Source organism: Triturus cristatus, chromosome 4_2 (genome assembly GCF_964204655.1).
Source record: "Triturus cristatus chromosome 4_2, aTriCri1.1, whole genome shotgun sequence".
NCBI classification, from domain to species: Eukaryota; Metazoa; Chordata; class Amphibia; order Caudata; family Salamandridae; genus Triturus; species Triturus cristatus.
The window spans coordinates 138,270,343-138,342,431 of record NC_140586.1 but is presented as its reverse complement, the minus strand read 5'-3'; positions in this window follow the sequence as shown (position 1 = coordinate 138,342,431).

Below are 72,089 nucleotides of genomic sequence, written 5' to 3'. Positions count from 1 at the left end.
TCATTTACAGTCAAAAAATAAAACATTAAAAAATTACCATTTCTGACCATCCGGAGAAAGTTCGACAGGTCACAGGTCATCGTTTTTCATCAGAAAATTGATTTTTAGGACTGTAGAAAAATTGATTCAAAATGTCAATTGGATTGGGCCTCGTGTTGAATAACTACTTTTTAAAGCCCCAATGTGACCAAAATTGCTATTTTTACAGCCTTTTTCTCCTACTCAGAAGCTTCTATTTCGACCAATTTCAGGCATTAAAATGACTCTAAACACACTTATTTTAGTTCCAAAAGTGATAATTCACATGCAGTAGTCATTTACAGTCAAAAAATAAAACATTAAAAAATTACCATTTCTGACCATCTGGAGAAAGTTCGACAGGTCACGGGTCATCGTTTTTCATCAGAAAATAGATTTTTTGGACTGTAGAAAAATTGATTCAAAATGTCAATTGGATTGTGCCTCGTGTTGAATAAGTACTTTTTAAAGCCTCAATGTGACCAAAATTGCCATTTTTACAGCCTTTTTCTCCTACTCAGAAGCTTCTATTTCGACCAATTTCAGGCATTAAAATGACTCTAAACACACTTATTTTAGTTCCAAAAGTGACAATTCACATGCAGTAGTCATTTACAGTCAAAAAGTAAAACATTAAAAAATTACCATTTCTGACCATCTGGAGAAAGTTCGACAGGTCACGGGTCATCGTTTTTCATCAGAAAATAGATTTTTTGGACTGTAGAAAAATTGATTCAAAATGTCAATTGGATTGTGCCTTGTGTTGAATAAGTACTTTTTAAAGCCTCAATGTGACCAAAATTGCCATTTTTACAGCCTTTTTCTCCTACTCAGAAGCTTCTATTTTGACCAATTTCAGGCATTACAATGACTCTAAACACACTTATCTTAGTTCCAAAAGTGATAATTCACATGCAGTTGTCATTTACAGTCAAAAAATAAAACATTAAAAAATTACCATTTCTGACCATCTGGAGAAAGTTCGACAGGTCACGGGTCATCGTTTTTCATCAGAAAATTGATTTTTTGGACTGTAGAAAAATTGATTCAAAATGTCAATTGGATTCGGCCTCGTGTTGAATAACTACTTTTTAAAGCCCCAATGTGACCAAAATTGTCATTTTTACAGCCTTTTTCTCCTACTCAGAAGCTTCTATTTCGACCAATTTCAGGCATTAAAACGACTCTAAACACACTTATTTTAGTTCCAAAAGTGATAATTCACATGCAGTAGTCATTTACAGTCCAAAAATAAAACATTAAAAAATTAAAATTTTTGACCATCTTGAGAAAGTTCGACAGGTCACGGGTCATCGTTTTTCATCAGAAAATTGATTTTTTGGACTGTAGAAAAATTGATTCAAAATGTCAATTGGATTGGGCCTCGTGTTGAATAACTACTTTTTAAAGCCCCAATGTGACCAAAATTGCCATTTTTACAGCCTTTTTCTCCTACTCAGAAGCTTCTATTTCGACCAATTTCAGGCATTAAAACGACTCTAAACACACTTATTTTAGTTCCAAAAGTGATAATTCACATGCAGTAGTCATTTACAGTCCAAAAATAAAACATTAAAAAATTAAAATTTTTGACCATCTGGAGAAAGTTCGACAGGTCACGGGTCATCGCTTTTCATCAGAAAATTGATTTTTTGGACCGTAGAAAAATTGATTCAAAATGTTATTTGGATTGTGCCTCGTGTTGAATAAGTACTTTTTAAAGCCTCAATGTGACCAAAATTGCCATTTTTACAGCCTTTTTCAACTACTCAGAAGCTTCTATTTCGACCAATTTCAGGCATTAAAATTACTCTAAACACACTTATTTTAGTTCCAAAAGTGATAATTCACATGCAGTAGTCATTTACAGTCAAAAAATAAAACATTAAAAAATTGCCATTTCTGACCATCTGGAGAAAGTTCGACAGGTCACGGGTCATTGTTTTTCATCAGAAAATTGATTTTTTGGACTGTAGAAAAATTGATTCAAAAATGTCAATTGGATTGGGCCTCGTGTTGAATAACTACTTTTTAAAGCCCCAATGTGACCAAAATTGCCATTTTTACAGCCTTTTTCTCCTACTCAGAAGCTTCTATTTTGACCAATTTCAGGCATTAAAATGACTCTAAACACACTTATTTTAGTTCCAAAAGTGATAATTCACATGCAGTAGTCATTTACAGTCAAAAAATAAAACATTAAAAAATTACCATTTCTGACCATCTGGAGAAAGTTCGACAGGTCACGGGTCATCGTTTTTCATCAGAAAATAGATTTTTTGGACTGTAGAAAAATTGATTCAAAATGTCAATTGGATTGTGCCTCGTGTTGAATAAGTACTTTCTAAAGCCTCAATGTGACCAAAATTGCCATTTTTACAGCCTTTTTCTCCTACTCAGAAGCTTCTATTTCGACCAATTTCAGGCATTAAAATGACTCTAAACACACTTATTTTAGTTCCAAAAGTGATAATTCACATGCAGTAGTCATTTACAGTCAAAAAGTAAAACATTAAAAAATTACCATTTCTCACCATCTGGAGAAAGTTCAACAGGTCACGGGTCATCGTTTTTCATCAGAAAATTGATTTTTTCGACTGTAGAAAAATTGATTCAAAATGTCATTTGGATTGTGCCTCGTGTTGAATAAGTACTTTTTAAAGCCTCAATGTGACCAAAATTGCCATTTTTACAGCCTTTTTCTCCTACTCAGAAGCTTCTATTTCGACCAATTTCAGGCATTAAAATGACTCTAAACACACTTATTTTAGTTCCAAAAGTGATAATTCACATGCAGTAGTCATTTACAGTCAAAAAATAAAACATTAAAAAATTACCATTTCTGACCATCTGGAGAAAGTTTGACAGGTCACGGGTCATCGTTTTTCATCAGAAAATCGATTTTTTGGACTGTAGAAAAATTGATTCAAAATGTCAATTGGATTGGGCTTCGTGTTGAATAACTACTTTTTAAAGCCCCAATGTGACCAAAATTGCCATTTTTACAGCCTTTTTCTCCTACTCAGAGGCTTCTATTTCGACCAATTTCAGGCATTAAAATGACTCTAAACACACTTATTTTAGTTCCAAAAGTGATAATTCACATGCAGTAGTCATTTACAGTCAAAAAATAAAACATTAAAAAATTACCATTTCTGACCATCTGGAGAAAGTTTGACAGGTCACGGGTCATCGTTTTTCATCAGAAAATTGATTTTTTGGACTGTAGAAAAATTGATTCAAAAATGTCAATTGGATTGGGCCTCGTGTTGAATAACGACTTTTTAAAGCCCCAATGTGACCAAAATTGCCATTTTTACAGCCTTTTTCTCCTACTCAGAAGCTTCTATTTTGACCAATTTCAGGCATTAAAATGACTCTAAACACACTTATTTTAGTTCCAAAAGTGATAATTCACATGCAGTAGTCATTTACAGTCAAAAAATAAAACATTAAAAAATTACCATTTCTGACCATCTGGAGAAAGTTCGACAGGTCACGGGTCATCGTTTTTCATCAGAAAATAGATTTTTTGGACTGTAGAAAAATTGATTAAAAAATGTCAATTGGATTGGGCCTCGTGTTGAATAACTACTTTTTAAAGCCCCAATGTGACCAAAATTGCCATTTTTACAGCCTTTTTCTCCTACTCAGAAGCTTCTATTTCGACCAATTTAAGGCATTAAAATGACTCTAAACACACTTATTTTAGTTTCAAAAGTGATAATTCACATGCAGTAGTCATTTACAGTCAAAAAATAAAACATTAAAAAATTGCCATTTCTGACCATCTGGAGAAAGTTCGACAGGTCACGGGTCATTGTTTTTCATCAGAAAATTGATTTTTTGGACTGTAGAAAAATTGATTCAAAAATGTCAATTGGATTGGGCCTCGTGTTGAATAACTACTTTTTAAAGCCCCAATGTGACCAAAATTGCCATTTTTACAGCCTTTTTCTACTACTCAGAAGCTTCTATTTCGACCAATTTCAGGCATGAAAATGACTCTAAACACACTTATTTTAGTTCCAACAGTGATAATTCACATGCAGTAGTCATTTACAGTCAAAAAATAAAACATTAAAAAATTAACATTTCTAACCATCTGGAGAAAGTTCAACAGGTCACGGGTCACCGTTTATCATCAGAAAATTGATTTTTTGGACCGTCGAAAAATTGATTCAAAATGTTATTTGGATTGTGCCTCGTGTTGAATAAGTACTTTTTAAAGCCTCAATGTGACCAAAATTGCAATTTTTACAGCCTTTTTCAACTACTCAGAAGCTTCTATTTCGACCAATTTCAGGCATTAAAATGACTCTAAACACACTTATTTTAGTTCCAAAAGTGATAATTCACATGCAGTAGTCATTTACAGTCAAAAAATAAAACATTAAAAAATTACCATTTCTGACCATCTGGAGAAAGTTCGACAGGTCACGGGTCATCGTTTTTCATCAGAAAATAGATTTTTTGGACTGTAGCAAAAATTGATTCAAAATGTCAATTGGATTGTGCCTCGTGTTGAATAAGTACTTTTTAAAGCCTCAATTTGACCAAAATTGCCATTTTTACAGCCTTTTTCTCCTACTCAGAAGCTTCTATTTCGACCAATTTCAGGCATTAAAATGACTCTAAACACACTTATCTTAGTTCCAAAAGTGATAATTCACATGCAGTAGTCATTTACAGTCAAAAAAAAAAACATTAAAAAATTACCATTTCTGACCATCTGGAGAAAGTTCGACAGGTCACGGGTCATCATTTTTCATCAGAAAATTGATTTTTTGGACTGTAGAAAAATTGATTCAAAAATGTCAATTGGATTGGGCCTCGTGTTGAATAACTACTTTTTAAAGCCCCAATGTGACCAAAATTGCCATTTTTACAGCCTTTTTCGCCTACTCAGAAGCTTCTATTTTGACCAATTTCAGGCATTAAAATGACTCTAAACACACTTATTTTAGTTCCAAAAGTGATAATTCACATGCAGTAGTCATTTACAGTCCAAAAATAAAACATTAAAAAATTACCATTTCTGACCATCTGGAGAAAGTTTGACAGGTCACGGGTCATCGTTTTTCATCAGAAAATTGATTTTTTGGACTGTAGAAAAATTCATTCAAAATGTCATTTGGATTGTGCCTCATGTTGAATAAGTACTTTTTAAAGCCTCAATGTGACCAAAATTGCCATTTTTACAGCCTTTTTCTCCTACTCAGAAGCTTCTATTTCGACCAATTTCAGGCATTAAAATGACTCTAAACACACGTATTTTAGTTCCAAAAGTGATAATTCACATGCAGTAGTCATTTACAGTCAAAAAGTAAAACATTAAAAAATTACCATTTCTGACCATCTGGAGAAAGTTCAACAGGTCACGGGTCATCGTTTTTCATCAGAAAATTGATTTTTTGGACTGTAGAAAAATTGATTCAAAATGTCATTTGGATTGTGCCTCGTGTTGAATAAGTACTTTTTAAAGCCTCAATGTGACCAAAATTGCAATTTTTACAGCCTTTTTCTCCTACTCAGAAGCTTCTATTTCGACCAATTTCAGGCATTAAAATGACTCTAAACACACTTATTTTAGTTCCAAAAGTGATAATTCACATGCAGTAGTCATTTACAGTCAAAAAATAAAACATTAAAAAATTACCATTTCTGACCATCCGGAGAAAGTTCGACAGGTCACAGGTCATCGTTTTTCATCAGAAAATTGATTTTTAGGACTGTAGAAAAATTGATTCAAAATGTCAATTGGATTGGGCCTCGTGTTGAATAACTACTTTTTAAAGCCCCAATGTGACCAAAATTGCCATTTTTACAGCCTTTTTCTCCTACTCAGAAGCTTCTATTTCGACCAATTTCAGGCATTAAAATGACTCTAAACACACTTATTTTAGTTCCAAAAGTGATAATTCACATGCAGTAGTCATTTACAGTCAAAAAATAAAACATTAAAAAATTACCATTTCTGACCATCTGGAGAAAGTTCGACAGGTCACGGGTCATCGTTTTTCATCAGAAAATAGATTTTTTAGACTGTAGAAAAATTGATTCAAAATGTCAATTGGATTGTGCCTCGTGTTGAATAAGTACTTTTTAAAGCCTCAATGTGACCAAAATTGCCATTTTTACAGCCTTTTTCTCCTACTCAGAAGCTTCTATTTCGACCAATTTCAGGCATTAAAATGACTCTAAACACACTTATTTTAGTTCCAAAAGTGACAATTCACATGCAGTAGTCATTTACAGTCAAAAAGTAAAACATTAAAAAATTACCATTTCTGACCATCTGGAGAAAGTTCAACAGGTCACGGGTCATCGTTTTTCATCAGAAAATTGAGTTTTTTGGACTGTAGAAAAATCGATTCAAAATGTCATTTGGATTGTGCCTCGTGTTGAATAAGTACTTTTTAAAGCCTCAATGTGACCAAAATTGCCATTTTTACAGCCTTTTTCTCCTACTCAGAAGCTTCTATTTCGACCAATTCCAGGCATTAAAATGACTCTAAACACACCTATTTTAGTTCCAAAAGTGATAATTCACATGCAGTAGTCATTTACAGTCAAAAAATAAAACATTAAAAAATTACCATTTCTGACCATCTGGAGAAAGTTCGACAGGTCACGGGTCATCGTTTTTCATCAGAAAATTGAAGTTATGGACTGTAGAAAAATTGATTCAAAATGTTATTTGGATTGTGCCTCGTGTTGAATAACTACTTTTTAAAGCCTCAATGTGACCAAAATTGCCATTTTTACAGCCTTTTTCTCCTACTCAGAAGCTTCTATTTCGACCAATTTCAGGCATTAAAATTACTCTAAACACACTTATTTTAGTTCCAAAAGTGATAATTCACATGCAGTAGTCATTTACAGTCAAAAAATAAAACATTAAAAAATTACCATTTCTGACCATCTGGAGAAAGTTCAACAGGTCACGGGTCATCGTTTTTCATCAGAAAATTGATTTTTTGGACTGTAGAAAAATTGATTCAAAATGTCATTTGGATTGTGCCTCATGTTGAATAAGTACTTTTTAAATCCTCAATGTGACCAAAATTGCCATTTTTACAGCCTTTTTCTCCTACTCAGAAGCTTCTATTTCGACCAATTTCAGGCATTAAAATGACTCTAAACACACTTATTTTAGTTCCAAAAGTGACAATTCACATGCAGTAGTCATTTACAGTCAAAAAATAAAACATAAAAAAATTACCATTTCTGACCATCTGGAGAAAGTTCGACAGGTCACGGGTCATTGTTTTTCATCAGAAAATAGATTTTTTGGACTGTAGAAAAATTGATTCAAAATGTCAATTGGATTGTGCCTTGTGTTGAATAAGTACTTTTTAAAGCCTCAATGTGACCAAAATTGCCATTTTTACAGCCTTTTTCTCCTACTCAGAAGCTTCTATTTTGACCAATTTCAGGCATTACAATGACTCTAAACACACTTATTTTAGTTCCAAAAGTGATAATTCACATGCAGTAGTCATTTACAGTCAAAAAATAAAACATTAAAAAATTACCATTTCTGACCATCTGGAGAAAGTTCGACAGGTTACGGGTCATCGTTTTTCATCAGAAAATCGATTTTTTGGACTGTAGAAAAATTGATTCAAAATGTCAATTGGATTGGGCCTCGTGTTGAATAACTACTTTTTAAAAGCCCCAATGTGACCAAAATTGCCATTTTTACAGCCTTTTTCTCCTACTCAGAGGCTTCTATTTCGACCAATTTCAGGCATTAAAATGACTCTAAACACACTTATTTTAGTTCCAAAAGTGATAATTCACATGCAGTAGTCATTTACAGTCAAAAAATAAAACATTAAAAAATTACCATTTCTGACCATCTGGAGAAAGTTTGACAGGTCACGGGTCATCGTTTTTCATCAGAAAATTGATTTTTTGGACTGTAGAAAAATTGATTCAAAAATGTCAATTGGATTGGGCCTCGTGTTGAATAACTACTTTTTAAAGCCCCAATGTGACCAAAATTGCCATTTTTACAGCCTTTTTCTCCTACTCAGAAGCTTCTATTTTGACCAATTTCAGGCATTAAAATGACTCTAAACACACTTATTTTAGTTCCAAAAGTGATAATTCACATGCAGTAGTCATTTACAGTCAAAAAATAAAACATTAAAAAATTACCATTTCTGACCATCTGGAGAAAGTTCGACAGGTCACGGGTCATCGTTTTTCATCAGAAAATAGATTTTTTGGACTGTAGAAAAATTGATTAAAAAATGTCAATTGGATTGGGCCTCGTGTTGAATAACTACTTTTTAAAGCCCCAATGTGACCAAAATTGCCATTTTTACAGCCTTTTTCTCCTACTCAGAAGCTTCTATTTCGACCAATTTCAGGCATTAAAATGACTCTAAACACACTTATTTTAGTTTCAAAAGTGATAATTCACATGCAGTAGTCATTTACAGTCAAAAAATAAAACATTAAAAAATTGCCATTTCTGACCATCTGGAGAAAGTTCGACAGGTCACGGGTCATTGTTTTTCATCAGAAAATTGATTTTTTGGACTGTAGAAAAATTGATTAAAAAATGTCAATTGGATTGAGCCTCGTGTTGAATAACTACTTTTTAAAGCCCCAATGTGACCAAAATTGCCATTTTTACAGCCTTTTTCTACTACTCAGAAGCTTCTATTTCGACCAATTTCAGGCATGAAAATGACTCTAAACACACTTATTTTAGTTCCAACAGTGATAATTCACATGCAGTAGTCATTTACAGTCAAAAAATAAAACATTAAAAAATTAACATTTCTAACCATCTGGAGAAAGTTCAACAGGTCACGGGTCACCGTTTATCATCAGAAAATTGATTTTTTGGACCGTCGAAAAATTGATTCAAAATGTTATTTGGATTGTGCCTCGTGTTGAATAAGTACTTTTTAAAGCCTCAATGTGACCAAAATTGCCATTTTTACAGTCTTTTTCTCCTACTCAGAAGCTTCTATTTCAACCAATTTCAGGCATTACAATGGCTCTAAACACACTTATCTTAGTTCCAAAAGTGATAATTCACATGCAGTTGTCATTTACAGTCAAAAAATAAAACATTAAAAAATTACCATTTCTGACCATCTGGAGAAAGTTCGACAGGTCACGGGTCATCGTTTTTCATCAGGAAATTGATTTTATGGACTGTAGAAAAATTGATTCAAAATGTCATTTGCATTGTGCCTCGTGTTGAATAACTACTTTTTAAAGCCTCAATGTGACCAAAATTGCCATTTTTACAGCCTTTTTCTCCTACTCAGAAGCTTCTATTTCGACCAATTTCAGGCATTAAAATTACTCTAAAACACACTTATTTTAGTTCCAAAAGTGATAATTCAAAAGCAGTTGTCATTTACAGTCAAAAAATACAACATTAAAAAATTACCATTTCTGACCATCTGGAGAAAGTTCGACAGGTCACGGGTCATCGTTTTTCATCAGAAAATTGATTTTATGGACTGTAGAAAAATTGATTCAAAATGTCATTTGGATTGTGCCTCGTGTTGAATAACTACTTTTTAAAGCCTCAATGTGACCAAAATTGCCATTTTTACAGCCTTTTTCTCCTACTCAGAAGCTTCTATTTCGACCAATTTCAGGCATTAAAATTACTCTAAACACACTTATTTTAGTTCCAAAAGTGATAATTCACATGCAGTAGTCATTTACAGTCAAAAAATAAAACATTAAAAATTTACCATTTCTGACCATCTGGAGAAAGTTCAACAGGTCACGGGTCATCGTTTTTCATCAGAAAATTGATTTTTTGGACTGTAGAAAAATTGATTCAAAATATCATTTGGATTGTGCCTTGTGTTGAATAAGTACTTTTTAAAGCCTCAATGTGACCAAAATTGCCATTTTTACAGCCTTTTTCTCCTACTCAGAAGCTTCTATTTCGACCAATTTCAGGCATTAAAATGACTCTAAACACACTTATTTTAGTTCCAAAAGTGATAATTCACATGCAGTAGTCATTTACAGTCAAAAAATAAAACATTAAAAAATTACCATTTCTGACCATCTGGAGAAAGTTCGACAGGTCACGGATCATCGTTTTTCATCAGAAAATAGATTTTTTGGACTGTAGAAAAATTGATTCAAAAATGTCAATTGGATTGGGCCTCGTGTTGAATAACTACTTTTTAAAGCCCCAATGTGACCAAAATTGCCATTTTTACAGCCTTTTTCTCCTACTCAGAAGCTTCTATTTTGACCAATTTCAGGCATTAAAATGACTCTAAACACACTTATTTTAGTTCCAAAAGTGATAATTCACATGCAGTAGTCATTTACAGTCAAAAAATAAAACATTAAACAATTACCATTTCTGACCATCTGGAGAAAGTTTGACAGGTCAAGGGTCATCGTTTTTCATCAGAAAATTGATTTTATGGACTGTAGAAAAATTGATTCAAAATGTCAATTGGGTTGGGCCTCGTGTTGAATAACTACTTTTTAAAGCCACAATGTGACCAAAATTGCCATTTTTACAGCCTTTTTCTACTACTCAGAAGCTTCTATTTCGACCAATTTCAGGCATGAAAATGACTCTAAACACACTTATTTTAGTTCCAACAGTGATAATTCACATGCAGTAGTCATTTACAGTCAAAAAATAAAACATTAAAAAATTAACATTTCTGACCATCTGGAGAAAGTTCAACAGGTCACGGGTCATCGTTTTTCATCAGAAAATTGATTTTTAGGACTGTAGAAAAATTGATTCAAAATGTCAATTGGATTGGGCCTCGTGTTGAATAACTACTTTTTAAAGCCCCAATGTGACCAAAATTGCTATTTTTACAGCCTTTTTCTCCTACTCAGAAGCTTCTATTTCGACCAATTTCAGGCATTAAAATGACTCTAAACACACTTATCTTAGTTCCAAAAGTGATAATTCACATGCAGTAGTCATTTACAGTCAAAAAAAAAAACATTAAAAAATTACCATTTCTGACCATCTGGAAAAAGTTCGACAGGTCACGGGTCATCATTTTTCATCAGAAAATTGATTTTTTGGACTGTAGAAAAATTGATTCAAAAATGTCAATTGGATTGGGCCTCGTGTTGAATAACTACTTTTTAAAGCCCCAATGTGACCAAAATTGCCATTTTTACAGCCTTTTTCGCCTACTCAGAAGCTTCTATTTTGACCAATTTCAGGCATTAAAATGACTCTAAACACACTTATTTTAGTTCCAAAAGTGATAATTCACATGCAGTAGTCATTTACAGTCCAAAAATAAAACATTAAAAAATTACCATTTCTGACCATCTGGAGAAAGTTTGACAGGTCACGGGTCATCGTTTTTCATCAGAAAATTGATTTTTTGGACTGTAGAAAAATTCATTCAAAATGTCATTTGGATTGTGCCTCATGTTGAATAAGTACTTTTTAAAGCCTCAATGTGACCAAAATTGCCATTTTTACAGCCTTTTTCTCCTACTCAGAAGCTTCTATTTCGACCAATTTCAGGCATTAAAATGACTCTAAACACACTTATTTTAGTTCCAAAAGTGATAATTCACATGCAGTAGTCATTTACAGTCAAAAAGTAAAACATTAAAAAATTACCATTTCTGACCATCTGGAGAAAGTTCAACAGGTCACGGGTCATCGTTTTTCATCAGAAAATTGATTTTTTGGACTGTAGAAAAATTGATTCAAAATATCATTTGGATTGTGCCTTGTGTTGAATAAGTACTTTTTAAAGCCTCAATGTGACCAAAATTGCCATTTTTACAGCCTTTTTCTCCTACTCAGAAGCTTCTATTTCGGCCAATTTCAGGCATTAAAATGACTCTAAACACACTTATTTTAGTTCCAAAAGTGATAATTCACATGCAGTAGTCATTTACAGTCAAAAAATAAAACATTAAAAAATTACCATTTCTGACCATCTGGAGAAAGTTCAACAGGTCACGGGTCATCGTTTTTCATCAGAAAATTGATTTTTTGGACTGTAGAAAAATTGATTCAAAATGTCATTTGGATTGTGCCTCATGTTGAATAAGTACTTTTTAAAGCCTCAATGTGACCAAAATTGCCATTTTTACAGCCTTTTTCTCCTACTCAGAAGCTTCTATTTCGACCAATTTCAGGCATTAAAATGACTCTAAACACACTTATTTTAGTTCCAAAAGTGACAATTCACATGCAGTAGTCATTTACAGTCAAAAAATAAAACATAAAAAAATTACCATTTCTGACCATCTGGAGAAAGTTCGACAGGTCACGGGTCATTGTTTTTCATCAGAAAATAGATTTTTTGGACTGTAGAAAAATTGATTCAAAATGTCAATTGGATTGCGCCTTGTGTTGAATAAGTACTTTTTAAAGCCTCAATGTGACCAAAATTGCCATTTTTACAGCCTTTTTCTCCTACTCAGAAGCTTCTATTTTGACCAATTTCAGGCATTACAATGACTCTAAACACACTTATTTTAGTTCCAAAAGTGATAATTCACATGCAGTAGTCATTTACAGTCAAAAAATAAAACATTAAAAAATTACCATTTCTGACCATCTGGAGAAAGTTCGACAGGTTACGGGTCATCGTTTTTCATCAGAAAATCGATTTTTTGGACTGTAGAAAAATTGATTCAAAATGTCAATTGGATTGGGCCTCGTGTTGAATAACTACTTTTTAAAAGCCCCAATGTGACCAAAATTGCCATTTTTACAGCCTTTTTCTCCTACTCAGAGGCTTCTATTTCGACCAATTTCAGGCATTAAAATGACTCTAAACACACTTATTTTAGTTCCAAAAGTGATAATTCACATGCAGTAGTCATTTACAGTCAAAAAATAAAACATTAAAAAATTACCATTTCTGACCATCTGGAGAAAGTTTGACAGGTCACGGGTCATCGTTTTTCATCAGAAAATTGATTTTTTGGACTGTAGAAAAATTGATTCAAAAATGTCAATTGGATTGGGCCTCGTGTTGAATAACTACTTTTTAAAGCCCCAATGTGACCAAAATTGCCATTTTTACAGCCTTTTTCTCCTACTCAGAAGCTTCTATTTTGACCAATTTCAGGCATTAAAATGACTCTAAACACACTTATTTTAGTTCCAAAAGTGATAATTCACATGCAGTAGTCATTTACAGTCAAAAAATAAAACATTAAAAAATTACCATTTCTGACCATCTGGAGAAAGTTCGACAGGTCACGGGTCATCGTTTTTCATCAGAAAATAGATTTTTTGGACTGTAGAAAAATTGATTAAAAAATGTCAATTGGATTGGGCCTCGTGTTGAATAACTACTTTTTAAAGCCCCAATGTGACCAAAATTGCCATTTTTACAGCCTTTTTCTCCTACTCAGAAGCTTCTATTTCGACCAATTTCAGGCATTAAAATGACTCTAAACACACTTATTTTAGTTTCAAAAGTGATAATTCACATGCAGTAGTCATTTACAGTCAAAAAATAAAACATTAAAAAATTGCCATTTCTGACCATCTGGAGAAAGTTCGACAGGTCACGGGTCATTGTTTTTCATCAGAAAATTGATTTTTTGGACTGTAGAAAAATTGATTAAAAAATGTCAATTGGATTGAGCCTCGTGTTGAATAACTACTTTTTAAAGCCCCAATGTGACCAAAATTGCCATTTTTACAGCCTTTTTCTACTACTCAGAAGCTTCTATTTCGACCAATTTCAGGCATGAAAATGACTCTAAACACACTTATTTTAGTTCCAACAGTGATAATTCACATGCAGTAGTCATTTACAGTCAAAAAATAAAACATTAAAAAATTAACATTTCTAACCATCTGGAGAAAGTTCAACAGGTCACGGGTCACCGTTTATCATCAGAAAATTGATTTTTTGGACCGTCGAAAAATTGATTCAAAATGTTATTTGGATTGTGCCTCGTGTTGAATAAGTACTTTTTAAAGCCTCAATGTGACCAAAATTGCCATTTTTACAGCCTTTTTCAACTACTCAGAAGCTTCTATTTCGACCAATTTCAGGCATTAAAATGACTCTAAACACACTTATTTTAGTTCCAAAAGTGATAATTCACATGCAGTAGTCATTTACAGTCAAAAAATAAAACATTAAAAAATTACCATTTCTGACCATCTGGAGAAAGTTCGACAGGTCACGGGTCATCGTTTTTCATCAGAAAATAGATTTTTTGGACTGTAGAAAAATTGATTCAAAATGTCAATTGGATTGTGCCTCGTGTTGAATAAGTACTTTTTAAAGCCTCAATGTGACCAAAATTGCCATTTTTACAGTCTTTTTCTCCTACTCAGAAGCTTCTATTTCAACCAATTTCAGGCATTACAATGGCTCTAAACACACTTATCTTAGTTCCAAAAGTGATAATTCACATGCAGTTGTCATTTACAGTCAAAAAATAAAACATTAAAAAATTACCATTTCTGACCATCTGGAGAAAGTTCGACAGGTCACGGGTCATCGTTTTTCATCAGGAAATTGATTTTATGGACTGTAGAAAAATTGATTCAAAATGTCATTTGCATTGTGCCTCGTGTTGAATAACTACTTTTTAAAGCCTCAATGTGACCAAAATTGCCATTTTTACAGCCTTTTTCTCCTACTCAGAAGCTTCTATTTCGACCAATTTCAGGCATTAAAATTACTCTAAAACACACTTATTTTAGTTCCAAAAGTGATAATTCAAAAGCAGTTGTCATTTACAGTCAAAAAATACAACATTAAAAAATTACCATTTCTGACCATCTGGAGAAAGTTCGACAGGTCACGGGTCATCGTTTTTCATCAGAAAATTGATTTTATGGACTGTAGAAAAATTGATTCAAAATGTCATTTGGATTGTGCCTCGTGTTGAATAACTACTTTTTAAAGCCTCAATGTGACCAAAATTGCCATTTTTACAGCCTTTTTCTCCTACTCAGAAGCTTCTATTTCGACCAATTTCAGGCATTAAAATTACTCTAAACACACTTATTTTAGTTCCAAAAGTGATAATTCACATGCAGTAGTCATTTACAGTCAAAAAATAAAACATTAAAAAATTACCATTTCTGACCATCTGGAGAAAGTTCGACAGGTCACGGGTCATCGTTTTTCATCAGAAAATAGATTTTTTGGACTGTAGAAAAATTGATTCAAAAATGTCAATTGGATTGGGCCTCGTGTTGAATAACTACTTTTTAAAGCCCCAATGTGACCAAAATTGCCATTTTTACAGCCTTTTTCTCCTACTCAGAAGCTTCTATTTTGACCAATTTCAGGCATTAAAATGACTCTAAACACACTTATTTTAGTTCCAAAAGTGATAATTCACATGCAGTAGTCATTTACAGTCAAAAAATAAAACATTAAACAATTACCATTTCTGACCATCTGGAGAAAGTTTGACAGGTCAAGGGTCATCGTTTTTCATCAGAAAATTGATTTTATGGACTGTAGAAAAATTGATTCAAAATGTCAATTGGGTTGGGCCTCGTGTTGAATAACTACTTTTTAAAGCCACAATGTGACCAAAATTGCCATTTTTACAGCCTTTTTCTACTACTCAGAAGCTTCTATTTCGACCAATTTCAGGCATGAAAATGACTCTAAACACACTTTTTTTAGTTCCAACAGTGATAATTCACATGCAGTAGTCATTTACAGTCAAAAAATAAAACATTAAAAAATTAACATTTCTGACCATCTGGAGAAAGTTCAACAGGTCACGGGTCATCGTTTTTCATCAGAAAATTGATTTTTAGGACTGTAGAAAAATTGATTCAAAATGTCAATTGGATTGGGCCTCGTGTTGAATAACTACTTTTTAAAGCCCCAATGTGACCAAAATTGCTATTTTTACAGCCTTTTTCTCCTACTCAGAAGCTTCTATTTCGACCAATTTCAGGCATTAAAATGACTCTAAACACACTTATTTTAGTTCCAAAAGTGATAATTCACATGCAGTAGTCATTTACAGTCAAAAAATAAAACATTAAAAAATTACCATTTCTGACCATCTGGAGAAAGTTCGACAGGTCACGGGTCATCGTTTTTCATCAGAAAATAGATTTTTTGGACTGTAGAAAAATTGATTCAAAATGTCAATTGGATTGTGCCTCGTGTTGAATAAGTACTTTTTAAAGCCTCAATGTGACCAAAATTGCCATTTTTACAGCCTTTTTCTCCTACTCAGAAGCTTCTATTTCGACCAATTTCAGGCATTAAAATGACTCTAAACACACTTATTTTAGTTCCAAAAGTGACAATTCACATGCAGTAGTCATTTACAGTCAAAAAGTAAAACATTAAAAAATTACCATTTCTGACCATCTGGAGAAAGTTCGACAGGTCACGGGTCATCGTTTTTCATCAGAAAATAGATTTTTTGGACTGTAGAAAAATTGATTCAAAATGTCAATTGGATTGTGCCTTGTGTTGAATAAGTACTTTTTAAAGCCTCAATGTGACCAAAATTGCCATTTTTACAGCCTTTTTCTCCTACTCAGAAGCTTCTATTTTGACCAATTTCAGGCATTACAATGACTCTAAACACACTTATTTTAGTTCCAACAGTGATAATTCACATGCAGTAGTCATTTACAGTCAAAAAATAAAACATTAAAAAATTACCATTTCTGACCATCTGGAGAAAGTTCGACAGGTCACGGGTCATCGTTTTTCATCAGAAAATAGATTTTTTGGACTGTAGCAAAAATTGATTCAAAATGTCAATTGGATTGTGCCTCGTGTTGAATAAGTACTTTTTAAAGCCTCAATTTGACCAAAATTGCCATTTTTACAACCTTTTTCTCCTACTCAGAAGCTTCTATTTCGACCAATTTCAGGCATTAAAATGACTCTAAACACACTTATCTTAGTTCCAAAAGTGATAATTCACATGCAGTAGTCATTTACAGTCAAAAAAAAAAACATTAAAAAATTACCATTTCTGACCATCTGGAGAAAGTTCGACAGGTCACGGGTCATCATTTTTCATCAGAAAATTGATTTTTTGGACTGTAGAAAAATTGATTCAAAAATGTCAATTGGATTGGGCCTCGTGTTGAATAACTACTTTTTAAAGCCCCAATGTGACCAAAATTGCCATTTTTACAGCCTTTTTCGCCTACTCAGAAGCTTCTATTTTGACCAATTTCAGGCATTAAAATGACTCTAAACACACTTATTTTAGTTCCAAAAGTGATAATTCACATGCAGTAGTCATTTACAGTCCAAAAATAAAACATTAAAAAATTACCATTTCTGACCATCTGGAGAAAGTTTGACAGGTCACGGGTCATCGTTTTTCATCAGAAAATTGATTTTTTGGACTGTAGAAAAATTCATTCAAAATGTCATTTGGATTGTGCCTCATGTTGAATAAGTACTTTTTAAAGCCTCAATGTGACCAAAATTGCCATTTTTACAGCCTTTTTCTCCTACTCAGAAGCTTCTATTTCGACCAATTTCAGGCATTAAAATGACTCTAAACACACTTATTTTAGTTCCAAAAGTGATAATTCACATGCAGTAGTCATTTACAGTCAAAAAGTAAAACATTAAAAAATTACCATTTCTGACCATCTGGAGAAAGTTCAACAGGTCACGGGTCATCGTTTTTCATCAGAAAATTGATTTTTTGGACTGTAGAAAAATTGATTCAAAATGTCAATTGGATTGTGCCTCGTGTTGAATAAGTACTTTTTAAAGCCTCAATGTGACCAAAATTGCCATTTTTACAGCCTTTTTCTCCTACTCAGAAGCTTCTATTTCGACGAATTTCAGGCATTAAAATGACTCTAAACACACTTATTTTAGTTCCAAAAGTGACAATTCACATGCAGTAGTCATTTACAGTCAAAAAGTAAAACATTAAAAAATTACCATTTCTGACCATCTGGAGAAAGTTCGACAGGTCACGGGTCATCGTTTTTCATCAGAAAATAGATTTTTTGGACTGTAGAAAAATTGATTCAAAATGTCAATTGGATTGTGCCTTGTGTTGAATAGGTACTTTTTAAAGCCTCAATGTGACCAAAATTGCCATTTTTACAGCCTTTTTCTCCTACTCAGAAGCTTCTATTTTGACCAATTTCAGGCATTACAATGACTCTAAACACACTTATTTTAGTTCCAACAGTGATAATTCACATGCAGTAGTCATTTACAGTCAAAAAATAAAACATTAAAAAATTACCATTTCTGACCATCTGGAGAAATTTCGACAGGTCACGGGTCATCGTTTTTCATCAGAAAATAGATTTTTTGGACTGTAGCAAAAATTGATTCAAAATGTCAATTGGATTGTGCCTCGTGTTGAATAAGTACTTTTTAAAGCCTCAATTTGACCAAAATTGCCATTTTTACAGCCTTTTTCTCCTACTCAGAAGCTTCTATTTCGACCAATTTCAGGCATTAAAATGACTCTAAACACACTTATCTTAGTTCCAAAAGTGATAATTCACATGCAGTAGTCATTTACAGTCAAAAAAAAAAACATTAAAAAATTACCATTTCTGACCATCTGGAGAAAGTTCGACAGGTCACGGGTCATCATTTTTCATCAGAAAATTGATTTTTTGGACTGTAGAAAAATTGATTCAAAAATGTCAATTGGATTGGGCCTCGTGTTGAATAACTACTTTTTAAAGCCCCAATGTGACCAAAATTGCCATTTTTACAGCCTTTTTCGCCTACTCAGAAGCTTCTATTTTGACCAATTTCAGGCATTAAAATGACTCTAAACACACTTATTTTAGTTCCAAAAGTGATAATTCACATGCAGTAGTCATTTACAGTCCAAAAATAAAACATTAAAAAATTACCATTTCTGACCATCTGGAGAAAGTTTGACAGGTCACGGGTCATCGTTTTTCATCAGAAAATTGATTTTTTGGACTGTAGAAAAATTAATTCAAAATGTCATTTGGATTGTGCCTCATGTTGAATAAGTACTTTTTAAAGCCTCAATGTGACCAAAATTGCCATTTTTACAGCCTTTTTCTCCTACTCAGAAGCTTCTATTTCGACCAATTTCAGGCATTAAAATGACTCTAAACACACTTATTTTAGTTCCAAAAGTGATAATTCACATGCAGTAGTCATTTACAGTCAAAAAGTAAAACATTAAAAAATTACCATTTCTGACCATCTGGAGAAAGTTCAACAGGTCACGGGTCATCGTTTTTCATCAGAAAATTGATTTTTTGGACTGTAGAAAAATTGATTCAAAATGTCATTTGGATTGTGCCTCGTGTTGAATAAGTACTTTTTAAAGCCTCAATGTGACCAAAATTGCAATTTTTACAGCCTTTTTCTCCTACTCAGAAGCTTCTATTTCGACCAATTTCAGGCATTAAAATGACTCTAAACACACTTATTTTAGTTCCAAAAGTGATAATTCACATGCAGTAGTCATTTACAGTCAAAAAATAAAACATTAAAAAATTACCATTTCTGACCATCCGGAGAAAGTTCAACAGGTCACAGGTCATCGTTTTTCATCAGAAAATTGATTTTTAGGACTGTAGAAAAATTGATTCAAAATGTCAATTGGATTGGGCCTCGTGTTGAATAACTACTTTTTAAAGCCCCAATGTGACCAAAATTGCCATTTTTACAGCCTTTTTCTCCTACTCAGAAGCTTCTATTTCGACCAATTTCAGGCATTAAAATGACTCTAAACACACTTATTTTAGTTCCAAAAGTGATAATTCACATGCAGTAGTCATTTACAGTCAAAAAATAAAACATTAAAAAATTACCATTTCTGACCATCTGGAGAAAGTTTGACAGGTCAAGGGTCATCGTTTTTCATCAGAAAATTGATTTTATGGACTGTAGAAAAATTGATTCAAAATGTCAATTGGGTTGGGCCTCGTGTTGAATAACTACTTTTTAAAGCCACAATGTGACCAAAATTGCCATTTTTACAGCCTTTTTCTACTACTCAGAAGCTTCTATTTCGACCAATTTCAGGCATGAAAATGACTCTAAACACACTTATTTTAGTTCCAACAGTGATAATTCACATGCAGTAGTCATTTACAGTCAAAAAATAAAACATTAAAAAATTAACATTTCTGACCATCTGGAGAAAGTTCAACAGGTCACGGGTCATCGTTTTTCATCAGAAAATAGATTTTTTGGACTGTAGAAAAATTGATTCAAAATGTCAATTGGATTGTGCCTCGTGTTGAATAAGTACTTTTTAAAGCCTCAATGTGACCAAAATTGCCATTTTTACAGCCTTTTTCTCCTACTCAGAAGCTTCTATTTCGACGAATTTCAGGCATTAAAATGACTCTAAACACACTTATTTTAGTTCCAAAAGTGACAATTCACATGCAGTAGTCATTTACAGTCAAAAAGTAAAACATTAAAAAATTACCATTTCTGACCATCTGGAGAAAGTTCGACAGGTCACGGGTCATCGTTTTTCATCAGAAAATAGATTTTTTGGACTGTAGAAAAATTGATTCAAAATGTCAATTGGATTGTGCCTTGTGTTGAATAGGTACTTTTTAAAGCCTCAATGTGACCAAAATTGCCATTTTTACAGCCTTTTTCTCCTACTCAGAAGCTTCTATTTTGACCAATTTCAGGCATTACAATGACTCTAAACACACTTATTTTAGTTCCAACAGTGATAATTCACATGCAGTAGTCATTTACAGTCAAAAAATAAAACATTAAAAAATTACCATTTCTGACCATCTGGAGAAAGTTCGACAGGTCACGGGTCATCGTTTTTCATCAGAAAATAGATTTTTTGGACTGTAGCAAAAATTGATTCAAAATGTCAATTGGATTGTGCCTCGTGTTGAATAAGTACTTTTTAAAGCCTCAATTTGACCAAAATTGCCATTTTTACAGCCTTTTTCTCCTACTCAGAAGCTTCTATTTCGACCAATTTCAGGCATTAAAATGACTCTAAACACACTTATCTTAGTTCCAAAAGTGATAATTCACATGCAGTAGTCATTTACAGTCAAAAAAAAAAACATTAAAAAATTACCATTTCTGACCATCTGGAGAAAGTTCGACAGGTCACGGGTCATCATTTTTCATCAGAAAATTGATTTTTTGGACTGTAGAAAAATTGATTCAAAAATGTCAATTGGATTGGGCCTCGTGTTGAATAACTACTTTTTAAAGCCCCAATGTGACCAAAATTGCCATTTTTACAGCCTTTTTCGCCTACTCAGAAGCTTCTATTTTGACCAATTTCAGGCATTAAAATGACTCTAAACACACTTATTTTAGTTCCAAAAGTGATAATTCACATGCAGTAGTCATTTACAGTCCAAAAATAAAACATTAAAAAATTACCATTTCTGACCATCTGGAGAAAGTTTGACAGGTCACGGGTCATCGTTTTTCATCAGAAAATTGATTTTTTGGACTGTAGAAAAATTCATTCAAAATGTCATTTGGATTGTGCCTCATGTTGAATAAGTACTTTTTAAAGCCTCAATGTGACCAAAATTGCCATTTTTACAGCCTTTTTCTCCTACTCAGAAGCTTCTATTTCGACCAATTTCAGGCATTAAAATGACTCTAAACACACTTATTTTAGTTCCAAAAGTGATAATTCACATGCAGTAGTCATTTACAGTCAAAAAGTAAAACATTAAAAAATTACCATTTCTGACCATCTGGAGAAAGTTCAACAGGTCACGGGTCATCGTTTTTCATCAGAAAATTGATTTTTTGGACTGTAGAAAAATTGATTCAAAATGTCATTTGGATTGTGCCTCGTGTTGAATAAGTACTTTTTAAAGCCTCAATGTGACCAAAATTGCAATTTTTACAGCCTTTTTCTCCTACTCAGAAGCTTCTATTTCGACCAATTTCAGGCATTAAAATGACTCTAAACACACTTATTTTAGTTCCAAAAGTGATAATTCACATGCAGTAGTCATTTACAGTCAAAAAATAAAACATTAAAAAATTACCATTTCTGACCATCCGGAGAAAGTTCGACAGGTCACAGGTCATCGTTTTTCATCAGAAAATTGATTTTTAGGACTGTAGAAAAATTGATTCAAAATGTCAATTGGATTGGGCCTCGTGTTGAATAACTACTTTTTAAAGCCCCAATGTGACCAAAATTGCCATTTTTACAGCCTTTTTCTCCTACTCAGAAGCTTCTATTTCGACCAATTTCAGGCATTAAAATGACTCTAAACACACTTATTTTAGTTCCAAAAGTGATAATTCACATGCAGTAGTCATTTACAGTCAAAAAATAAAACATTAAAAAATTACCATTTCTGACCATCTGGAGAAAGTTCGACAGGTCACGGGTCATCGTTTTTCATCAGAAAATAGATTTTTTGGACTGTAGAAAAATTGATTCAAAATGTCAATTGGATTGTGCCTCGTGTTGAATAAGTACTTTTTAAAGCCTCAATGTGACCAAAATTGCCATTTTTACAGCCTTTTTCTCCTACTCAGAAGCTTCTATTTCGACCAATTTCAGGCATTAAAATGACTCTAAACACACTTATTTTAGTTCCAACAGTGATAATTCACATGCAGTAGTCATTTACAGTCAAAAAATAAAACATTAAAAAATTACCATTTCTGACCATCTGGAGAAAGTTCGACAGGTCACGGGTCATCGTTTTTCATCAGAAAATAGATTTTTTGGACTGTAGCAAAAATTGATTCAAAATGTCAATTGGATTGTGCCTCGTGTTGAATAAGTACTTTTTAAAGCCTCAATTTGACCAAAATTGCCATTTTTACAGCCTTTTTCTCCTACTCAGAAGCTTCTATTTCGACCAATTTCAGGCATTAAAATGACTCTAAACACACTTATCTTAGTTCCAAAAGTGATAATTCACATGCAGTAGTCATTTACAGTCAAAAAAAAAAACATTAAAAAATTACCATTTCTGACCATCTGGAGAAAGTTCGACAGGTCACGGGTCATCATTTTTCATCAGAAAATTGATTTTTTGGACTGTAGAAAAATTGATTCAAAAATGTCAATTGGATTGGGCCTCGTGTTGAATAACTACTTTTTAAAGCCCCAATGTGACCAAAATTGCCATTTTTACAGCCTTTTTCGCCTACTCAGAAGCTTCTATTTTGACCAATTTCAGGCATTAAAATGACTCTAAACACACTTATTTTAGTTCCAAAAGTGATAATTCACATGCAGTAGTCATTTACAGTCCAAAAATAAAACATTAAAAAATTACCATTTCTGACCATCTGGAGAAAGTTTGACAGGTCACGGGTCATCGTTTTTCATCAGAAAATTGATTTTTTGGACTGTAGAAAAATTCATTCAAAATGTCATTTGGATTGTGCCTCATGTTGAATAAGTACTTTTTAAAGCCTCAATGTGACCAAAATTGCCATTTTTACAGCCTTTTTCTCCTACTCAGAAGCTTCTATTTCGACCAATTTCAGGCATTAAAATGACTCTAAACACACTTATTTTAGTTCCAAAAGTGATAATTCACATGCAGTAGTCATTTACAGTCAAAAAGTAAAACATTAAAAAATTACCATTTCTGACCATCTGGAGAAAGTTCAACAGGTCACGGGTCATCGTTTTTCATCAGAAAATTGATTTTTTGGACTGTAGAAAAATTGATTCAAAATGTCATTTGGATTGTGCCTCGTGTTGAATAAGTACTTTTTAAAGCCTCAATGTGACCAAAATTGCAATTTTTACAGCCTTTTTCTCCTACTCAGAAGCTTCTATTTCGACCAATTTCAGGCATTAAAATGACTCTAAACACACTTATTTTAGTTCCAAAAGTGATAATTCACATGCAGTAGTCATTTACAGTCAAAAAATAAAACATTAAAAAATTACCATTTCTGACCATCCGGAGAAAGTTCGACAGGTCACAGGTCATCGTTTTTCATCAGAAAATTGATTTTTAGGACTGTAGAAAAATTGATTCAAAATGTCAATTGGATTGGGCCTCGTGTTGAATAACTACTTTTTAAAGCCCCAATGTGACCAAAATTGCCATTTTTACAGCCTTTTTCTCCTACTCAGAAGCTTCTATTTCGACCAATTTCAGGCATTAAAATGACTCTAAACACACTTATTTTAGTTCCAAAAGTGATAATTCACATGCAGTAGTCATTTACAGTCAAAAAATAAAACATTAAAAAATTACCATTTCTGACCATCTGGAGAAAGTTCGACAGGTCACGGGTCATCGTTTTTCATCAGAAAATAGATTTTTTGGACTGTAGAAAAATTGATTCAAAATGTCAATTGGATTGTGCCTCGTGTTGAATAAGTACTTTTTAAAGCCTCAATGTGACCAAAATTGCCATTTTTACAGCCTTTTTCTCCTACTCAGAAGCTTCTATTTCGACCAATTTCAGGCATTAAAATGACTCTAAACACACTTATTTTAGTTCCAAAAGTGACAATTCACATGCAGTAGTCATTTACAGTCAAAAAGTAAAACATTAAAAAATTACCATTTCTGACCATCTGGAGAAAGTTCAACAGGTCACGGGTCATCGTTTTTCATCAGAAAATTGTGTTTTTTGGACTGTAGAAAAATCGATTCAAAATGTCATTTGGATTGTGCCTCGTGTTGAATAAGTACTTTTTAAAGCCTCAATGTGACCAAAATTGCCATTTTTACAGCCTTTTTCTCCTACTCAGAAGCTTCTATTTCGACCAATTCCAGGCATTAAAATGACTCTAAACACACCTATTTTAGTTCCAAAAGTGATAATTCACATGCAGTAGTCATTTACAGTCAAAAAATAAAACATTAAAAAATTACCATTTCTGACCATCTGGAGAAAGTTCGACAGGTCACGGGTCATCGTTTTTCATCAGAAAATTGAAGTTATGGACTGTAGAAAAATTGATTCAAAATGTTATTTGGATTGTGCCTCGTGTTGAATAACTACTTTTTAAAGCCTCAATGTGACCAAAATTGCCATTTTTACAGCCTTTTTCTCCTACTCAGAAGCTTCTATTTCGACCAATTTCAGGCATTAAAATTACTCTAAACACACTTATTTTAGTTCCAAAAGTGATAATTCACATGCAGTAGTCATTTACAGTCAAAAAATAAAACATTAAAAAATTACCATTTCTGACCATCTGGAGAAAGTTCAACAGGTCACGGGTCATCGTCTTTCATCAGAAAATTGATTTTTTGGACTGTAGAAAAATTGATTCAAAATGTCATTTGGATTGTGCCTCATGTTGAATAAGTACTTTTTAAAGCCTCAATGTGACCAAAATTGCCATTTTTACAGCCTTTTTCTCCTACTCAGAAGCTTCTATTTCGACCAATTTCAGGCATTAAAATGACTCTAAACACACTTATTTTAGTTCCAAAAGTGATAATTCACATGCAGTAGTCATTTACAGTCAAAAAATAAAACATAAAAAAATTACCATTTCTGACCATCTGGAGAAAGTTCGACAGGTCACGGGTCATTGTTTTTCATCAGAAAATAGATTTTTTGGACTGTAGAAAAATTGATTCAAAATGTCAATTGGATTGTGCCTTGTGTTGAATAAGTACTTTTTAAAGCCTCAATGTGACCAAAATTGCCATTTTTACAGCCTTTTTCTCCTACTCAGAAGCTTCTATTTTGACCAATTTCAGGCATTACAATGACTCTAAACACACTTATTTTAGTTCCAAAAGTGATAATTCACATGCAGTAGTCATTTACAGTCAAAAAATAAAACATTAAAAAATTACCATTTCTGACCATCTGGAGAAAGTTCGACAGGTTACGGGTCATCGTTTTTCATCAGAAAATCGATTTTTTGGACTGTAGAAAAATTGATTCAAAATGTCAATTGGATTGGGCCTCGTGTTGAATAACTACTTTTTAAAAGCCCCAATGTGACCAAAATTGCCATTTTTACAGCCTTTTTCTCCTACTCAGAGGCTTCTATTTCGACCAATTTCAGGCATTAAAATGACTCTAAACACACTTATTTTAGTTCCAAAAGTGATAATTCACATGCAGTAGTCATTTACAGTCAAAAAATAAAACATTAAAAAATTACCATTTCTGACCATCTGGAGAAAGTTTGACAGGTCACGGGTCATCGTTTTTCATCAGAAAATCGATTTTTTGGACTGTAGAAAAATTGATTCAAAATGTCAATTGGATTGGGCTTCGTGTTGAATAACTACTTTTTAAAGCCCCAATGTGACCAAAATTGCCATTTTTACAGCCTTTTTCTCCTACTCAGAGGCTTCTATTTCGACCAATTTCAGGCATTAAAATGACTCTAAACACACTTATTTTAGTTCCAAAAGTGATAATTCACATGCAGTAGTCATTTACAGTCAAAAAATAAAACATTAAAAAATTACCATTTCTGACCATCTGGAGAAAGTTTGACAGGTCACGGGTCATCGTTTTTCATCAGAAAATTGATTTTTTGGACTGTAGAAAAATTGATTCAAAAATGTCAATTGGATTGGGCCTCGTGTTGAATAACGACTTTTTAAAGCCCCAATGTGACCAAAATTGCCATTTTTACAGCCTTTTTCTCCTACTCAGAAGCTTCTATTTTGACCAATTTCAGGCATTAAAATGACTCTAAACACACTTATTTTAGTTCCAAAAGTGATAATTCACATGCAGTAGTCATTTACAGTCAAAAAATAAAACATTAAAAAATTACCATTTCTGACCATCTGGAGAAAGTTCGACAGGTCACGGGTCATCGTTTTTCATCAGAAAATAGATTTTTTGGACTGTAGAAAAATTGATTAAAAAATGTCAATTGGATTGGGCCTCGTGTTGAATAACTACTTTTTAAAGCCCCAATGTGACCAAAATTGCCATTTTTACAGCCTTTTTCTCCTACTCAGAAGCTTCTATTTCGACCAATTTCAGGCATTAAAATGACTCTAAACACACTTATTTTAGTTTCAAAAGTGATAATTCACATGCAGTAGTCATTTACAGTCAAAAAATAAAACATTAAAAAATTGCCATTTCTGACCATCTGGAGAAAGTTCGACAGGTCACGGGTCATTGTTTTTCATCAGAAAATTGATTTTTTAGACTGTAGAAAAATTGATTAAAAAATGTCAATTGGATTGAGCCTCGTGTTGAATAACTACTTTTTAAAGCCCCAATGTGACCAAAATTGCCATTTTTACAGCCTTTTTCTACTACTCAGAAGCTTCTATTTCGACCAATTTCAGGCATGAAAATGAGTCTAAACACACTTATTTTAGTTCCAACAGTGATAATTCACATGCAGTAGTCATTTACAGTCAAAAAATAAAACATTAAAAAATTAACATTTCTAACCATCTGGAGAAAGTTCAACAGGTCACGGGTCACCGTTTATCATCAGAAAATTGATTTTTTGGACCGTCGAAAAATTGATTCAAAATGTTATTTGGATTGTGCCTCGTGTTGAATAAGTACTTTTTAAAGCCTCAATGTGACCAAAATTGCCATTTTTACAGCCTTTTTCAACTACTCAGAAGCTTCTATTTCGACCAATTTCAGGCATTAAAATGACTCTAAACACACTTATTTTAGTTCCAAAAGTGATAATTCACATGCAGTAGTCATTTACAGTCAAAAAATAAAACATTAAAAAATTACCATTTCTGACCATCTGGAGAAAGTTCGACAGGTCACGGGTCATCGTTTTTCATCAGAAAATAGATTTTTTGGACTGTAGAAAAATTGATTCAAAATGTCAATTGGATTGTGCCTCGTGTTGAATAAGTACTTTTTAAAGCCTCAATGTGACCAAAATTGCCATTTTTACAGTCTTTTTCTCCTACTCAGAAGCTTCTATTTCAACCAATTTCAGGCATTACAATGGCTCTAAACACACTTATCTTAGTTCCAAAAGTGATAATTCACATGCAGTTGTCATTTACAGTCAAAAAATAAAACATTAAAAAATTACCATTTCTGACCATCTGGAGAAAGTTCGACAGGTCACGGGTCATCGTTTTTCATCAGGAAATTGATTTTATGGACTGTAGAAAAATTGATTCAAAATGTCATTTGCATTGTGCCTCGTGTTGAATAACTACTTTTTAAAGCCTCAATGTGACCAAAATTGCCATTTTTACAGCCTTTTTCTCCTACTCAGAAGCTTCTATTTCGACCAATTTCAGGCATTAAAATTACTCTAAAACACACTTATTTTAGTTCCAAAAGTGATAATTCACATGCAATAGTCATTTACAGTCAAAAAATACAACATTAAAAAATTACCATTTCTGACCATCTGGAGAAAGTTCGACAGGTCACGGGTCATCGTTTTTCATCAGAAAATTGATTTTATGGACTGTAGAAAAATTGATTCAAAATGTCATTTGGATTGTGCCTCGTGTTGAATAACTACTTTTTAAAGCCTCAATGTGACCAAAATTGCCATTTTACAGCCTTTTTCTCCTACTCAGAAGCTTCTATTTCGACCAATTTCAGGCATTAAAATTACTCTAAACACACTTATTTTAGTTCCAAAAGTGATAATTCACATGCAGTAGTCATTTACAGTCAAAAAATAAAACATTAAAAAATTACCATTTCTGACCATCTGGAGAAAGTTCGACAGGTCACGGGTCATCGTTTTTCATCAGAAAATAGATTTTTTGGACTGTAGAAAAATTGATTCAAAATGTCAATTGGATTGGGCCTCGTGTTGAATAACTACTTTTTAAAGCCCCAATGTGACCAAAATTGCCATTTTTACAGCCTTTTTCTCCTACTCAGAAGCTTCTATTTTGACCAATTTCAGGCATTAAAATGACTCTAAACACACTTATTTTAGTTCCAAAAGTGATAATTCACATGCAGTAGTCATTTACAGTCAAAAAATAAAACATTAAACAATTACCATTTCTGACCATCTGGAGAAAGTTTGACAGGTCAAGGGTCATCGTTTTTCATCAGAAAATTGATTTTATGGACTGTAGAAAAATTGATTCAAAATGTCAATTGGGTTGGGCCTCGTGTTGAATAACTACTTTTTAAAGCCACAATGTGACCAAAATTGCCATTTTTACAGCCTTTTTCTACTACTCAGAAGCTTCTATTTCGACCAATTTCAGGCATGAAAATGACTCTAAACACACTTATTTTAGTTCCAACAGTGATAATTCACATGCAGTAGTCATTTACAGTCAAAAAATAAAACATTAAAAAATTAACATTTCTGACCATCTGGAGAAAGTTCAACAGGTCACGGGTCATCGTTTTTCATCAGAAAATTGATTTTTAGGACTGTAGAAAAATTGATTCAAAATGTCAATTGGATTGGGCCTCGTGTTGAATAACTACTTTTTAAAGCCCCAATGTGACCAAAATTGCTATTTTTACAGCCTTTTTCTCCTACTCAGAAGCTTCTATTTCGACCAATTTCAGGCATTAAAATGACTCTAAACACACTTATTTTAGTTCCAAAAGTGATAATTCACATGCAGTAGTCATTTACAGTCAAAAAATAAAACATTAAAAAATTACCATTTCTGACCATCTGGAGAAAGTTCGACAGGTCACGGGTCATCGTTTTTCATCAGAAAATAGATTTTTTGGACTGTAGAAAAATTGATTCAAAATGTCAATTGGATTGTGCCTCGTGTTGAATAAGTACTTTTTAAAGCCTCAATGTGACCAAAATTGCCATTTTTACAGCCTTTTTCTCCTACTCAGAAGCTTCTATTTCGACCAATTTCAGGCATTAAAATGACTCTAAACACACTTATTTTAGTTCCAAAAGTGACAATTCACATGCAGTAGTCATTTACAGTCAAAAAGTAAAACATTAAAAAATTACCATTTCTGACCATCTGGAGAAAGTTCGACAGGTCACGGGTCATCGTTTTTCATCAGAAAATAGATTTTTTGGACTGTAGAAAAATTGATTCAAAATGTCAATTGGATTGTGCCTTGTGTTGAATAAGTACTTTTTAAAGCCTCAATGTGACCAAAATTGCCATTTTTACAGCCTTTTTCTCCTACTCAGAAGCTTCTATTTTGACCAATTTCAGGCATTACAATGACTCTAAACACACTTATCTTAGTTCCAAAAGTGATAATTCACATGCAGTTGTCATTTACAGTCAAAAAATAAAACATTAAAAAATTACCATTTCTGACCATCTGGAGAAAGTTCGACAGGTCACGGGTCATCGTTTTTCATCAGAAAATTGATTTTTTGGACTGTAGAAAAATTGATTCAAAATGTCAATTGGATTCGGCCTCGTGTTGAATAAGTACTTTTTAAAGCCCCAATGTGACCAAAATTGCCATTTTTACAGCCTTTTTCTCCTACTCAGAAGCTTCTATTTCGACCAATTTCAGGGATTAAAATGATTCTAAACACACTTATTTTAGTTCCAAAAGTGATAATTCACATGCAGTAGTCATTTACAGTCCAAAAATAAAACATTAAAAAATTACAATTTTTGACCATCTTGAGAAAGTTCGACAGGTCACGGGTCATCGTTTTTCATCAGAAAATTGATTTTTTGGACTGTAGAAAAATTCATTCAAAATGTCATTTGGATTGTGCCTCGTGTTGAATAAGTACTTTTTAAAGCCTCAATGTGACCAAAATTGCCATTTTTACAGCCTTTTTCTCCTACTCAGAGGCTTCTATTTCGACCAATTTCAGGCATTAAAATGACTCTAAACACACTTATTTTAGTTCCAAAAGTGATAATTCACATGCAGTAGTCATTTACAGTCAAAAAATAAAACATTAAAAAATTAACATTTCTGACCATCTGGAGAAAGTTCGACAGGTCACGGGTCATCGTTTTTCATCAGAAAATTGATTTTATGGACTGTAGAAAAATTGATTCAAAATGTCAATTGGATTGGGCCTCGTGTTGAATAACTACTTTTTAAAGCCACAATGTGACCAAAATTGCCATTTTTACAGCCTTTTTCTACTACTCAGAAGCTTCTATTTCGACCAATTTCAGGCATGAAAATGACTCTAAACACACTTATTTTAGTTCCAACAGTGATAATTCACATGCAGTAGTCATTTACAGTCAAAAAATAAAACTTTAAAAAATTAACATTTCTGACCATCTGGGGAAAGTTCAACAGGTCACGGGTCATCGTTTTTCATCAGAAAATTGATTTTTTGGACCGTAGAAAAATTGATTCAAAATGTTATTTGGATTGTGCCTCGTGTTGAATAAGTACTTTTTAAAGCCTCAATGTGACCAAAATTGCCATTTTTACAGCCTTTTTCAACTACTCAGAAGCTTCTATTTCGACCAATTTCAGGCATTAAAATTACTCTAAACACACTTATTTTAGTTCCAAAAGTGATAATTCACATGCAGTAGTCATTTACAGTCAAAAAATAAAACATTAAAAAATTGCCATTTCTGACCATCTGGAGAAAGTTCGACAGGTCACGGGTCATTGTTTTTCATCAGAAAATTGATTTTTTGGACTGTAGAAAAATTGATTCAAAAATGTCAATTGGATTGGGCCTCGTGTTGAATAACTACTTTTTAAAGCCCCAATGTGACCAAAATTGCCATTTTTACAGCCTTTTTCTCCTACTCAGAAGCTTCTATTTTGACCAATTTCAGGCATTAAAATGACTCTAAACACACTTATTTTAGTTCCAAAAGTGATAATTCACATGCAGTAGTCATTTACAGTCAAAAAATAAAACATTAAAAAATTACCATTTCTGACCATCTGGAGAAAGTTCGACAGGTCACGGGTCATCGTTTTTCATCAGAAAATAGATTTTTTGGACTGTAGAAAAATTGATTCAAAATGTCAATTGGATTGTGCCTCGTGTTGAATAAGTACTTTTTAAAGCCTCAATGTGACCAAAATTGCCATTTTTACAGCCTTTTTCTCCTACTCAGAAGCTTCTATTTCGACCAATTTCAGGCATTAAAATGACTCTAAACACACTTATTTTAGTTCCAAAAGTGATAATTCACATGCAGTAGTCATTTACAGTCAAAAAGTAAAACATTAAAAAATTACCATTTCTCACCATCTGGAGAAAGTTCAACAGGTCACGGGTCATCGTTTTTCATCAGAAAATTGATTTTTTGGACTGTAGAAAAATTGATTCAAAATGTCATTTGGATTGTGCCTCGTGTTGAATAAGTACTTTTTAAAGCCTCAATGTGACCAAAATTGCCATTTTTACAGCCTTTTTCTCCTACTCAGAAGCTTCTATTTCGACCAATTTCAGGCATTAAAATGACTCTAAACACACTTATTTTAGTTCCAAAAGTGATAATTCACATGCAGTAGTCATTTACAGTCAAAAAATAAAACATTAAAAAATTACCATTTCTGACCATCTGGAGAAAGTTTGACAGGTCACGGGTCATCGTTTTTCATCAGAAAATCGATTTTTTGGACTGTAGAAAAATTGATTCAAAATGTCAATTGGATTGGGCTTCGTGTTGAATAACTACTTTTTAAAGCCCCAATGTGACCAAAATTGCCATTTTTACAGCCTTTTTCTCCTACTCAGAGGGTTCTATTTCGACCAATTTCAGGCATTAAAATGACTCTAAACACACTTATTTTAGTTCCAAAAGTGATAATTCACATGCAGTAGTCATTTACAGTCAAAAAATAAAACATTAAAAAATTACCATTTCTGACCATCTGGAGAAAGTTTGACAGGTCACGGGTCATCGTTTTTCATCAGAAAATTGATTTTTTGGACTTGAAAAATTGATTCAAAATGTCATTTGGATTGTGCCTCATGTTAAAGAACTACTTTTTAAAGCCTCAATGTAACCAAAATTTCCATTTTTACAGCCTTTTTCTCCTACTCAGAAGCTTCTATTTTGACCAATTTCAGGCATAAAATGACTCTAAACACTTATTTTAGTTCCAAAAGTGATAATTCACATGCAGTAGTCATTTACAGTCAAAAAATAAAACATTAAAAAATTACCATTTCTGACCATCTGGAGAAAGTTCGACAGGTCACGGGTCATCGTTTTTCATCAGAAAATTGACTTTTTGGACTGTAGAAAAATTGATTCAAAATGTCATTTGGATTGTGCCTCATGTTGTATAACTACTTTTTTAAGCCTCAATGTGACCAAAATTTCCATTTTTACAGCCTTTTTCTCCTACTCATAAGCTTCTATTTTGACCAATTTCAGGCATCAAAATGCCTCTAAAAACACTTATTTTAGTTCCAAAAGTGATAATTCAAATGCAATAGTCATTTACAGCAAAAAAATTAAACATTAAAAAATTACGATTTCTGACCATCTGGAGAAAGTTCGAAAGGGTTGTTTTTCATCAGAAAATTGATTTTTTGGACTGTAGAAAAATTGATTAAAAAATGTCAATTGGATTGGGCCTCGTGTTGAATAACTACTTTTTAAAGCCCCAATGTGACCAAAACTGCCATTTTTACAGCCTTTTTCTCCTACTTAGAAGCTTCTATTTCGACCAATTTCAGGCATTAAAATGACTCTAAACACACTTATTTTAGTTTCAAAAGTGATAATTCACATGCAGTAGTCATTTACAGTCAAAAAATAAAACATTAAAAAATTGCCATTTCTGACCATCTGGAGAAAGTTCGACAGGTCACGGGTCATTGTTTTTCATCAGAAAATTGATTTTTTGGACTGTAGAAAAATTGATTCAAAAATGTCAATTGGATTGGGCCTCGTGTTGAATAACTACTTTTTAAAGCCCCAATGTGACCAAAATTGCCATTTTTACAGCCTTTTTCTACTACTCAGAAGCTTCTATTTCGACCAATTTCAGGCATGAAAATGACTCTAAACACACTTATTTTAGTTCCAACAGTGATAATTCACATGCAGTAGTCATTTACAGTCAAAAAATAAAACATTAAAAAATTAACATTTCTAACCATCTGGAGAAAGTTCAACAGGTCACGGGTCACCGTTTATCATCAGAAAATTGATTTTTTGGACCGTCGAAAAATTGATTCAAAATGTTATTTGGATTGTGCCTCGTGTTGAATAAGTACTTTTTAAAGCCTCAATGTGACCAAAATTGCCATTTTTACAGCCTTTTTCTCCTACTCAGAAGCTTCTATTTCGACCAATTTCAGGCATTAAAATGACTCTAAACACACTTATCTTAGTTCCAAAAGTGATAATTCACATGCAGTAGTCATTTACAGTCAAAAAATAAAACATTAAAAAATTACCATTTCTGACCATCTGGAGAAAGTTCGACAGGTCACGGGTCATCGTTTTTCATCAGAAAATAGATTTTTTGGACTGTAGAAAAATTGATTCAAAATGTCAATTGGATTGTGCCTCGTGTTGAATAAGTACTTTTTAAAGCCTCAATTTGACCAAAATTGCCATTTTTACAGCCTTTTTCTCCTACTCAGAAGCTTCTATTTCGACCAATTTCAGGCATTAAAATGACTCTAAACACACTTATCTTAGTTCCAAAAGTGATAATTCACATGCAGTAGTCATTTACAGTCAAAAAATAAAACATTAAAAAATTACCATTTCTGCCCATCTGGAGAAAGTTCGACAGGTCACGGGTCATCATTTTTCATCAGAAAATTTATTTTTTGGACTGTAGAAAAATTGATTCAAAAATGTCAATTGGATTGGGCCTCGTGTTGAATAACTACTTTTTAAAGCCCCAATGTGACCAAAATTGCCATTTTTACAGCCTTTTTCGCCTACTCAGAAGCTTCTATTTTGACCAATTTCAGGCATTAAAATGACTCTAAACACACTTATTTTAGTTCCAAAAGTGATAATTCACATGCAGTAGTAATTTACAGTCCAAAAATAAAACATTAAAAAATTACCATTTCTGACCATCTGGAGAAAGTTTGACAGGTCACGGGTCATCGTTTTTCATCAGAAAATTGATTTTTTGGACTGTAGAAAAATTCATTCAAAATGTCATTTGGATTGTGCCTCATGTTGAATAAGTACTTTTTAAAGCCTCAATGTGACCAAAATTGCCATTTTTACAGCCTTTTTCTCCTACTCAGAAGCTTCTATTTCGACCAATTTCAGGCATTAAAATGACTCTAAACACACTTATTTTAGTTCCAAAAGTGATAATTCACATGCAGTAGTCATTTACAGTCAAAAAATAAAACATTAAAAAATTACCATTTCTGACCATCTGGAGAAAGTTCGACAGGTCACGGGTCATTGTTTTTCATCAGAAAATAGAGTTTGTTGGACTGTAGAAAAATTGATTCAAAATGTCAATTGGATTGTGCCTTGTGTTGAATAAGTACTTTTTAAAGCCTCAATGTGACCAAAATTGCCATTTTTACAGCCTTTTTCTCCTACTCAGAGGCTTCTATTTCGACCAATTTCAGGCATTAAAATGACTCTAAACACACTTATTTTAGTTCCAAAAGTGATAATTCACATGCAGTAGTCATTTACAGTCAAAAAATAAAACATTAAAAAATTACCATTTCTGACCATCTGGAGAAAGTTTGACAGGTCACGGGTCATCGTTTTTCATCAGAAAATCGATTTTTTGGACTGTAGAAAAATTGATTCAAAATGTCAATTGGATTGGGCTTCGTGTTGAATAACTACTTTTTAAAGCCCCAATGTGACCAAAATTGCCATTTTTACAGCCTTTTTCTCCTACTCAGAGGCTTCTATTTCGACCAATTTCAGGCATTAAAATGACTCTAAACACACTTATTTTAGTTCCAAAAGTGATAATTCACATGCAGTAGTCATTCACAGTCAAAAAATAAAACATTAAAAAATTACCATTTCTGACCATCTGGAGAAAGTTTGACAGGTCACGGGTCATCGTTTTTCATCAGAAAATTGATTTTTTGGACTGTAGAAAAATTGATTCAAAAATGTCAATTGGATTGGGCCTCGTGTTGAATAACGACTTTTTAAAGCCCCAATGTGACCAAAATTGCCATTTTTACAGCCTTTTTCTCCTACTCAGAAGCTTCTATTGTGACCAATTTCAGGCATTAAAATGACTCTAAACACACTTATTTTAGTTCCAAAAGTGATAATTCACATGCAGTAGTCATTTACAGTCAAAAAATAAAACATTAAAAAATTACCATTTCTGACCATCTGGAGAAAGTTCGACAGGTCACGGGTCATCGTTTTTCATCAGAAAATAGATTTTTTGGACTGTAGAAAAATTGATTAAAAAATGTCAATTGGATTGGGCCTCGTGTTGAATAACTACTTTTTAAAGCCCCAATGTGACCAAAATTGCCATTTTTACAGCCTTTTTCTCCTACTCAGAAGCTTCTATTTCGACCAATTTCAGGCATTAAAATGACTCTAAACACACTTATTTTAGTTTCAAAAGTGATAATTCACATGCAGTAGTCATTTACAGTCAAAAAATAAAACATTAAAAAATTGCCATTTCTGACCATCTGGAGAAAGTTCGACAGGTCACGGGTCATTGTTTTTCATCAGAAAATTGATTTTTTGGACTGTAGAAAAATTGATTAAAAAATGTCAATTGGATTGAGCCTCGTGTTGAATAACTACTTTTTAAAGCCCCAATGTGACCAAAATTGCCATTTTTACAGCCTTTTTCTACTACTCAGAAGCTTCTATTTCGACCAATTTCAGGCATGAAAATGACTCTAAACACACTTATTTTAGTTCCAACAGTGATAATTCACATGCAGTTGTCATTTACAGTCAAAAAATAAAACATTAAAAAATTACCATTTCTGACCATCTGGAGAAAGTTCGACAGGTCACGGGTCATCGTTTTTCATCAGAAAATTGATTTTATGGACTGTAGAAAAATTGATTCAAAATGTCATTTGCATTGTGCCTCGTGTTGAATAACTACTTTTTAAAGCCTCAATGTGACCAAAATTGCCATTTTTACAGCCTTTTTCTCCTACTCAGAAGCTTCTATTTCGACCAATTTCAGGCATTAAAATTACTCTAAACACACTTATTTTAGTTCCAAAAGTGATAATTCACATGCAGTTGTCATTTACAGTCAAAAAATACAACATTAAAAAATTACCATTTCTGACCATCTGGAGAAAGTTCGACAGGTCACGGGTCATCGTTTTTCATCAGAAAATTGATTTTATGGACTGTAGAAAAATTGATTCAAAATGTCATTTGGATTGTGCCTCGTGTTGAATAACTACTTTTTAAAGCCTCAATGTGACCAAAATTGCCATTTTTACAGCCTTTTTCTCCTACTCAGAAGTTTCTATTTCGACCAATTTCAGGCATTAAAATTACTCTAAACACACTTATTTTAGTTCCAAAAGTGATAATTCACATGCAGTTGTCATTTACAGTCAAAAAATACAACATTAAAAAATTACCATTTCTGACCATCTGGAGAAAGTTCGACAGGTCACGGGTCATCGTTTTTCATCAGAAAATTGATTTTATGGACTGTAGAAAAATTGATTCAAAATGTCATTTGGATTGTGCCTCGTGTTGAATAACTACTTTTTAAAGCCTCAATGTGACCAAAATTGCCATTTTTACAGCCTTTTTCTCCTACTCAGAAGCTTCTATTTCGACCAATTTCAGGCATTAAAATGACTCTAAACACACTTATTTTAGTTCCAAAAGTGATAATTCACATGCAGTAGTCATTTACAGTCAAAAAATAAAACATTAAAAAATTACCATTTCTGACCATCTGGAGAAAGTTTGACAGGTCACGGGTCATCGTTTTTCATCAGAAAATTGATTTTTTGGACTGTAGAAAAATTGATTCAAAAATGTCAATTGGATTGGGCCTCGTGTTGAATAACGACTTTTTAAAGCCCCAATGTGACCAAAATTGCCATTTTTACAGCCTTTTTCTCCTACTCAGAAGCTTCTATTTTGACCAATTTCAGGCATTAAAATGACTCTAAACACACTTATTTTAGTTCCAAAAGTGATAATTCACATGCAGTAGTCATTTACAGTCAAAAAATAAAACATTAAAAAATTACCATTTCTGACCATCTGGAGAAAGTTCGACAGGTCACGGGTCATCGTTTTTCATCAGAAAATAGATTTTTTGGACTGTAGAAAAATTGATTAAAAAATGTCAATTGGATTGGGCCTCGTGTTGAATAACTACTTTTTAAAGCCCCAATGTGACCAAAATTGCCATTTTTACAGCCTTTTTCTCCTACTCAGAAGCTTCTATTTCGACCAATTTCAGGCATTAAAATGACTCTAAACACACTTATTTTAGTTTCAAAAGTGATAATTCACATGCAGTAGTCATTTACAGTCAAAAAATAAAACATTAAAAAATTGCCATTTCTGACCATCTGGAGAAAGTTCGACAGGTCACGGGTCATTGTTTTTCATCAGAAAATTGATTTTTTGCACTGTAGAAAAATTGATTAAAAAATGTCAATTGGATTGAGCCTCGTGTTGAATAACTACTTTTTAAAGCCCCAATGTGACCAAAATTGCCATTTTTACAGCCTTTTTCTACTACTCAGAAGCTTCTATTTCGACCAATTTCAGGCATGAAAATGACTCTAAACACACTTATTTTAGTTCCAACAGTGATAATTCACATGCAGTAGTCATTTACAGTCAAAAAATAAAACATTTAAAAATTAACATTTCTAACCATCTGGAGAAAGTTCAACAGGTCACGGGTCACCGTTTATCATCAGAAAATTGATTTTTTGGACCGTCGAAAAATTGATTCAAAATGTCATTTGGATTGTACCTCGTGTTGAATAAGTACTTTTTAAAGCCTCAATGTGACCAAAATTGCCATTTTTACAGCCTTTTTCAACTACTCAGAAGCTTCTATTTCGACCAATTTCAGGCATTAAAATGACTCTAAACACACTTATTTTAGTTCCAAAAGTGATAATTCACATGCAGTAGTCATTTACAGTCAAAAAATAAAACATTAAAAAATTACCATTTCTGACCATCTGGAGAAAGTTCGACAGGTCACGGGTCATCGTTTTTCATCAGAAAATAGATTTTTTGGACTGTAGAAAAATTGATTCAAAATGTCAATTGGATTGTGCCTCGTGTTGAATAAGTACTTTTTAAAGCCTCAATGTGACCAAAATTGCCATTTTTACAGCCTTTTTCTCCTACTCAGAAGCTTCTATTTCAACCAATTTCAGGCATTACAATGGCTCTAAACACACTTATCTTAGTTCCAAAAGTGATAATTCACATGCAGTTGTCATTTACAGTCAAAAAATAAAACATTAAAAAATTACCATTTCTGACCATCTGGAGAAAGTTCGACAGGTCACGGGTCATCGTTTTTCATCAGAAAATTGATTTTATGGACTGTAGAAAAATTGATTCAAAATGTCATTTGCATTGTGCCTCGTGTTGAATAACTACTTTTTAAAGCCTCAATGTGACCAAAATTGCCATTTTTACAGCCTTTTTCTCCTACTCAGAAGCTTCTATTTCGACCAATTTCAGGCATTAAAATTACTCTAAACACACTTATTTTAGTTCCAAAAGTGATAATTCACATGCAGTTGTCATTTACAGTCAAAAAATACAACATTAAAAAATTACCATTTCTGACCATCTGGAGAAAGTTCGACAGGTCACGGGTCATCGTTTTTCATCAGAAAATTGATTTTATGGACTGTAGAAAAATTGATTCAAAATGTCATTTGGATTGTGCCTCGTGTTGAATAACTACTTTTTAAAGCCTCAATGTGACCAAAATTGCCATTTTTACAGCCTTTTTCTCCTACTCAGAAGTTTCTATTTCGACCAATTTCAGGCATTAAAATTACTCTAAACACACTTATTTTAGTTCCAAAAGTGATAATTCACATGCAGTAGTCATTTACAGTCAAAAAATAAAACATTAAAAATTTACCATTTCTGACCATCTGGAGAAAGTTCAACAGGTCACGGGTCATCGTTTTTCATCAGAAAATTGATTTTTTGGACTGTAGAAAAATTGATTCAAAATGTCATTTGGATTGTGCCTTGTGTTGAATAAGTACTTTTTAAAGCCTCAATGTGACCAAAATTGCCATTTTTACAGCCTTTTTCTCCTACTCAGAAGCTTCTATTTCGACCAATTTCAGGCATTAAAATGACTCTAAACACACTTATTTTAGTTCCAAAAGTGATAATTCACATGCAGTAGTCATTTACAGTCAAAAAATAAAACATTAAAAAATTACCATTTCTGACCATCTGGAGAAAGTTTGACAGGTCACGGGTCATCGTTTTTCATCAGAAAATTGATTTTTTGGACTGTAGAAAAATTGATTCAAAAATGTCAATTGGATTGGGCCTCGTGTTGAATAACGACTTTTTAAAGCCCCAATGTGACCAAAATTGCCATTTTTACAGCCTTTTTCTCCTACTCAGAAGCTTCTATTTTGACCAATTTCAGGCATTAAAATGACTCTAAACACACTTATTTTAGTTCCAAAAGTGATAATTCACATGCAGTAGTCATTTACAGTCAAAAAATAAAACATTAAAAAATTACCATTTCTGACCATCTGGAGAAAGTTCGACAGGTCACGGGTCATCGTTTTTCATCAGAAAATAGATTTTTTGGACTGTAGAAAAATTGATTAAAAAATGTCAATTGGATTGGGCCTCGTGTTGAATAACTACTTTTTAAAGCCCCAATGTGACCAAAATTGCCATTTTTACAGCCTTTTTCTCCTACTCAGAAGCTTCTATTTCGACCAATTTCAGGCATTAAAATGACTCTAAACACACTTATTTTAGTTTCAAAAGTGATAATTCACATGCAGTAGTCATTTACAGTCAAAAAATAAAACATTAAAAAATTGCCATTTCTGACCATCTGGAGAAAGTTCGACAGGTCACGGGTCATTGTTTTTCATCAGAAAATTGATTTTTTGGACTGTAGAAAAATTGATTAAAAAATGTCAATTGGATTGAGCCTCGTGTTGAATAACTACTTTTTAAAGCCCCAATGTGACCAAAATTGCCATTTTTACAGCCTTTTTCTACTACTCAGAAGCTTCTATTTCGACCAATTTCAGGCATGAAAATGACTCTAAACACACTTATTTTAGTTCCAACAGTGATAATTCACATGCAGTAGTCATTTACAGTCAAAAAATAAAACATTAAAAAATTAACATTTCTAACCATCTGGAGAAAGTTCAACAGGTCACGGGTCACCGTTTATCATCAGAAAATTGATTTTTTGGACCGTCGAAAAATTGATTCAAAATGTCATTTGGATTGTACCTCGTGTTGAATAAGTACTTTTTAAAGCCTCAATGTGACCAAAATTGCCATTTTTACAGCCTTTTTCAACTACTCAGAAGCTTCTATTTCGACCAATTTCAGGCATTAAAATGACTCTAAACACACTTATTTTAGTTCCAAAAGTGATAATTCACATGCAGTAGTCATTTACAGTCAAAAAATAAAACATTAAAAAATTACCATTTCTGACCATCTGGAGAAAGTTCGACAGGTCACGGGTCATCGTTTTTCATCAGAAAATAGATTTTTTGGACTGTAGAAAAATTGATTCAAAATGTCAATTGGATTGTGCCTCGTGTTGAATAAGTACTTTTTAAAGCCTCAATGTGACCAAAATTGCCATTTTTACAGCCTTTTTCTCCTACTCAGAAGCTTCTATTTCAACCAATTTCAGGCATTACAATGGCTCTAAACACACTTATCTTAGTTCCAAAAGTGATAATTCACATGCAGTTGTCATTTACAGTCAAAAAATAAAACATTAAAAAATTACCATTTCTGACCATCTGGAGAAAGTTCGACAGGTCACGGGTCATCGTTTTTCATCAGAAAATTGATTTTATGGACTGTAGAAAAATTGATTCAAAATGTCATTTGCATTGTGCCTCGTGTTGAATAACTACTTTTTAAAGCCTCAATGTGACCAAAATTGCCATTTTTACAGCCTTTTTCTCCTACTCAGAAGCTTCTATTTCGACCAATTTCAGGCATTAAAATTACTCTAAACACACTTATTTTAGTTCCAAAAGTGATAATTCACATGCAGTTGTCATTTACAGTCAAAAAATACAACATTAAAAAATTACCATTTCTGACCATCTGGAGAAAGTTCGACAGGTCACGGGTCATCGTTTTTCATCAGAAAATTGATTTTATGGACTGTAGAAAAATTGATTCAAAATGTCATTTGGATTGTGCCTCGTGTTGAATAACTACTTTTTAAAGCCTCAATGTGACCAAAATTGCCATTTTTACAGCCTTTTTCTCCTACTCAGAAGTTTCTATTTCGACCAATTTCAGGCATTAAAATTACTCTAAACACACTTATTTTAGTTCCAAAAGTGATAATTCACATGCAGTAGTCATTTACAGTCAAAAAATAAAACATTAAAAATTTACCATTTCTGACCATCTGGAGAAAGTTCAACAGGTCACGGGTCATCGTTTTTCATCAGAAAATTGATTTTTTGGACTGTAGAAAAATTGATTCAAAATGTCATTTGGATTGTGCCTTGTGTTGAATAAGTACTTTTTAAAGCCTCAATGTGACCAAAATTGCCATTTTTACAGCCTTTTTCTCCTACTCAGAAGCTTCTATTTCGACCAATTTCAGGCATTAAAATGACTCTAAACACACTTATTTTAGTTCCAAAAGTGATAATTCACATGCAGTAGTCATTTACAGTCAAAAAATAAAACATTAAAAAATTACCATTTCTGACCATCTGGAGAAAGTTCGACAGGTCACGGGTCATCGTTTTTCATCAGAAAATAGATTTTTTGGACTGTAGAAAAATTGATTCAAAAATGTCAATTGGATTGGGCCTCGTGTTGAATAACTACTTTTTAAAGCCCCAATGTGACCAAAATTGCCATTTTTACAGCCTTTTTCTCCTACTCAGAAGCTTCTATTTTGACCAATTTCAGGCATTAAAATGACTCTAAACACACTTATTTTAGTTCCAAAAGTGATAATTCACATGCAGTAGTCATTTACAGTCAAAAAATAAAACATTAAACAATTACCATTTCTGACCATCTGGAGAAAGTTTGACAGGTCAAGGGTCATCGTTTTTCATCAGAAAATTGATTTTATGGACTGTAGAAAAATTGATTCAAAATGTCAATTGGGTTGGGCCTCGTGTTGAATAACTACTTTTTAAAGCCACAATGTGACCAAAATTGCCATTTTTACAGCCTTTTTCTACTACTCAGAAGCTTCTATTTCGACCAATTTCAGGCATGAAAATGACTCTAAACACACTTATTTTAGTTCCAACAGTGATAATTCACATGCAGTAGTCATTTACAGTAAAAAAATAAAACATTAAAAAATTAACATTTCTGACCATCTGGAGAAAGTTCAACAGGTCACGGGTCATCGTTTTTCATCAGAAAATTGATTTTTTGGACCGTAGAAAAATTGATTCAAAATGTTATTTGGATTGTGCCTCGTGTTGAATAAGTACTTTTTAAAGCCTCAATGTGACCAAAATTGCCATTTTTACAGCCTTTTTCTCCTACTCAGAAGCTTCTATTTCAACCAATTTCAGGCATTACAATGACTCTAAACACACTTATCTTAGTTCCAAAAGTGATAATTCACATGCAGTTGTCATTTACAGTCAAAAAATAAAACATTAAAAAATTACCATTTCTGACCATCTGGAGAAAGTTCGACAGGTCACGGGTCATCGTTTTTCATCAGAAAATTGATTTTATGGACTGTAGAAAAATTGATTCAAAATGTCATTTGCATTGTGCCTCGTGTTGAATAACTACTTTTTAAAGCCTCAATGTGACCAAAATTGCCATTTTTACAGCCTTTTTCTCCTACTCAGAAGCTTCTATTTCAACCAATTTCAGGCATTACAATGGCTCTAAACACACTTATCTTAGTTCCAAAAGTGATAATTCACATGCAGTTGTCATTTACAGTCAAAAAATAAAACATTAAAAAATTACCATTTCTGACCATCTGGAGAAAGTTCGACAGGTCACGGGTCATCGTTTTTCATCAGAAAATTGATTTTATGGACTGTAGAAAAATTGATTCAAAATGTCATTTGCATTGTGCCTCGTGTTGAATAACTACTTTTTAAAGCCTCAATGTGACCAAAATTGCCATTTTTACAGCCTTTTTCTCCTACTCAGAAGCTTCTATTTCGACCAATTTCAGGCATTAAAATTACTCTAAACACACTTATTTTAGTTCCAAAAGTGATAATTCACATGCAGTTGTCATTTACAGTCAAAAAATACAACATTAAAAAATTACCATTTCTGACCATCTGGAGAAAGTTCGACAGGTCACGGGTCATCGTTTTTCATCAGAAAATTGATTTTATGGACTGTAGAAAAATTGATTCAAAATGTCATTTGGATTGTGCCTCGTGTTGAATAACTACTTTTTAAAGCCTCAATGTGACCAAAATTGCCATTTTTACAGACTTTTTCTCCTACTCAGAAGTTTCTATTTCGACCAATTTCAGGCATTAAAATTACTCTAAACACACTTATTTTAGTTCCAAAAGTGATAATTCACATGCAGTAGTCATTTACAGTCAAAAAATAAAACATTAAAAATTTACCATTTCTGACCATCTGGAGAAAGTTCAACAGGTCACGGGTCATCGTTTTTCATCAGAAAATTGATTTTTTGGACTGTAGAAAAATTGATTCAAAATGTCATTTGGATTGTGCCTTGTGTTGAATAAGTACTTTTTAAAGCCTCAATGTGACCAAAATTGCCATTTTTACAGCCTTTTTCTCCTACTCAGAAGCTTCTATTTCGACCAATTTCAGGCATTAAAATGACTCTAAACACACTTATTTTAGTTCCAAAAGTGATAATTCACATGCAGTAGTCATTTACAGTCAAAAAATAAAACATTAAAAAATTACCATTTCTGACCATCTGGAGAAAGTTCGACAGGTCACGGGTCATCGTTTTTCATCAGAAAATAGATTTTTTGGACTGTAGAAAAATTGATTCAAAAATGTCAATTGGATTGGGCCTCGTGTTGAATAACTACTTTTTAAAGCCCCAATGTGACCAAAATTGCCATTTTTACAGCCTTTTTCTCCTACTCAGAAGCTTCTATTTTGACCAATTTCAGGCATTAAAATTACTCTAAACACACTTATTTTAGTTCCAAAAGTGATAATTCACATGCAGTAGTCATTTACAGTCAAAAAATAAAACATTAAACAATTACCATTTCTGACCATCTGGAGAAAGTTTGACAGGTCAAGGGTCATCGTTTTTCATCAGAAAATTGATTTTATGGACTGTAGAAAAATTGATTCAAAATGTCAATTGGGTTGGGCCTCGTGTTGAATAACTACTTTTTAAAGCCACAATGTGACCAAAATTGCCATTTTTACAGCCTTTTTCTACTACTCAGAAGCTTCTATTTCGACCAATTTCAGGCATGAAAATGACTCTAAACACACTTATTTTAGTTCCAACAGTGATAATTCACATGCAGTAGTCATTTACAGTAAAAAAATAAAACATTAAAAAATTAACATTTCTGACCATCTGGAGAAAGTTCAACAGGTCACGGGTCATCGTTTTTCATCAGAAAATTGATTTTTTGGACCGTAGAAAAATTGATTCAAAATGTTATTTGGATTGTGCCTCGTGTTGCATAAGTACTTTTTAAAGCCTCAATGTGACCAAAATTGCCATTTTTACAGCCTTTTTCTCCTACTCAGAAGCTTCTATTTCAACCAATTTCAGGCATTACAATGACTCTAAACACACTTATCTTAGTTCCAAAAGTGATAATTCACATGCAGTTGTCATTTACAGTCAAAAAATAAAACATTAAAAAATTACCATTTCTGACCATCTGGAGAAAGTTCGACAGGTCACGGGTCATCGTTTTTCATCAGAAAATTGATTTTATGGACTGTAGAAAAATTGATTCAAAATGTCATTTGCATTGTGCCTCGTGTTGAATAACTACTTTTTAAAGCCTCAATGTGACCAAAATTGCCATTTTTACAGCCTTTTTCTCCTACTCAGAAGCTTCTATTTCGACCAATTTCAGGCATTAAAATGACTCTAAACACACTTATTTTAGTTCCAAAAGTGATAATTCACATGCAGTAGTCATTTACAGTCAAAAAATAAAACATTAAAAAATTACCATTTCTGACCATCTGGAGAAAGTTCGACAGGTCACGGGTCATCGTTTTTCATCAGAAAATAGATTTTTTGGACTGTAGAAAAATTGATTCAAAATGTCAATTGGATTGTGCCTCGTGTTGAATAAGTACTTTTTAAAGCCTCAATGTGACCAAAATTGCCATTTTTACAGCCTTTTTCTCCTACTCAGAAGCTTCTATTTCAACCAATTTCAGGCATTACAATGGCTCTAAACACACTTATCTTAGTTCCAAAAGTGATAATTCACATGCAGTTGTCATTTACAGTCAAAAAATAAAACATTAAAAAATTATCATTTCTGACCATCTGGAGAAAGTTCGACAGGTCACGGGTCATCGTTATTCATCAGAAAATTGATTTTATGGACTGTAGAAAAATTGATTCAAAATGTCAATTGGATTGTGCCTCGTGTTGAATAAGTACTTTTTAAAGCCTCAATGTGACCAAAATTGCCATTTTTACAGCCTTTTTCTCCTACTCAGAAGCTTCTATTTCGACCAATTTCAGGCATTAAAATTACTCTAAACACACTTATTTTAGTTCCAAAAGTGATAATTCACATGCAGTTGTCATTTACAGTCAAAAAATACAACATTAAAAAATTACCATTTCTGACCATCTGGAGAAAGTTCGACAGGTCACGGGTCATCGTTTTTCATCAGAAAATTGATTTTATGGACTGTAGAAAAATTGATTCAAAATGTCATTTGGATTGTGCCTCGTGTTGAATAACTACTTTTTAAAGCCTCAATGTGACCAAAATTGCCATTTTTACAGCCTTTTTCTCCTACTCAGAAGTTTCTATTTCGACCAATTTCAGGCATTAAAATTACTCTAAACACACTTATTTTAGTTCCAAAAGTGATAATTCACATGCAGTAGTCATTTACAGTCAAAAAATAAAACATTAAAAATTTACCATTTCTGACCATCTGGAGAAAGTTCAACAGGTCACGGGTCATCGTTTTTCATCAGAAAATTGATTTTTTGGACTGTAGAAAAATTGATTCAAAATGTCATTTGGATTGTGCCTTGTGTTGAATAAGTACTTTTTAAAGCCTCAATGTGACCAAAATTGCCATTTTTACAGCCTTTTTCTCCTACTCAGAAGCTTCTATTTCGACCAATTTCAGGCATTAAAATGACTCTAAACACACTTATTTTAGTTCCAAAAGTGATAATTCACATGCAGTAGTCATTTACAGTCAAAAAATAAAACATTAAAAAATTACCATTTCTGACCATCTGGAGAAAGTTTGACAGGTCACGGGTCATCGTTTTTCATCAGAAAATTGATTTTTTGGACTGTAGAAAAATTGATTCAAAAATGTCAATTGGATTGGGCCTCGTGTTGAATAACGACTTTTTAAAGCCCCAATGTGACCAAAATTGCCATTTTTACAGCCTTTTTCTCCTACTCAGAAGCTTCTATTTTGACCAATTTCAGGCATTAAAATGACTCTAAACACACTTATTTTAGTTCCAAAAGTGATAATTCACATGCAGTAGTCATTTACAGTCAAAAAATAAAACATTAAAAAATTACCATTTCTGACCATCTGGAGAAAGTTCGACAGGTCACGGGTCATCGTTTTTCATCAGAAAATAGATTTTTTGGACTGTAGAAAAATTGATTAAAAAATGTCAATTGGATTGGGCCTCGTGTTGAATAACTACTTTTTAAAGCCCCAATGTGACCAAAATTGCCATTTTTACAGCCTTTTTCTCCTACTCAGAAGCTTCTATTTCGACCAATTTCAGGCATTAAAATGACTCTAAACACACTTATTTTAGTTTCAAAAGTGATAATTCACATGCAGTAGTCATTTACAGTCAAAAAATAAAACATTAAAAAATTGCCATTTCTGACCATCTGGAGAAAGTTCGACAGGTCACGGGTCATTGTTTTTCATCAGAAAATTGATTTTTTGGACTGTAGAAAAATTGATTAAAAAATGTCAATTGGATTGAGCCTCGTGTTGAATAACTACTTTTTAAAGCCCCAATGTGACCAAAATTGCCATTTTTACAGCCTTTTTCTACTACTCAGAAGCTTCTATTTCGACCAATTTCAGGCATGAAAATGACTCTAAACACACTTATTTTAGTTCCAACAGTGATAATTCACATGCAGTAGTCATTTACAGTCAAAAAATAAAACATTAAAAAATTAACATTTCTAACCATCTGGAGAAAGTTCAACAGGTCACGGGTCACCGTTTATCATCAGAAAATTGATTTTTTGGACCGTCGAAAAATTGATTCAAAATGTCATTTGGATTGTACCTCGTGTTGAATAAGTACTTTTTAAAGCCTCAATGTGACCAAAATTGCCATTTTTACAGCCTTTTTCAACTACTCAGAAGCTTCTATTTCGACCAATTTCAGGCATTAAAATGACTCTAAACACACTTATTTTAGTTCCAAAAGTGATAATTCACATGCAGTAGTCATTTACAGTCAAAAAATAAAACATTAAAAAATTACCATTTCTGACCATCTGGAGAAAGTTCGACAGGTCACGGGTCATCGTTTTTCATCAGAAAATAGATTTTTTGGACTGTAGAAAAATTGATTCAAAATGTCAATTGGATTGTGCCTCGTGTTGAATAAGTACTTTTTAAAGCCTCAATGTGACCAAAATTGCCATTTTTACAGCCTTTTTCTCCTACTCAGAAGCTTCTATTTCAACCAATTTCAGGCATTACAATGGCTCTAAACACACTTATCTTAGTTCCAAAAGTGATAATTCACATGCAGTTGTCATTTACAGTCAAAAAATAAAACATTAAAAAAAATTACCATTTCTGACCATCTGGAGAAAGTTCGACAGGTCACGGGTCATCGTTTTTCATCAGAAAATTGATTTTATGGACTGTAGAAAAATTGATTCAAAATGTCATTTGCATTGTGCCTCGTGTTGAATAACTACTTTTTAAAGCCTCAATGTGACCAAAATTGCCATTTTTACAGCCTTTTTCTCCTACTCAGAAGCTTCTATTTCGACCAATTTCAGGCATTAAAATTACTCTAAACACACTTATTTTAGTTCCAAAAGTGATAATTCACATGCAGTTGTCATTTACAGTCAAAAAATACAACATTAAAAAATTACCATTTCTGACCATCTGGAGAAAGTTCGACAGGTCACGGGTCATCGTTTTTCATCAGAAAATTGATTTTATGGACTGTAGAAAAATTGATTCAAAATGTCATTTGGATTGTGCCTCGTGTTGAATAACTACTTTTTAAAGCCTCAATGTGACCAAAATTGCCATTTTTACAGCCTTTTTCTCCTACTCAGAAGTTTCTATTTCGACCAATTTCAGGCATTAAAATTACTCTAAACACACTTATTTTAGTTCCAAAAGTGATAATTCACATGCAGTAGTCATTTACAGTCAAAAAATAAAACATTAAAAATTTACCATTTCTGACCATCTGGAGAAAGTTCAACAGGTCACGGGTCATCGTTTTTCATCAGAAAATTGATTTTTTGGACTGTAGAAAAATTGATTCAAAATGTCATTTGGATTGTGCCTTGTGTTGAATAAGTACTTTTTAAAGCCTCAATGTGACCAAAATTGCCATTTTTACAGCCTTTTTCTCCTACTCAGAAGCTTCTATTTCGACCAATTTCAGGCATTAAAATGACTCTAAACACACTTATTTTAGTTCCAAAAGTGATAATTCACATGCAGTAGTCATTTACAGTCAAAAAATAAAACATTAAAAAATTACCATTTCTGACCATCTGGAGAAAGTTCGACAGGTCACGGGTCATCGTTTTTCATCAGAAAATAGATTTTTTGGACTGTAGAAAAATTGATTCAAAAATGTCAATTGGATTGGGCCTCGTGTTGAATAACTACTTTTTAAAGCCCCAATGTGACCAAAATTGCCATTTTTACAGCCTTTTTCTCCTACTCAGAAGCTTCTATTTTGACCAATTTCAGGCATTAAAATGACTCTAAACACACTTATTTTAGTTCCAAAAGTGATAATTCACATGCAGTAGTCATTTACAGTCAAAAAATAAAACATTAAACAATTACCATTTCTGACCATCTGGAGAAAGTTTGACAGGTCAAGGGTCATCGTTTTTCATCAGAAAATTGATTTTATGGACTGTAGAAAAATTGATTCAAAATGTCAATTGGGTTGGGCCTCGTGTTGAATAACTACTTTTTAAAGCCACAATGTGACCAAAATTGCCATTTTTACAGCCTTTTTCTACTACTCAGAAGCTTCTATTTCGACCAATTTCAGGCATGAAAATGACTCTAAACACACTTATTTTAGTTCCAACAGTGATAATTCACATGCAGTAGTCATTTACAGTAAAAAAATAAAACATTAAAAAATTAACATTTCTGACCATCTGGAGAAAGTTCAACAGGTCACGGGTCATCGTTTTTCATCAGAAAATTGATTTTTTGGACCGTAGAAAAATTGATTCAAAATGTTATTTGGATTGTGCCTCGTGTTGAATAAGTACTTTTTAAAGCCTCAATGTGACCAAAATTGCCATTTTTACAGCCTTTTTCTCCTACTCAGAAGCTTCTATTTCAACCAATTTCAGGCATTACAATGACTCTAAACACACTTATCTTAGTTCCAAAAGTGATAATTCACATGCAGTTGTCATTTACAGTCAAAAAATAAAACATTAAAAAATTACCATTTCTGACCATCTGGAGAAAGTTCGACAGGTCACGGGTCATCGTTTTTCATCAGAAAATTGATTTTATGGACTGTAGAAAAATTGATTCAAAATGTCATTTGCATTGTGCCTCGTGTTGAATAACTACTTTTTAAAGCCTCAATGTGACCAAAATTGCCATTTTTACAGCCTTTTTCTCCTACTCAGAAGCTTCTATTTCAACCAATTTCAGGCATTACAATGGCTCTAAACACACTTATCTTAGTTCCAAAAGTGATAATTCACATGCAGTTGTCATTTACAGTCAAAAAATAAAACATTAAAAAATTACCATTTCTGACCATCTGGAGAAAGTTCGACAGGTCACGGGTCATCGTTTTTCATCAGAAAATTGATTTTATGGACTGTAGAAAAATTGATTCAAAATGTCATTTGCATTGTGCCTCGTGTTGAATAACTACTTTTTAAAGCCTCAATGTGACCAAAATTGCCATTTTTACAGCCTTTTTCTCCTACTCAGAAGCTTCTATTTCGACCAATTTCAGGCATTAAAATTACTCTAAACACACTTATTTTAGTTCCAAAAGTGATAATTCACATGCAGTTGTCATTTACAGTCAAAAAATACAACATTAAAAAATTACCATTTCTGACCATCTGGAGAAAGTTCGACAGGTCACGGGTCATCGTTTTTCATCAGAAAATTGATTTTATGGACTGTAGAAAAATTGATTCAAAATGTCATTTGGATTGTGCCTCGTGTTGAATAACTACTTTTTAAAGCCTCAATGTGACCAAAATTGCCATTTTTACAGACTTTTTCTCCTACTCAGAAGTTTCTATTTCGACCAATTTCAGGCATTAAAATTACTCTAAACACACTTATTTTAGTTCCAAAAGTGATAATTCACATGCAGTAGTCATTTACAGTCAAAAAATAAAACATTAAAAATTTACCATTTCTGACCATCTGGAGAAAGTTCAACAGGTCACGGGTCATCGTTTTTCATCAGAAAATTGATTTTTTGGACTGTAGAAAAATTGATTCAAAATGTCATTTGGATTGTGCCTTGTGTTGAATAAGTACTTTTTAAAGCCTCAATGTGACCAAAATTGCCATTTTTACAGCCTTTTTCTCCTACTCAGAAGCTTCTATTTCGACCAATTTCAGGCATTAAAATGACTCTAAACACACTTATTTTAGTTCCAAAAGTGATAATTCACATGCAGTAGTCATTTACAGTCAAAAAATAAAACATTAAAAAATTACCATTTCTGACCATCTGGAGAAAGTTCGACAGGTCACGGGTCATCGTTTTTCATCAGAAAATAGATTTTTTGGACTGTAGAAAAATTGATTCAAAAATGTCAATTGGATTGGGCCTCGTGTTGAATAACTACTTTTTAAAGCCCCAATGTGACCAAAATTGCCATTTTTACAGCCTTTTTCTCCTACTCAGAAGCTTCTATTTTGACCAATTTCAGGCATTAAAATTACTCTAAACACACTTATTTTAGTTCCAAAAGTGATAATTCACATGCAGTAGTCATTTACAGTCAAAAAATAAAACATTAAACAATTACCATTTCTGACCATCTGGAGAAAGTTTGACAGGTCAAGGGTCATCGTTTTTCATCAGAAAATTGATTTTATGGACTGTAGAAAAATTGATTCAAAATGTCAATTGGGTTGGGCCTCGTGTTGAATAACTACTTTTTAAAGCCACAATGTGACCAAAATTGCCATTTTTACAGCCTTTTTCTACTACTCAGAAGCTTCTATTTCGACCAATTTCAGGCATGAAAATGACTCTAAACACACTTATTTTAGTTCCAACAGTGATAATTCACATGCAGTAGTCATTTACAGTAAAAAAATAAAACATTAAAAAATTAACATTTCTGACCATCTGGAGAAAGTTCAACAGGTCACGGGTCATCGTTTTTCATCAGAAAATTGATTTTTTGGACCGTAGAAAAATTGATTCAAAATGTTATTTGGATTGTGCCTCGTGTTGAATAAGTACTTTTTAAAGCCTCAATGTGACCAAAATTGCCATTTTTACAGCCTTTTTCTCCTACTCAGAAGCTTCTATTTCAACCAATTTCAGGCATTACAATGACTCTAAACACACTTATCTTAGTTCCAAAAGTGATAATTCACATGCAGTTGTCATTTACAGTCAAAAAATAAAACATTAAAAAATTACCATTTCTGACCATCTGGAGAAAGTTCGACAGGTCACGGGTCATCGTTTTTCATCAGAAAATTGATTTTATGGACTGTAGAAAAATTGATTCAAAATGTCATTTGCATTGTGCCTCGTGTTGAATAACTACTTTTTAAAGCCTCAATGTGACCAAAATTGCCATTTTTACAGCCTTTTTCTCCTACTCAGAAGCTTCTATTTCGACCAATTTCAGGCATTAAAATGACTCTAAACACACTTATTTTAGTTCCAAAAGTGATAATTCACATGCAGTAGTCATTTACAGTCAAAAAATAAAACATTAAAAAATTACCATTTCTGACCATCTGGAGAAAGTTCGACAGGTCACGGGTCATCGTTTTTCATCAGAAAATAGATTTTTTGGACTGTAGAAAAATTGATTCAAAATGTCAATTGGATTGTGCCTCGTGTTGAATAAGTACTTTTTAAAGCCTCAATGTGACCAAAATTGCCATTTTTACAGCCTTTTTCTCCTACTCAGAAGCTTCTATTTCAACCAATTTCAGGCATTACAATGGCTCTAAACACACTTATCTTAGTTCCAAAAGTGATAATTCACATGCAGTTGTCATTTACAGTCAAAAAATAAAACATTAAAAAATTATCATTTCTGACCATCTGGAGAAAGTTCGACAGGTCACGGGTCATCGTTATTCATCAGAAAATTGATTTTATGGACTGTAGAAAAATTGATTCAAAATGTCAATTGGATTGTGCCTCGTGTTGAATAAGTACTTTTTAAAGCCTCAATGTGACCAAAATTGCCATTTTTACAGCCTTTTTCTCCTACTCAGAAGCTTCTATTTCGACCAATTTCAGGCATTAAAATTACTCTAAACACACTTATTTTAGTTCCAAAAGTGATAATTCACATGCAGTTGTCATTTACAGTCAAAAAATACAACATTAAAAAATTACCATTTCTGACCATCTGGAGAAAGTTCGACAGGTCACGGGTCATCGTTTTTCATCAGAAAATTGATTTTATGGACTGTAGAAAAATTGATTCAAAATGTCATTTGGATTGTGCCTCGTGTTGAATAACTACTTTTTAAAGCCTCAATGTGACCAAAATTGCCATTTTTACAGCCTTTTTCTCCTACTCAGAAGCTTCTATTTCGACCAATTTCAGGCATTAAAATTACTCTAAACACACTTATTTTAGTTCCAAAAGTGATAATTCACATGCAGTAGTCATTTACAGTCAAAAAATAAAACATTAAAAATTTACCATTTCTGACCATCTGGAGAAAGTTCAACAGGTCACGGGTCATCGTTTTTCATCAGAAAATTGATTTTTTGGACTGTAGAAAAATTGATTCAAAATGTCATTTGGATTGTGCCTTGTGTTGAATAAGTACTTTTTAAAGCCTCAATGTGACCAAAATTGCCATTTTTACAGCCTTTTTCTCCTACTCAGAAGCTTCTATTTCGACCAATTTCAGGCATTAAAATGACTCTAAACACACTTATTTTAGTTCCAAAAGTGATAATTCACATGCAGTAGTCATTTACAGTCAAAAAATAAAACATTAAAAAATTACCATTTCTGACCATCTGGAGAAAGTTCGACAGGTCACGGGTCATCGTTTTTCATCAGAAAATAGATTTTTTGGACTGTAGAAAAATTGATTCGAAATGTCAATTGGATTGTGCCTTGTGTTGAATAAGTACTTTTTAAAGCCTCAATGTGACCAAAATTGCCATTTTTACAGCCTTTTTCTCCTACTCAGAAGCTTCTATTTCGACCAATTTCAGGCATTACAATGACTCTAAACACACTTATCTTAGTTCCAAAAGTGATAATTCACATGCAGTTGTCATTTACAGTCAAAAAATAAAACATTAAAAAATTACCATTTCTGACCATCTGGAGAAAGTTCGACAGGTCACGGGTCATCGTTTTTCATCAGAAAATTGATTTTATGGACTGTAGAAAAATTGATTCAAAATGTCAATTGGATTGGGCCTCGTGTTGAATAACTACTTTTTAAAGCCCCAATGTGACCAAAATTGCCATTTTTACAGCCTTTTTCTCCTACTCAGAAGCTTCTATTTCGACCAATTTCAGGGATTAAATCGACTCTAAACACACTTATTTTAGTTCCAAAAGTGATAATTCACATGCAGTAGTCATTTACAGTCCAAAAATAAAACATTAAAAAATTAAAATTTTTGACCATCTGGAGAAAGTTCGACAGGTCACGGGTCATCGTTTTTCATCAGAAAATAGATTTTTTGGACTGTAGAAAAATTCATTCAAAATGTCATTTGGATTGTGCCTCATGTTGAATAACTACTTTTTAAAGCCTCAATGTGACCAAAATTGCCATTTTTACAGCCTTTTTCTCCTACTCAGAAGCTTCTATTTCGACCAATTTCAGGCATTAAAATGACTCTAAACACACTTATTTTAGTTCCAAAAGTGATAATTCACATGCAGTAGTCATTTACAGTCAAAAAATAAAACATTAAAAAATTACCATTTCTGACCATCTGGAGAAAGTTCGACAGGTCACGGGTCATCGTTTTTCATCAGAAAATGGATTTTATGGACTGTAGAAAAATTGATTCAAAATGTCAATTGGATTGGGCCTCGTGTTGAATAACTACTTTTTAAAGCCACAATGTGACCAAAATTGCCATTTTTACAGCCTTTTTCTACTACTCAGAAGCTTCTATTTCGACCAATTTCAGGCATGAAAATGACTCTAAACACACTTATTTTAGTTCCAACAGTGATAATTCACATGCAGTAGTTATTTACAGTCAAAAAATAAAACATTAAAAAATTAACATTTCTGACCATCTGGGGAAAGTTCAACAGGTCACGGGTCATCGTTTTTCATCAGAAAATTGATTTTTTGGACCGTAGAAAAATTGATTCAAAATGTTATTTGGATTGTGCCTTGTGTTGAATAAGTACTTTTTAAAGCCTCAATGTGACCAAAATTGCCATTTTTACAGCCTTTTTCAACTACTCAGAAGCTTCTATTTCGACCAATTTCAGGCATTAAAATTACTCTAAACACACTTATTTTAGTTCCAAAAGTGATAATTCACATGCAGTAGTCATTTACAGTAAAAAAATAAAACATTAAAAAATTGCCATTTCTGACCATCTGGAGAAAGTTCGACAGGTCACGGGTCATTGTTTTTCATCAGAAAATTGATTTTTTGGACTGTAGAAAAATTGATTCAAAAATGTCAATTGGATTGGGCCTCGTGTTGAATAACTACTTTTTAAAGCCCCAATGTGACCAAAATTGCCATTTTTACAGCCTTTTTCTCCTACTCAGAAGCTTCTATTTTGACCAATTTCAGGCATTAAAATGACTCTAAACACACTTATTTTAGTTCCAAAAGTGATAATTCACATGCAATAGTCATTTACAGTCAAAAAATAAAACATTAAAAAATTACCATTTCTGACCATCTGGAGAAAGTTCGACAGGTCACGGGTCATCGTTTTTCATCAGAAAATAGATTTTTTGGACTGTAGAAAAATTGATTCAAAATGTCAATTGGATTGTGCCTCGTGTTGAATAAGTACTTTTTAAAGCCTCAATGTGACCAAAATTGCCATTTTTACAGCCTTTTTCTCCTACTCAGAAGCTTCTATTTCAACCAATTTCAGGCATTAAAATTACTCTAAACACACTTATTTTAGTTCCAAAAGTGATAATTCACATGCAGTAGTCATTTACAGTCAAAAAATAAAACATTAAAAATTTACCATTTCTGACCATCTGGAGAAAGTTCAATAGGTCACGGGTCATCGTTTTTCATCAGAAAATTGATTTTTTGGACTGTAGAAAAATTGATTCAAAATGTCATTTGGATTGTGCCTTGTGTTGAATAAGTACTTTTTAAAGCCTCAATGTGACCAAAATTGCCATTTTTACAGCCTTTTTCTCCTACTCAGAAGCTTCTATTTCGACCAATTTCAGGCATTAAAATGACTCTAAACACACTTATTTTAGTTCCAAAAGTGATAATTCACATGCAGTAGTCATTTACAGTCAAAAAATAAAACATTAAAAAATTACCATTTCTGACCATCTGGAGAAAGTTCGACAGGTCACGGGTCATCGTTTTTCATCAGAAAATAGATTTTTTGGACTGTAGAAAAATTGATTCGAAATGTCAATTGGATTGTGCCTTGTGTTGAATAAGTACTTTTTAAAGCCTCAATGTGACCAAAATTGCCATTTTTACAGCCTTTTTCTCCTACTCAGAAGCTTCTATTTCGACCAATTTCAGGCATTACAATGACTCTAAACACGCTTATCTTAGTTCCAAAAGTGATAATTTACATGCAGTTGTCATTTACAGTCAAAAAATAAAACATTAAAAAATTACCATTTCTGACCATCTGGAGAAAGTTCGACAGGTCACGGGTCATCGTTTTTCATCAGAAAATTGATTTTATGGACTGTAGAAAAATTGATTGAAAATGTCAATTGGATTGGGCCTCGTGTTGAATAACTACTTTTTAAAGCCCCAATGTGACCAAAATTGCCATTTTTACAGCCTTTTTCTCCTACTCAGAAGCTTCTATTTCGACCAATTTCAGGGATTAACCCCTTCAGCGCTGGGCGAATTCCGCCGCGGTGCTGAAGGGTTCGAGCGCGGGCGGGACCTTGACGGAACGGTTCCGTCATGAGCACAGCTCAACCGTGGCTCATGACGGAACCGTTCCGTCATGAGCATGGAAGGGGTTAAAATGACTCTAAACACACTTATTTTAGTTCCAAAAGTGATAATTCACATGCAGTAGTCATTTACAGTCCAAAAATAAAACATTAAAAAATTACAACTTTTGACCATCTTGAGAAAGTTCGACAGGTCACGGGTCATCGTTTTTCATCAGAAAATTGATTTTTTGGACTGTAGAAAAATTGATTCAAAATGTCAATTGGATTGGGCCTCGTGTTGAATAACTACTTTTTAAAGCCACAATGTGACCAAAATTGCCATTTTTACAGCCTTTTTCTACTACTCAGAAGCTTCTATTTCGACCAATTTCAGGCATGAAAATGACTCTAAACACACTTATTTTAGTTCCAACAGTGATAATTCACATGCAGTAGTCATTTACAGTCAAAAAATAAAACATTAAAAAATTAACATTTCTGACCATCTGGAGAAAGTTCAACAGGTCACGGGTCATCGTTTTTCATCAGAAAATTGATTTTTTGGACCGTAGAAAAATTGATTCAAAATGTTATTTGGATTGTGCCTCGTGTTGAATAAGTACTTTTTAAAGCCTCAATGTGACCAAAATTGCCATTTTTACAGCCTTTTTCTCCTACTCAGAAGCTTCTATTTCAACCAATTTCAGGCATTACAATGACTCTAAACACACTTATCTTAGTTCCAAAAGTGATAATTCACATGCAGTTGTCATTTACAGTCAAAAAATAAAACATTAAAAAATTACCATTTCTGACCATCTGGAGAAAGTTCGACAGGTCACGGGTCATCGTTTTTCATCAGAAAATTGATTTTATGGACTGTAGAAAAATTGATTCAAAATGTCATTTGCATTGTGCCTCGTGTTGAATAACTACTTTTTAAAGCCTCAATGTGACCAAAATTGCCATTTTTACAGCCTTTTTCTCCTACTCAGAAGCTTCTATTTCGACCAATTTCAGGCATTAAAATTACTCTAAACACACTTATTTTAGTTCCAAAAGTGATAATTCACATGCAGTAGTCATTTACAGTCAAAAAATAAAACATTAAAAAATTGCCATTTCTGACCATCTGGAGAAAGTTCGACAGGTCACGGGTCATTGTTTTTCATCAGAAAATTGATTTTTTGGACTGTAGAAAAATTGATTCAAAAATGTCAATTGGATTGGGCCTCGTGTTGAATAACTACTTTTTAAAGCCCCAATGTGACCAAAATTGCCATTTTTACAGCCTTTTTCTCCTACTCAGAAGCTTCTATTTCGACCAATTTCAGGCATTAAAATGACTCTAAAAACACCTATTTTATTTCCAAAAGTGATAATTCACATGCAGTAGTCATTTACAGTCAAAAAGTAAAACATTAAAAAATTACCATTTCTGACCATCTGGAGAAAGTTCAACAGGTGCCGGGTCATCGTTTTTCATCAGAAAATTGAGTTTTTTGGACTGTAGAAAAATTGATTCAAAATGTCATTTGGATTGTGCCTCGTGTTGAATAAGTACTTTTTAAAGCCTCAATGTGACCAAAATTGCCATTTTTACAGCCTTTTTCTCCTACTCAGAAGCTTCTATTTCGACCAATTTCAGGCATTAAAATGACTCTAAACACACTTATTTTAGTTCCAAAAGTGATAATTCACATGCAGTAGTCATTTACAGTCAAAAAATAAAACATTAAAAAATTACCATTTCTGACCATCTGGAGAAAGTTCGACAGGTCACGGGTCATCGTTTTTCATCAGAAAATAGATTTTTTGGACTGTAGAAAAATTGATTCAAAATGTCAATTGGATTGTGCCTCGTGTTGAATAAGTACTTTTTAAAGCCTCAATGTGACCAAAATTGCCATTTTTACAGCCTTTTTCTCCTACTCAGAAGCTTCTATTTCAACCAATTTCAGGCATTACAATGACTCTAAACACACTTATCTTAGTTCCAAAAGTGATAATTCACATGCAGTTGTCATTTACAGTCAAAAAATAAAACATTAAAAAATTACCATTTCTGACCATCTGGAGAAAGTTCGACAGGTCACGGGTCATCGTTTTTCATCAGAAAATTGATTTTATGGACTGTAGAAAAATTGATTCAAAATGTCATTTGCATTGTGCCTCGTGTTGAATAACTACTTTTTAAAGCCTCAATGTGACCAAAATTGCCATTTTTACAGCCTTTTTCTCCTACTCAGAAGCTTCTATTTCGACCAATTTCAGGCATTAAAATTACTCTAAACACACTTATTTTAGTTCCAAAAGTGATAATTCACATGCAGTAGTCATTTACAGTCAAAAAATAAAACATTAAAAATTTACCATTTCTGACCATCTGGAGAAAGTTCAACAGGTCACGGGTCATCGTTTTTCATCAGAAAATTGATTTTTTGGACTGTAGAAAAATTGATTCAAAATGTCATTTGGATTGTGCCTTGTGTTGAATAAGTACTTTTTAAAGCCTCAATGTGACCAAAATTGCCATTTTTACAGCCTTTTTCTCCTACTCAGAAGCTTCTATTTCGACCAATTTCAGGCATTAAAATGACTCTAAACACACTTATTTTAGTTCCAAAAGTGATAATTCACATGCAGTAGTCATTTACAGTCAAAAAATAAAACATTAAAAAATTACCATTTCTGACCATCTGGAGAAAGTTCGACAGGTCACGGGTCATCGTTTTTCATCAGAAAATAGATTTTTTGGACTGTAGAAAAATTGATTCGAAATGTCAATTGGATTGTGCCTTGTGTTGAATAAGTACTTTTTAAAGCCTCAATGTGACCAAAATTGCCATTTTTACAGCCTTTTTCTCCTACTCAGAAGCTTCTATTTCGACCAATTTCAGGCATTACAATGACTCTAAACACACTTATCTTAGTTCCAAAAGTGATAATTCACATGCAGTTGTCATTTACAGTCAAAAAATAAAACATTAAAAAATTACCATTTCTGACCATCTGGAGAAAGTTCGACAGGTCACGGGTCATCGTTTTTCATCAGAAAATTGATTTTATGGACTGTAGAAAAATTGATTCAAAATGTCAATTGGATTGGGCCTCGTGTTGAATAACTACTTTTTAAAGCCCCAATGTGACCAAAATTGCCATTTTTACAGCCTTTTTCTCCTACTCAGAAGCTTCTATTTCGACCAATTTCAGGGATTAAATCGACTCTAAACACACTTATTTTAGTTCCAAAAGTGATAATTCACATGCAGTAGTCATTTACAGTCAAAAAATAAAACATTAAAAAATTACCATTTCTGACCATCTGGAGAAAGTTCGACAGGTCACGGGTCATCGTTTTTCATCAGAAAATTGATTTTATGGACTGTAGAAAAATTGATTCAAAATGTCAATTGGATTGGGCCTCGTGTTGAATAACTACTTTTTAAAGCCACAATGTGACCAAAATTGCCATTTTTACAGCCTTTTTCTACTACTCAGAAGCTTCTATTTCGACCAATTTCAGGCATGAAAATGACTCTAAACACACTTATTTTAGTTCCAACAGTGATAATTCACATGCAGTAGTTATTTACAGTCAAAAAATAAAACATTAAAAAATTACCATTTCTGACCATCTGGAGAAAGTTCGACAGGTCACGGGTCATCGTTTTTCATCAGAAAATTGATTTTATGGACTGTAGAAAAATTGATTGAAAATGTCAATTGGATTGGGCCTCGTGTTGAATAACTACTTTTTAAAGCCCCAATGTGACCAAAATTGCCATTTTTACAGCCTTTTTCTCCTACTCAGAAGCTTCTATTTCGACCAATTTCAGGGATTAACCCCTTCAGCGCTGGGCGAATTCCGCCGCGGTGCTGAAGGGTTCGAGCGCGGGCGGGACCATGACGGAACGGTTCCGTCATGAGCACAGCTCAACCGTGGCTCATGACGGAACCGTTCCGTCATGAGCATGGAAGGGGTTAAAATGACTCTAAACACACTTATTTTAGTTCCAAAAGTGATAATTCACATGCAGTAGTCATTTACAGTCCAAAAATAAAACATTAAAAAATTACAACTTTTGACCATCTTGAGAAAGTTCGACAGGTCACGGGTCATCGTTTTTCATCAGAAAATTGATTTTTTGGACTGTAGAAAAATTGATTCAAAATGTCAATTGGATTGGGCCTCGTGTTGAATAACTACTTTTTAAAGCCACAATGTGACCAAAATTGCCATTTTTACAGCCTTTTTCTACTACTCAGATGCTTCTATTTCGACCAATTTCAGGCATGAAAATGACTCTAAACACACTTATTTTAGTTCCAACAGTGATAATTCACATGCAGTAGTCATTTACAGTCAAAAAATAAAACATTAAAAAATTAACATTTCTGACCATCTGGAGAAAGTTCAACAGGTCACGGGTCATCGTTTTTCATCAGAAAATTGATTTTTTGGACCGTAGAAAAATTGATTCAAAATGTTATTTGGATTGTGCCTCGTGTTGAATAAGTACTTTTTAAAGCCTCAATGTGACCAAAATTGCCATTTTTACAGCCTTTTTCTCCTACTCAGAAGCTTCTATTTCAACCAATTTCAGGCATTACAATGACTCTAAACACACTTATCTTAGTTCCAAAAGTGATAATTCACATGCAGTTGTCATTTACAGTCAAAAAATAAAACATTAAAAAATTACCATTTCTGACCATCTGGAGAAAGTTCGACAGGTCACGGGTCATCGTTTTTCATCAGAAAATTGATTTTATGGACTGTAGAAAAATTGATTCAAAATGTCATTTGCATTGTGCCTCGTGTTGAATAACTACTTTTTAAAGCCTCAATGTGACCAATATTGCCATTTTTACAGCCTTTTTCTCCTACTCAGAAGCTTCTATTTCGACCAATTTCAGGCATTAAAATTACTCTAAACACACTTATTTTAGTTCCAAAAGTGATAATTCACATGCAGTAGTCATTTACAGTCAAAAAATAAAACATTAAAAAATTGCCATTTCTGACCATCTGGAGAAAGTTCGACAGGTCACGGGTCATTGTTTTTCATCAGAAAATTGATTTTTTGGACTGTAGAAAAATTGATTCAAAAATGTCAATTGGATTGGGCCTCGTGTTGAATAACTACTTTTTAAAGCCCCAATGTGACCAAAATTGCCATTTTTACAGCCTTTTTCTCCTACTCAGAAGCTTCTATTTCGACCAATTTCAGGCATTAAAATGACTCTAAAAACACCTATTTTATTTCCAAAAGTGATAATTCACATGCAGTAGTCATTTACAGTCAAAAAGTAAAACATTAAAAAATTACCATTTCTGACCATCTGGAGAAAGTTCAACAGGTGCCGGGTCATCGTTTTTCATCAGAAAATTGAGTTTTTTGGACTGTAGAAAAATTGATTCAAAATGTCATTTGGATTGTGCCTCGTGTTGAATAAGTACTTTTTAAAGCCTCAATGTGACCAAAATTGCCATTTTTACAGCCTTTTTCTCCTACTCAGAAGCTTCTATTTCGACCAATTTCAGGCATTAAAATGACTCTAAACACACTTATTTTAGTTCCAAAAGTGATAATTCACATGCAGTAGTCATTTACAGTCAAAAAATAAAACATTAAAAAATTACCATTTCTGACCATCTGGAGAAAGTTCGACAGGTCACGGGTCATCGTTTTTCATCAGAAAATAGATTTTTTGGACTGTAGAAAAATTGATTCAAAATGTCAATTGGATTGTGCCTCGTGTTGAATAAGTACTTTTTAAAGCCTCAATGTGACCAAAATTGCCATTTTTACAGCCTTTTTCTCCTACTCAGAAGCTTCTATTTCAACCAATTTCAGGCATTACAATGACTCTAAACACACTTATCTTAGTTCCAAAAGTGATAATTCACATGCAGTTGTCATTTACAGTCAAAAAATAAAACATTAAAAAATTACCATTTCTGACCATCTGGAGAAAGTTCGACAGGTCACGGGTCATCGTTTTTCATCAGAAAATTGATTTTATGGACTGTAGAAAAATTGATTCAAAATGTCATTTGCATTGTGCCTCGTGTTGAATAACTACTTTTTAAAGCCTCAATGTGACCAAAATTGCCATTTTTACAGCCTTTTTCTCCTACTCAGAAGCTTCTATTTCGACCAATTTCAGGCATTAAAATTACTCTAAACACACTTATTTTAGTTCCAAAAGTGATAATTCACATGCAGTAGTCATTTACAGTCAAAAAATAAAACATTAAAAATTTACCATTTCTGACCATCTGGAGAAAGTTCAACAGGTCACGGGTCATCGTTTTTCATCAGAAAATTGATTTTTTGGACTGTAGAAAAATTGATTCAAAATGTCATTTGGATTGTGCCTTGTGTTGAATAAGTACTTTTTAAAGCCTCAATGTGACCAAAATTGCCATTTTTACAGCCTTTTTCTCCTACTCAGAAGCTTCTATTTCGACCAATTTCAGGCATTAAAATGACTCTAAACACACTTATTTTAGTTCCAAAAGTGATAATTCACATGCAGTAGTCATTTACAGTCAAAAAATAAAACATTAAAAAATTACCATTTCTGACCATCTGGAGAAAGTTCGACAGGTCACGGGTCATCGTTTTTCATCAGAAAATAGATTTTTTGGACTGTAGAAAAATTGATTCGAAATGTCAATTGGATTGTGCCTTGTGTTGAATAAGTACTTTTTAAAGCCTCAATGTGACCAAAATTGCCATTTTTACAGCCTTTTTCTCCTACTCAGAAGCTTCTATTTCGACCAATTTCAGGCATTACAATGACTCTAAACACACTTATCTTAGTTCCAAAAGTGATAATTCACATGCAGTTGTCATTTACAGTCAAAAAATAAAACATTAAAAAATTACCATTTCTGACCATCTGGAGAAAGTTCGACAGGTCACGGGTCATCGTTTTTCATCAGAAAATTGATTTTATGGACTGTAGAAAAATTGATTCAAAATGTCAATTGGATTGGGCCTCGTGTTGAATAACTACTTTTTAAAGCCCCAATGTGACCAAAATTGCCATTTTTACAGCCTTTTTCTCCTACTCAGAAGCTTCTATTTCGACCAATTTCAGGGATTAAATCGACTCTAAACACACTTATTTTAGTTCCAAAAGTGATAATTCACATGCAGTAGTCATTTACAGTCAAAAAATAAAACATTAAAAAATTACCATTTCTGACCATCTGGAGAAAGTTCGACAGGTCACGGGTCATCGTTTTTCATCAGAAAATTGATTTTATGGACTGTAGAAAAATTGATTCAAAATGTCAATTGGATTGGGCCTCGTGTTGAATAACTACTTTTTAAAGCCACAATGTGACCAAAATTGCCATTTTTACAGCCTTTTTCTACTACTCAGAAGCTTCTATTTCGACCAATTTCAGGCATGAAAATGACTCTAAACACACTTATTTTAGTTCCAACAGTGATAATTCACATGCAGTAGTTATTTACAGTCAAAAAATAAAACATTAAAAAATTAACATTTCTGACCATCTGGGGGAAAGTTCAACAGGTCACGGGTCATCGTTTTTCATCAGAAAATTGATTTTTTGGACCGTAGAAAAATTGATTCAAAATGTTATTTGGATTGTGCCTTGTGTTGAATAAGTACTTTTTAAAGCCTCAATGTGACCAAAATTGCCATTTTTACAGCCTTTTTCAACTACTCAGAAGCTTCTATTTCGACCAATTTCAGGCATTAAAATTACTCTAAACACACTTATTTTAGTTCCAAAAGTGATAATTCACATGCAGTAGTCATTTACAGTCAAAAAATAAAACATTAAAAAATTACCATTTCTGACCATCTGGAGAAAGTTCGACAGGTCACGGGTCATCGTTTTTCATCAGAAAATAGATTTTTTGGACTGTAGAAAAATTGATTCAAAATGTCAATTGGATTGTGCCTCGTGTTGAATAAGTACTTTTTAAAGCCTCAATGTGACCAAAATTGCCATTTTTACAGCCTTTTTCTCCTACTCCGAAGCTTCTATTTCGACCAATTTCAGGCATTAAAATGACTCTAAACACACTTATTTTAGTTCCAAAAGTGATAATTCACATGCAGTAGTCATTTACAGTCAAAAAATAAAACATTAAAAAATTACCATTTCTGACCATCTGGAGAAAGTTCGACAGGTCACGGGTCATCGTTTTTCATCAGAAAATAGATTTTTTGGACTGTAGAAAAATTGATTCAAAATGTCAATTGGATTGTGCCTCGTGTTGAATAAGTACTTTTTAAAGCCTCAATGTGACCAAAATTGCCATTTTTACAGCCTTTTTCTCCTACTCAGAAGCTTCTATTTCAACCAATTTCAGGCATTACAATGACTCTAAACACACTTATCTTAGTTCCAAAAGTGATAATTCACATGCAGTTGTCATTTACAGTCAAAAAATAAAACATTAAAAAATTACCATTTCTGACCATCTGGAGAAAGTTCGACAGGTCACGGGTCATCGTTTTTCATCAGAAAATTGATTTTATGGACTGTAGAAAAATTGATTCAAAATGTCAATTGGATTGGGCCTCGTGTTGAATAACTACTTTTTAAAGCCCCAATGTGACCAAAATTGCCATTTTTACAGCCTTTTTCTCCTACTCAGAAGCTTCTATTTCGACCAATTTCAGGGATTAAAATGACTCTAAACACACTTATTGTAGTTCCAAAAGTGATAATTCACATGCAGTAGTCATTTACAGTCCAAAAATAAAACATTAAAAAATTACAACTTTTGACCATCTTGAGAAAGTTCGACAGGTCACGGGTCATCGTTTTTCATCAGAAAATTGATTTTTTGGACTGTAGAAAAATTGATTCAAAATGTCAATTGGATTGGGCCTCGTGTTGAATAACTACTTTTTAAAGCCCCAATGTGACCAAAATTGCCATTTTTACAGCCTTTTTCTCCTACTCAGAGGCTTCTATTTCGACCAATTTCAGGCATTAAAATGACTCTAAACACACTTATTTTAGTTCCAAAAGTGATAATTCACATGCAGTAGTCATTTACAGTCAAAAAATAAAACATTAAAAAATTACCATTTCTGACCATCTGGAGAAAGTTCAACAGGTCACGGGTCATCGTTTTTCATCAGAAAATTGATTTTATGGACTGTAGAAAAATTGATTCAAAATGTCAATTGGATTGGGCCTCGTGTTGAATAACTACTTTTTAAAGCCACAATGTGACCAAAATTGCCATTTTTACAGCCTTTTTCTACTACTCAGAAGCTTCTATTTTGACCAATTTCAGGCATGAAAATGACTCTAAACACACTTATTTTAGTTCCAACAGTGATAATTCACATGCAGTAGTTATTTACAGTCAAAAAATAAAACATAAAAAAATTAACATTTCTGACCATCTGGGGAAAGTTCAACAGGTCACGGGTCATCGTTTTTCATCAGAAAATTGATTTTTTGGACCGTAGAAAAATTGATTCAAAATGTTATTTGGATTGTGCCTTGTGTTGAATAAGTACTTTTTAAAGCCTCAATGTCACCAAAATTGCCATTTTTACAGCCTTTTTCAACTACTCAGAAGCTTCTATTTCGACCAATTTCAGGGATTAAAATGACTCTAAACACACTTATTGTAGTTCCAAAAGTGATAATTCACATGCAGTAGTCATTTACAGTCCAAAAATAAAACATTAAAAAATTACAACTTTTGACCATCTTGAGAAAGTTCGACAGGTCACGGGTCATCGTTTTTCATCAGAAAATCGATTTTTTGGACTGTAGAAAAATTGATTCAAAATGTCAATTGGATTGGGCCTCGTGTTGAATAACTACTTTTTAAAGCCCCAATGTGACCAAAATTGCCATTTTTACAGCCTTTTTCTCCTACTCAGAGGCTTCTATTTCGACCAATTTCAGGCATTAAAATGACTCTAAACACACTTATTTTAGTTCCAAAACTGATAATTCACATGCAGTAGTCATTTACAGTCAAAAAATAAAACATTAAAAAATTACCATTTCTGACCATCTGGAGAAAGTTCGACAGGTCACGGGTCATCGTTTTTCATCAGAAAATTGATTTTATGGACTGTAGAAAAATTGATTCAAAATGTCAATTGGATTGGGCCTCGTGTTGAATAACTACTTTTTAAAGCCACAATGTGACCAAAATTGCCATTTTTACAGCCTTTTTCTACTACTCAGAAGCTTCTATTTCGACCAATTTCAGGCATGAAAATGACTCTAAACACACTTATTTTAGTTCCAACAGTGATAATTCACATGCAGTAGTTATTTACAGTCAAAAAATAAAACATTAAAAAATTAACATTTCTGACCATCTGGGGAAAGTTCAACAGGTCACGGGTCATCGTTTTTCATCAGAAAATTGATTTTTTGGACCGTAGAAAAATTGATTCAAAATGTTATTTGGATTGTGCCTTGTGTTGAATAAGTACTTTTTAAAGCCTCAATGTGACCAAAATTGCCATTTTTACAGCCTTTTTCAACTACTCAGAAGCTTCTATTTCGACCAATTTCAGGCATTAAAATTACTCTAAACACACTTATTTTAGTTCCAAAAGTGATAATTCACATGCAGTAGTCATTTACAGTCAAAAAATAAAACATTAAAAAATTGCCATTTCTGACCATCTGGAGAAAGTTCGACAGGTCACGGGTCATTGTTTTTCATCAGAAAATTGATTTTTTGGACTGTAGAAAAATTGATTCAAAAATGTCAATTGGATTGGGCCTCGTGTTGAATAACTACTTTTTAAAGCCCCAATGTGACCAAAATTGCCATTTTTACAGCCTTTTTCTCCTACTCAGAAGCTTCTATTTTGACCAATTTCAGGCATTAAAATGACTCTAAACACACTTATTTTAGTTCCAAAAGTGATAATTCACATGCAGTAGTCATTTACAGTCAAAAAATAAAACATTAAAAAATTACCATTTCTGACCATCTGGAGAAAGTTCGACAGGTCACGGGTCATCGTTTTTCATCAGAAAATAGATTTTTTGGACTGTAGAAAAATTGATTCAAAATGTCAATTGGATTGTGCCTCGTGTTGAATAAGTACTTTTTAAAGCCTCAATGTGACCAAAATTGCCATTTTTACAGCCTTTTTCTCCTACTCAGAAGCTTCTATTTCGACCAATTTCAGGCATTAAAATGACTCTAAACACACTTATTTTAGTTCCAAAAGTGATAATTCACATGCAGTAGTCATTTACAGTCAAAAAATAAAACATTAAAAAATTACCATTTCTGACCATCTGGAGAAAGTTCGACAGGTCACGGGTCATCGTTTTTCATCAGAAAATAGATTTTTTGGACTGTAGAAAAATTGATTCAAAATGTCAATTGGATTGTGCCTCGTGTTGAATAAGTACTTTTTAAAGCCTCAATGTGACCAAAATTGCCATTTTTACAGCCTTTTTCTCCTACTCAGAAGCTTCTATTTCAACCAATTTCAGGCATTACAATGACTCTAAACACACTTATTGTAGTTCCAAAAGTGATAATTCACATGCAGTAGTCATTTACAGTCCACAAATAAAACATTAAAAAATTACCATTTCTGACCATCTGGAGAAAGTTCGACAGGTCACGGGTCATCGTTTTTCATCAGAAAATAGATTTTTTGGACTGTAGAAAAATTCATTCAAAATGTCATTTGGATTGTGCCTCGTGTTGAATAAGTACTTTTTAAAGCCTCAATGTGACCAAAATTGCCATTTTTACAGCCTTTTTCTCCTACTCAGAAGCTTCTATTTCGACCAATTTCAGGCATTAAAATGACTCTAAACACACTTATTTTAGTTCCAAAAGTGATAATTCACATGCAGTAGTCATTTACAGTCAAAAAATAAAACATTAAAAAATTACCATTTCTGACCATCTGGAGAAAGTTCGACAGGTCACGGGTCATCGTTTTTCATCAGAAAATTGATTTTATGGACTGTAGAAAAATTGATACAAAATGTCAATTGGATTGGGCCTCGTGTTGAATAACTACTTTTTAAAGCCCCAATGTGACCAAAATTGCCATTTTTACAGCCTTTTTCTCCTACTCAGAAGCTTCTATTTCGACCAATTTCAGGGATTAAAATGACTCTAAACACACTTATTGTAGTTCCAAAAGTGATAATTCACATGCAGTAGTCATTTACAGTCCAAAAATAAAACATTAAAAAATTACAACTTTTGACCATCTTGAGAAAGTTCGACAGGTCACGGGTCATCGTTTTTCATCAGAAAATTGATTTTTTGGACTGTAGAAAAATTCATTCAAAATGTCATTTGGATTGTGACTCGTGTTGAATAAGTACTTTTTAAAGCCTCAATGTGACCAAAATTGCCATTTTTACAGCCTTTTTCAACTACTCAGAAGCTTCTATTTCGACGAATTTCAGGCATTAAAATGACTCTAAACACACTTATTTTAGTTCCAAAAGTGATAATTCACATGCAGTAGTCATTTACAGTCAAAAAATAAAACATTAAAAAATTACCATTTCTGACCATCTGGAGAAAGTTTGACAGGTCACGGGTCATCGTTTTTCATCAGAAAATTGATTTTTTGGACTGTTGAAAAATTGATTCAAAAATGTCAATTGGATTGGGCCTCGTGTTGAATAACTACTTTTTAAAGCCCCAATGTGACCAAAATTGCCATTTTTACAGCCTTTTTCTCCTACTCAGAAGCTTCTATTTTGACCAATTTCAGGCATTGAAATGACTCTAAACACACTTATTTTAGTTCCAAAAGTGATAATTCACATGCAGTAGTCATTTACAGTCAAAAAATAAAACATTAAAAAATTACCATTTTTGACCATCTGGAGAAAGTTCGACAGGTCACGGGTCATCGTTTTTCATCAGAAAATTGATTTTTTGGACTGTAGAAAAATTCATTCAAAATGTCATTTGGATTGTGCCTCATGTTGAATAACTACGTTTTAAAGCCTCAATGTGACCAAAATTGCCATTTTTACAGCCTTTTTCTCCTACTCAGAAGCTTCTATTTCGACCAATTTCAGGCATTAAAATGACTCTAAACACACTTATTTTAGTTCCAAAAGTGATAATTCACATGCAGTAGTCATTTACAGTCAAAAAATAAAACATTAAACAATTACCATTTCTGACCATCTGGAGAAAGTTTGACAGGTCAAGGGTCATCGTTTTTCATCAGAAAATTGATTTTTTGGACCGTAGAAAAATTGATTCAAAATGTTATTTGGATTGTGCCACGTGTTGAATAAGTACTTTTTAAAGCCTCAATGTGACCAAAATTGCCATTTTACAGCCTTTTTCAACTACTCAGAAGCTTCTATTTCGACCAATTTCAGGCATTAAAATTACTCTAAACACACTTATTTTAGTTCCAAAAGTGATAATTCACATGCAGTAGTCATTTACAGTCAAAAAATAAAACATTAAAAAATTGCCATTTCTGACCATCTGGAGAAAGTTCGACAGGTCACGGGTCATTGTTTTTCATCAGAAAATTGATTTTTTGGACTGTAGAAAAATTGATTCAAAAATGTCAATTGGATTGGGCCTCGTGTTGAATAACTACTTTTTAAAGCCCCAATGTGACCAAAATTGCCATTTTTACAGCCTTTTTCTCCTACTCAGAAGCTTCTATTTCGACCAATTTCAGGCATTAAAATGACTCTAAACACACTTATTTTAGTTCCAAAAGTGATAATTCACATGCAGTAGTCATTTACAGTCAAAAAATAAAACATTAAAAAATTACCATTTCTGACCATCTGGAGAAAGTTCGACAGGTCACGGGTCATCGTTTTTCATCAGAAAATAGATTTTTTGGACTGTAGAAAAATTGATTCAAAATGTCAATTGGATTGTGCCTCGTGTTGAATAAGTACTTTTTAAAGCCTCAATGTGACCAAAATTGCCATTTTTACAGCCTTTTTCTCCTACTCAGAAGCTTCTATTTCAACCAATTTCAGGCATTACAATGACTCTAAACACACTTATCTTAGTTCCAAAAGTGATAATTCACATGCAGTTGTCATTTACAGTCAAAAAATAAAACATTAAAAAATTACCATTTCTGACCATCTGGAGAAAGTTCGACAGGTCACGGGTCATCGTTTTTCATCAGAAAATTGATTTTATGGACTGTAGAAAAATTGATTCAAAATGTCATTTGCATTGTGCCTCGTGTTGAATAACTACTTTTTAAAGCCTCAATGTGACCAAAATTGCCATTTTTACAGCCTTTTTCTCCTACTCAGAAGCTTCTATTTTGACCAATTTCAGGCATTAAAATTACTCTAAACACACTTATTTTAGTTCTAAAAGTGATAATTCACATGCAGTTGTCATTTACAGTCAAAAAATAAAACATTAAAAAATTACCATTTCTGACCATCTGGAGAAAGTTCGACAGGTCACGGGTC